The sequence below is a fragment of the Bidens hawaiensis genome, unplaced genomic scaffold, assembly GCF_021521415.1.
Source record: "Bidens hawaiensis isolate Kalapana, Puna unplaced genomic scaffold, B.hawaiensis_p1.1 tig00004743_1, whole genome shotgun sequence".
NCBI lineage: Eukaryota > Viridiplantae > Streptophyta > Magnoliopsida > Asterales > Asteraceae > Bidens > Bidens hawaiensis.
This window is the reverse complement of record NW_027491293.1, coordinates 709,065-781,153: the sequence shown is the minus strand read 5'-3', so window position 1 is coordinate 781,153 and position 72,089 is coordinate 709,065. Positions and strand designations below refer to the sequence as shown.

Here is a 72,089-nt window from a genome sequence, read left to right as displayed (position 1 = left end):
TTAGAGCATATATTTTAATCATGTCAAACTTTTTACAAATAAAACACGACAAAATAACTAGACTAGAATTGGAACATGAGCAAGAAATTTGAACAAAAACATTGAAGCAGGGTCATAAATCTTTAAGACGAACATGATCAAGATCAAGATAAAGAACGGGAACATGAATAGCAAGAACATCAAAATGACCAACGGAAACATGAAAATTCAAAAAGATCTGAATTAAAAAATGGTGCTAATCATTTTGTTCATCCTTAATTTCTAAATGAGCCAAGTTGACTTGTGGATCAGGATAGGCCAGCAGTTGTTGAGTCTATTATACTCCTCCTATCAAAGTTTGTAAGTTGGAGCGGCAATAGTTTAGTCAGGATGAGACGTTGGTTGAGATTCAAGAAAAAAATCTGATCAATTCCACTTTGTGTGTCCATCCTCTTTGCAATAATGAAAGTTGACTCAACTGCCTTGTCAATCAGAGTCAAAATGATGCTAATCATTAGGTTCATTCTTAATTTCTAAATGAGCCAAGTTGAGTTATGGATCAAGAGTGGTTAAATGATAGGTCAACAATTGTTGGAGTTTATTATACTCCTCCTATCTAAGCTTGGAAATTGGAGTAGCAACAGTCTAGTTGGGATGAGGAAGTGTATTAGATTCGAGGAAACAATTTAGGCAATTCCACGCTGTGCGTCCAACCTCTTACAATATTGAAAGGTGACTCAACTACCTTTACAAATTAATACCATTTCTCGGAGTTCCATGAATCTCGAGCTCTACCCTTACTTGTAGATGTATGCATAGCATATGTGTTGGTAATAGTTGTGTCTAATTCGTATGTCTCTCGTGAAAGAAGATATGTGGATGGCAGTATGGCACAAATGAAATAGCGGCAGAGTTGCTCAACAACAGGGTTTGAGTACTAGAATATCTTGATGATAGACTGTTAATGAACATCATAGCATTCGTACAATGTATCGCTTCTCCTAGACCTTCAAATCAGTAGTCGGTGGGTACATGCCATTGAGCTCATCTTGAAGTATTGAGAATCGAGTAAAGTAATCAGAGAACGTAGAATCACCTTGCTTAGATAAACTATAGGCCTAAACCACATAATATGCATAAGATAAGGATTCATTTGTCGAGAAATATAAAGAAACATGGTCCCACATTACTTTCAACGTGAGAAAGTTCTGAGCAATATTGAGTATCTATCTCCATAGCATTCCACGAAGCCATTTGAATCATCCTTTCATCAATACACCATTTCTTGAAAATCAGGTTAGGAGGTTGTTTAGTAAATGGTTTTCTTTGTCCATGCTCGCAAGACCTTACTGAACAAATAGACTCCATAAACTCCGATTATGGTATCGAGTTTCAAAGGGATGCGTAAAATCAATACAAAGTTGAAAACAATATGATTTTATATAGCAGTATGAGTATTCTTCTCTTCCATTAAAATAGAGGAATCACATCAACGGTGGCTACACAAAAAAAGATTCCCAAACTGATGACGTGATCAATTACTAGTTGCGGTGAACAATGTTGGGTCTGTTGATATCAAAACTGTTAATAACACTCAAATATATTTCTCACTTAGATCAATACTCAAGGCTTTTTTATTATGCAAAAGTGAATGAATGAAACAAGAAAGGAGGCCGCGTTTTATAAGAAGCATTACAACGGAAAGAAATTGAAATGCCTACAATTGTGGATCATACAGACTTATTCAACTAAATAATAACATAAACAAAAGAACTGGTAAACTAAGCCTTGAACTTCGGATGACCAAACCAATCACCACGTGCATATCAAATGGGGGTTTGAATCATATTTCAACACCCCCCCTTGATTCAAACTTCTGCACTCCCAACTGATGACGAAAGAACACAAACTTTTCTTTTGATAGAGCCTTGGTTAAACAATCAGCTACTTGATCTTTTATACTGCATAATTGAAGAATCACCTTGTCTTGCCTGACCATGTCTCTAATGAAATGATACTTTAACTCTATATGTTGTGCTTTGCCATGTTCCACTGGGTTTTTTGATAAGTTGATTGTTGATTGACTATCACACCAAATTACTGTAGCATTGCTTTGAGGGTTCTAAAACTCTTCTGATCCAAATACCTTGACAAGTTGCATTAGTAGCTGAAATATACTCAGCTTCAGTACTAGAGAGTGTGACTGTATTTTGCTTCTTTGAGCTCCAGGATACAGCTCCATTACCAATAGTAAACACATAGGCCCCAACACTTTTCCTGTCATTTACACATGCTGCCCAATCACTGTTTGAATAACCAACCAGCCTGATTTGATTATTCTTTTTGTACCAAATACCATACTCGGATGTAGAAGCAACATATCTTAGAATCTTCCTAGCTGCACTTGCATGAATTTTTGATGGTGACTGCATGAACCTGGATAAAACACCAACTGCATACGCCAAGTCTGGCCGTGTGTGAGTTAGATAGATTAAGCCACCAACTAGGCTTCGATATTTAGTTTCATCGACCTTGTCTTCACCATCATCAATCAAATACTTGTCATACGGACTCATAGGAACATCCTCAATCTTACAGTCTTGAATACCAAACTTGCTCAACAAACTTTGAGCATATTTTTCTTGCGAAATAAAAGCACCATCTTGAGTCTGCTTCACTTCCAATCCAAGAAAGTATTGAAGCAGCCCCAAATCAGTCATTTCAAACATCTGCTTCATTCCAGCTTTAAAGTCAGTAATTAGAACCTCACTAGAACTTGTGCAAATGATGTCATCCACATATAAACACACATAGATGACATCAGTTGAACAATATTTAGTATAAAGAGTAGGTTCATTGAGGCTCTTAATATAACCATTGTCACTGAAGTACCCATCTATTTTTGCATACCATGATCTGGGTGCTTGTTTTAAACCATAGAGAGCTTTGTGCAGCCTATAAACTTTGTCTTCTTGCCCTTTCATCATGAACCCTTCTGGCTGCTCAACATAAATCTCCTCATCAAGATCACTATTTAAAAAGGCTGACTTTACATCCAATTGATGCAATAGCCATCCTTTAAGTGCTGCAACCGCTATCACCATTCTGATGGTCTCAAATCTAGCGACCGGAGCAAACGTTTCTTCATAATCTACACCATACTTCTGAGAGTACCCCTTAGCTACCAATCTGGCTTTGTGTCTGATTATCTTCCTATCTGGACCCACTTTGGTCTTATAAAGCCATTTCAAGCCCACAACATTTTTGCCGCTTGGAAGATTAACCAGACTCCAAGTCTGATTTTTAGTGATGGCATTTATTTCAAATTTCATGGCCTCCTGCCATTCTCTCTTCTTAGCTGCATCAGAAAAATTCGTAGGATTTGTAACATTAAGGGCAAACTGGCAGTTCAAATAATCAGAAGGAACCTCAGTAACTTCTTGAGTATTAGCATAAAGATTATCCATGGATCTAACTCTCAGAGGAGTCGATGAACTAGAACTTGAACTATCAGCAATGTTGGGCTGCTGAGTACTGCCTTGAGGGGTTGTAGCACTTGGTGATGCTGCTCCTTCCAAATCAGAAGGTTCAGCTTCATTAGCGGTTTCAACTAATGCACTCTCTGCATACTCTTCAGGAAAATGATATAAATACATCATTTCATACAATTGTTTGTCTGCCTTGTGCAACTCTTGCCAATCCCATGAATTGTCTTCTAAGATCATTGTGTCACTAAAACTCTTGGTTTCCATCTTCTTAGTAACAGGATTATAGAGTCTATACCCTGTACCATTAGAAGAATACCCAATGAAGATCATTTTGTTTGTTCTATCATCAAGCTTCCTCCTCCCCTGAACAAACTTACAACCATATGCAATACATCCAAAAATCTTCATGTTAGTGACATTCGGCTTAACATTAAACCATACCTGATAAGGAGTCTTATTTAGAACAGCTGAGGTTGAAGCTCTATTAATGGCATACACTGCTGTGGCAACTACTTCAGCCCAGAAATGATTTGCAAGCTTCTCTCCTTTAACATACTTTTGGCCATTCCCATAATCGTCCTATTTTTTCTTTCCACAACACCATTGTGTTGTGGTGTATGAGGTTCACTCAATTCCCTTCTAATACCATTCACTTCACAAAAGGAGTTGAACTCATTGCTGCAAAACTCTCCACCTCTATCGGTTCTTAACAGTTTCAGGCTACACCCACTTTGCTTTTCAACCAATGCTTTGAATACTTTAAATCTTTCAAATGCATCAGATTTCTTTGCTAAAAAATATACCCAACACATCCTAGACACATCATCTATTAATAGAAAGTAACAAAGACTGTGTCCAAGACTAGGTACCTGCATTGGACCACATAGGTCAGCATGCACCAGTTCCAATCATTTTGTAGCTCTCCAGGAAGTGGATTTGAAGGGTACCCTGATCTGCTTGCCTAGAATGCACCCTTCACATATGCTTGTGCCTTTAATTTGAGGCAAACCAACAACCATAGCTTTGTCATGCAACAGTTTTAAACTATCACAGTTTAAGTGACCATATCTCTTGTGTCACACTTGTAGAAGTGATGACTTGTTGGGAGTGTTGGATTCTGTCTTTGAGGTATCCACAACAAACATGTTGTTAGTGGCAACCGGAATTTTCATCAATTCAGCACGTTGATTCTTAATGGTGCAGCTACTTCCCTCAAATAACAATGAGTAACCTTTCCTCATGAGCTGACCCACACTCAACAAGTTATACTCCAAGGTTGGAACATAATATACATCATTAAGCAATTTGTATGAGTTTGGGCCGGTATAAATTCGGACAACACCCTTACCTTCAACGGCAAGAAACTGCTTATTGCCCAATTGAACACTCATCTTGACGGTTTCATCAAGTTCAACAAAACTTGCCTTGGAACCTGTCATATGGCTAGAACATCCTGAATCAAGAAACCACAGATTGTTGGCTTCTTGTTCAGGTACAAATGCCATAAACAAGTGTTGATCCTCACTGTTATTATTGCCTTCTACTTGTTCCACCTATTCAGCAGCAATATTGACTTGTGCCTCCTCATTATACCAACAATCTTTGGAAAAATGGCCATACTTTTTGCATGTATAGCATTGTTGTACCTTACTTCTATCAAATGATCTTCCTTTGCCTCGGCCCCTATAACCACCACGTCCTCTATGTAACACCCCGACCAAAGGCGGATTATACATCGGGGCGTCACATATTGCTTCATTACTCGCGACACTATTGGTGTCAATATTTATTAATACACATTTTATCGCGCACGCGCAGCGGGGAAAATAAAGAACATAAATCAAACATAAATCAATATATTATAAATTATAACATTCAAACAACATTAACTTGTCTTAATACATTTTAATTCTAGGTCCAAAAGTGAAAACGTCCTACGTGTCCACAAGCTCCAAAACAGCTACTGCAAACCTGATCATGTGTTAAAATAAACGTCAAACACTTGCGTGTTGGTGAGAAATCAAGTTTAATACAATACATAGATAATCATAAATCTGCGCGCAACATGTGTATGTCTGGTTTTCAACAAGGGTGTAATCTGATTGGGACCAACTCTAAGAGACAAGACTGCCAGTGCTCTCAATTGAGCTCACAAACAAGACTAACTGTGCAAGTGTAACAAAAGAGAAAATCATAAACGAATGTTCTCCCGTGTTCATCTAATGGTACCATGAAAACTGCGGAATAGACCGACAAGACGGTTAATGATCCACACATACAAATAAACAGCCAAGTCTACGTCCTCAACACATGGGATACTGCACGACTAAAGTTCATAAACAAGTTTAAGACTCTAAGTTTGTATGAACACATGAACATCCCAAAACATTAAAAGCAAAAAGGGATTAGGTACGAGATTACTCACTTGATAATCGGTGCGGTGTAAGATAAAGCAAGAACCAACTTTAAACAAGCACAAGTTAACCTATAATTAAAGATTATTGTTTTAATGATTGGTTTTAAGTCTTGATTACAAGTTAGCATAATTAATAAGTTATTAAATATAATATATTACCGGAAAACAGGGCAGAGGAGAGGAGAAAACGGAGGCAGAGAGGGAGGCGGCAGAGAGAGCAAGGAGGAGGTCAGGAGAGAGTAAGTGTTTTGTGTGTGTAGTGTTAGGAAAAATAATACTATTATTTATAGAGAAACCCTAGGAGACATAAATCCAGAAAAAAAGGGAAAAGATTCCAAGACAAACAGAACAAGACAAAACAAAAGATAACAAAAGATATCAAAAGATATGGCAGCTGCAGGGGGCAAGATAAAGCTGTCAGGGAACAGTAAAAAAAGCATGGGCGGTTCAGATAAAGGTACTGGTCAAGCATGGCAAAAGCAGATCTCAAAAGATAATGTCAGTCACTTTTTCTACCGACCAATGGGGTTGGTACGCATGCTGCGCCGAAAGTAACTATTCAGACATTAGATAGGTTAGGTCAACAGCTCAGAAGAAAAGACATTACAAAAGCAAACGGCTAGAATAAACAGAAGACTAGACTAAAGGGTCAAGCGCGAGAAGGCTGAGTGCGCGAGCGCGAAGGCTGGCACAACAATCCTTAGCGTGCTGCGGGAAGAATCACAATTCCTTAGCGCGCTGCGTGAAGAACCTGGAATTCTAAGCGCATCGCGGGAAGAACATACATTCTTAGCGCATTGCGGGAAGAACATGCATTCTTAGCGCGCTGCGAGAAGAGTTCTCTTCACGCATCGCAGGAACAAGATGTCTTCACGCAGGCTTCCATGTAAGGAGTCTGGCGCGTGGAGCTGCAGACATCCTTAGGCGGGAAGAACCAAAGGATAAGCAAAGAGTTTGAAGAAAAAGAGGGAAACAAGGCGTAAGGGCGGGACGGCGACAAGAGGGAAAAGAAGGCGGAAAGAGAGAAGGAAGAGGGACGGGACGGCGGAAAGAAAGAGAGAGAAAGAGGCGGGAAGGAAAAGTATATTATTATTATTAAAAGTAAAATATAAGTATAAATAAATATTAAATCATAAAAGAAAGAGTTCGGGTAAGAGAAACGGGTACCTGGGTCGGGTCGGATCGGGCAGATGTCACAGTCTCCCCTACTTTAAGAAATTTCGTCCCGAAATTTATCTCGAAGTAGGTTGCGCAGAGAACAGGTGCGGGTACTTGATCTTCATTTGATCTTCCCTTTCCCATGTAAACTCGGCTCCGCGCTTGGACTTCCAACGAACTTTCACGATAGGGATACGACTGCGCTTGGTTTGCTTAACCTCGCGATCCATAATCTCAACAGGCTTCTCAACGAAATGCATAGATTCATCAACTTGAACTTCATCAAGTGGAATGTGAAGGTTCTCGTCAGCTAAACACTTCTTGAGATTGGATACATGGAACGTTGGATGCACATTACTGAGCGCGGGCGGCAGGTCAAGTCTGTAGGCAACTTTTCCCACACGCGCGAGAATCTTGAATGGACCAACATAACGAGGAGCAAGCTTACCTTTCTTCCCAAAGCGGACAACACCTTTCCAGGGCGACACTTTGAGGAGAACAAGATCACCAACTTGAAATTCGAGAGGCTTTCGCCTGCGATCTGCGTAACTCTTCTGTCGGCTTCTAGCAATCAGCAGATGATCACGGATCTTGGCGATTTTATCTGTTGTCTCTTGAACAAGTTCGGGTCCTGTGATTTGAGTTTCACCCACTTCGCTCCAACAAATCGGGGAGCGGCACTTACGACCGTAAAGTGCTTCAAATGGGGCCATACCAATACTGGAATGATAGCTGTTATTATAAGAGAACTCGATCAAAGGCAGGTGCGAATCCCAATTACCTCCAAAATCAAGAACACAAGATCGGAGCATATCCTCAAGAGTTTGAATAGTTCGCTCAGACTGACCGTCAGTCTGAGGATGATATGCCGTACTCATGTCCAAGCGAGTTCCTAGCGCAGATTGGAGAGATTTCCAAAAGCGAGATATAAAACGGCCATCGCGATCGGATATGATGCTCAAAGGAGTACCATGACGGCAAACAATTTCCTTGACATACAGCTGCGCGAGTTGCTCAACACGGTAGTTTTCACGAATGGGCAGGAAGTGAGCAGACTTAGTCAATCGATCCACTATTACCCAAATGCTATCATGTTTGCTTGCTGTCAAAGGTAACTTGGTAATAAAGTCCATTGCTACACATTCCCATTTCCACGTAGGAATTTCTGGTTGTTCGAGCAAACCAGATGGGCGTTGGTGTTCAGCTTTCACTTTAGAACAAGTCAGACATCTAGCTACGAACACAGCAATATCCTTTTTCATACCGGGCCACCAATAAGTTATGCGCAAATCCTTGTACATCTTATCAGCGCCAGGATGAACGGAATATCGAGATTTGTGCGCTTCACTCAGGATATCAGCGCGAAGATTCTCATCAAAGGGAATCCAGATGCGATTGAGATAGCAGAGAATTCCACTCAGATTAGGGACAAAAAGTGCTTCCGCGCCACACGCTAACTCTGCGCGAAGGTTACCATTACTGATGGATGCGCGCTGCGCGTCACGAATACGCGATTCAAGGTTGCTTTGGATCGGCGCAAAGTGAAGCTGCGTGCGCGGCAAAATACAGTTAAGCTGGCAGGGTTTTCGGCTGAGCGCATCGGCTACCACATTAGCCTTACCAGGATGATACCGGATCTCACAATCGTAATCGCTGATGAGTTCGTTCCATCGGCGTTGTCTCATGTTAAGTTCCTTCTGATCAAAGATATGCTGAAGGCTTTTATGGTCAGTGTAAAGGATACACTTAGTACCATAAAGGTAGTGTCTCCAGATCTTCAAGGCAAAAACAACTGCACCAAGTTCGAGGTCGTGAGTTGTATAATTCTTTTCATGAACCTTAAGTTGCCTTGATGCGTAAGCGATAACCTTGCCTCGTTGCATAAGAACACAACCGAGACCTTGGTTGGATGCATCGCAATACACGACAAAATCATCATTACCCTCAGGTAGCGCAAGAACAGGAGCTTCACACAACAAACGCTTGAGCGTTAGAAAGGCTTCTTCTTGCTTCGAGCCCCCAAATATACGGTTTACCTTTGTGCGTCAGAGCTGTTAAAGGCAAAGCGATCTTTGAGAAGTTCGAAATGAATCGCCGGTAGTAACCAGCTAAGCCCAGAAAGGAACGGATCTCAGAAGGAGAGGATGGCGTAATCCAGTTCTTGATTGCTTCAATTTTGGATGGGTCGACATGAATACCCATCTTGTTCACAACATGGCCAAGAAACTGTACTTCATCAGACCAGAATTCACACTTGGAGAGCTTGGCAAAGAGCTGCTCGGCTCTAAGCTTTTGCAACACCAACCGAAGATGTTGCTCGTGCTCGGCCTTGGTCTTAGAATACACCAGAACATCATCGATAAACACAATCACGAATTTATCCAAGAAAGGCCTACACACCCGATTCATTAGATCCATGAAAACGGCGGGTGCGTTGGTTAAACCGAAGGACATGACCAAGAATTCAAAATGGCCATAACGAGTTCGAAAAGCAGTCTTCGGAACATCTTCATCGCGGATGCGCAACTGGTGATAGCCAGAGCGGAGATCGATCTTCGAGAAACAAGAGGCACCTTGGAGTTGATCAAAGAGGTCGTCAATACGCGGTAAGGGATACCGGTTTTTAATGGTGAGTTTGTTCAACTCGCGGTAATCAATACACATGCGAAACGATCCATCTTTCTTTTTAACGAACAACACCGGAGCACCCCAGGGCGAAGAGCTAGGGCGAATGAATCCTTTAGCAGTCAACTCTTGAAGTTGGCTGGCCAATTCTTGCATCTCAGCGGGTGCAAGACGATAAGGAGATTTAGCTACGGGGGAAGCACCAGGGACAAGATCAATACGGAACTCGACTTCACGAGCGGGAGGGATACCAGGAAGATCATCAGGAAAAACTTCAGGGAAATCACGCACAACAGGGATATTGCGAAGCTTCTTCTCTTCAGCAGGTTTAACCACATGGGCTAGAAATGCAACACACCTTTTCCGCATGAGCCTACGGGCTTCGGCGCAAGACATAAGTTTAAGACCACTGGAGGGTTTTTCGCCGTAAATATGAAGATCACCATTTTCTCGAGGTATGCGAATCAATTTCTTGGCGCAAATAACTTCGGCGCGATTCTTCGAGAGCCAGTCCATACCAATAATAACATCAAAGCTTCCAAGAGGCATGGGGATGAGGTCAATCAGAAAATCGTTTTCGTTAAGGTTAAGCGTGCAATCTTTAATCACTGAGTTTATTAAAACAGTTTCACCATTAGCCAATTCAACTGAAAAATCTTCTTTTAAGTCATCGCGCGGTCGCGCAAGCTTCTGCTCGAAGGCGCGAGAGATAAAACTTCGATCGGCGCCAGTATCAAAAAGTACAGAAGCATAAAATCCGTTAAGTAAAAATGTACCATTAACTACGTCATTATTCGCTTGCGCTTGGTGCGCGGTTATGTTAAAAGCTCGTCCACGCGTCACTTGGTTCGAAATCTGGTTCACCTGTGACACCCGGTAAATTCCCACCCCCTTAAACTAAGTAATCAACCTAATAATTAGGTGATTGTAAATATTATGCGCGCCATGTTAGTCAGCGCGTGCATTTGATATGTGCGCCCTGCGCGAGCGCGCTATGTTAGTATCAGCGCGGGCACATTATGTGCGCCCGGCGCGAGCATATGTTAGAATCAGCGCGGGCATTTATGTTTGCCCTGCGCGAGCGCGCCATGTTAGCCAGCGCGTGCATGTGTTATGTGCGCCCTGCGCGAGCGCACCATATTAAGAACCTGCGTGAGCATATATTATATGCGCCATGCGTGAATGATTTGGCTTTATGTTTTCATGTAACTTAAACGTTTTGTCTATGGGTTGACCATCCCGCATGATGCTAAGGCGGGTGCATCCTACATCGTTTATGCGCGTGCGGAAGGGAACTAACCTACCCGCATGGCGGGAACGTTGAGAGCTAGTTTGTCTGAAGCTCCAGGATGGAATTGACTTCAACATGACTGATCACTATGTTGAAATACCAAAACCACCTGGAGAATCTACAAATGAAACTCAAATGTCCTTAACTGCGAGAAGGTTACGCACCTACCCGCAGCAAAGAAATGTCCTACACGCAGAAAGCTATGCGCACCAAGTTATACGCGCAGAACAACACTTAGTCAAAATGTTCAGATTTAAGGAAATTGTCCCCGCCCAAAAGAGGGCGGTAGCGTGTTTCAGAAAACTTCTACTTTTTACTGTACACTGTCTAAAGCACTGAAAAAGCAAACTGTAAAAGTCAACTGCCAGCCACCCACTCTCACCAGCCACAGCCCTGCATGTCCTGTCCATATCAAATCAGAATCTTTAATCTACTTTTCTACTCTTTTTAATAAATAATAATAATTTTCATACTTTATCATCATTTCAAAAGATTTCAATTCCCTAAAGCAAGGGATTATGTTCCCTTGAGTTTGCCTATAAATTTGTAGCCTAAATTATCACCCAAAACACACTTCCAAGAACTACAAACTTGCACTAATCCTTTCCCAAGCATCCGTTGTTTCCAGCTCCGATCCCGTTACTAGGTAAGCCGAGATTATAACCTTGAGATCTACCTTCCAACCCTTATATCTTGATCTTAATATATATATTTGTTATTTAATCGTATTCTAGACCTTCGATTCCGAGGCCAACACCAAGAAAACCCGAATCTCGATTAATCCCTTAACAAGAGCCACAGGTGAGTCTCACAGCCCCATTTTCACTGTTTTCACTATTTTAAACTGTTTTCGGGGCGAGGGACACGTACTTAAATAATGTTTTATCATGGTATACTTACAAGCTAAGCAAACGATTACGTGTTTAAGTTATGTTTCATGATGAGCAATGCGAACAGTTATCTATGTTTTTTTTTCGATAATAGTGCACCAGATTCGAGTAAGTGATCACTTTACCATTGGAACTCTAAGGGTAGGGACTGCTGGTTTGATCCGCCCACTCGTAGGGGTCGCACCTCTTACACAGACGAGTGCCTAGCATGTCACGGGGCAGTACTATGGGATTAAGCCCGCTCGTAGAGGTCGCTCCTCTTACGCAGACGAGCGCCTTGTTTTCCGGCACAACGTCCGCGCGTAACCCGCGGGACGGTATTACAGCATATATTCGCTCGTAGTGGCAGCGCCACTTACACAGACGAGCACAGTTTTCCAGAAGTGTCCGCGCGTAACCCGCGGGACGGTATTACGTTATTTTAGCTCGTAGTGGCAGCGCCACTTACACAGACGAGCATAGTTCCCAGGAATGTTCGCGCGTAACCCGCGGAACGATTTTATCAGAATATGCTGATAGAGCTATGTTTTACCAAGCATGTGTTTTAATGATGCTAACAGAATTATGTTTCAGAATGATTATGATGCAATACGATTTGTCAAGTTACTAAAACTTGTGAACTCACTCAGTTTATACTGATTCAAATGTTTTTACGTGTCTTTCAGGAGATAACTAGGTAGCGCATGGAGTCACACTTAGAGCACCACACGCGGAACATCTAAAACAAGCTTTTTGGAAGATTTTGGTTTTATCCCCTCGATGCGCACGGTTACCCGCCGCGCAAGGGGATATGGCGAGAAAATCTTCAGTTTTTGTACTTGGATGTTTTTATGTAATCTTAAACAATGTAATGTATTAAACATTTCATGTGAAATGAAAATCTTTGAATGTTTTGCAATGGCCCGTGCTTAATTATCAATCCCCACTCGCGCGCGCCCGGCTGTTTCCGCCGCTCAGGGCCGGGTGTGACAGATTGGTATCAGAGCACTGGTTATAGCGAACTAGGAAAAGAAGTTTTTAACCTAGACTATAACCTTTGGGGAATCGCATGAAATATTTTCAAAAGAATATGTTCAAAAGAAAAATCACACACGCACTTAGGAACACGGGTCACAGTGTCTAGAGATAAGAACATTATGTGCTCTGAGTACATGCGCTAAGTTTGTTATATTTTCTTTTTATGAAAAGAATGCCTCCAACCAGAGCCAAGGGAATTACCATGACACCCGAGGAGCTCGCAGAAATAATCGCGCAGGCGATTGCAACACATGAGGCCAGCAAGGCCGAATCTAGTCAGGGTCGCCAAGAGAACGAGACCCCAGAACCCGAATCAGGAGCCTTGGACAAAGGATGCTCCTATAAAACATTCATGGCCTGTAGGCCTTGGCCGTTCAAAGGCACCGAGGGAGCCATTGGGCTCTACAATTGGATTGACAAGATGGAGACCGTTCTCTCCATCAGCGGATGTAGTGAAAACCAGAAGGTCCTTTACGCGACCTGCATGTTCCAAGAAGCAGCTTCGTCTTGGTGGAAGCTCCAAGTAAAGACTTTGGGGCGAGAAATTGCTCTTCACAAGACCTGGGAAGAATTGAAAGAAATGATGATGAGAAAGTTCTGCTCTCGCGCAGAAATTCAGAGCTTGCAACAAGAATTCTGGAACCACACCATGGTAGGAACGGATATCGATGCCTACACCAATCGTTTCAACGAGCTTTGCCAGCTGGTGCCAGACATGGCAAACACAGAAGAAAAGAAAATCGAGAGGTACATCTTTGGGTTACCTCCTGTCGTTAGAGTCCCGCTCAACGCCGCCGCACCTCCGACCTTTGACGAGGCGGTTGCGCGAGCCATCACCCTCACAAGGGATACGGTTCGTGCGGGTATGTTGACTGCTCGCTTGAACGAGCAGCGAACCTCTGACTCTAAGAGGAAATGGAACTCTCACCGAGGATCAGACTTCAAGCAGCCACCGCCCAAAAAGCAGGAAAGCACAAGGGTTTACGCGATTCAAGCCGCGGAACCATCAAGGAAAGGATACAGCGGGCCTTGCCCATGGTGCAACAAATGCAAGTACCACCACGAAGGCGAATGCGCGAACGTCACGTGCGCCAAATGTGGCAGACCAGGACACAAGACGGTGAATTGCCGTGCTAAAGAAGCTGGAGCCAATGACAACTGCTACGCATGCGGGAAGCCTGGACACTTCAGTCGGGATTGCCCACAGAAAGGAAACCAAGCTCGCGGGAGAGCTTTTGTGATCGGCGCGGGTGAAGCAAAGGAAGAGCCGAATGTGGTAACCGGTACGTTTTTGCTTAACGGTCATTATGCATCTGTCTTATTTGATACTGGCGCTGACCTAAGTTTTATATCCCATGAGTTTAAAAACTCCCTGGGCTTAGCGACCAGTAGGCTAGACAAACCTTATACTATAGAACTAGCCAATGGTAGGCAGTTATGCGCGAATGAAAGGACTGAGCAATGCGTATTAGTCATGGGAGGTCATGAGTTCAATATAAACTTGTTGCCAATAGATTTGGGAAGTTTCGATATTGTGGTAGGTATGGATTGGTTGGTCGAGAATCTCGCGGAGATTGTTTGTCATGAGAAGCAGGTTCGGATTCCACTGTTGAACGGAGAAACTTTGATGATCCAAGGGGAAAGAAAGGGAGTTGCGACGAAACTGATTTCGTGCCTAAAGGCGCGTAAGTGCCTAAGGAAAGGGTGCTACGCCTTCCTGGCGCATATAGTAGAGAAGAAAGATGAGCGAAGAATTGAAGACTTACCGGTAGTGCGCGAATTCATAGATAATCATAAATCTGCGCGCAACATGTGTATGTCTGGTTTTCAACAAGGGTGTAATCTGATTGGGACCAACTCTAAGAGACAAGACTGCCAGTGCTCTCAATTGAGCTCACAAACAAGACTAACTGTGCAAGTGTAACAAAAGAGAAAATCATAAACGAATGTTCTCCCGTGTTCATCTAATGGTACCATGAAAACTGCGGAATAGACCGACAAGACGGTTAATGATCCACACATACAAATAAACAGCCAAGTCTACGTCCTCAACACATGGGATACTGCGCGACTAAAGTTCATAAACAAGTTTAAGACTCTAAGTTTGTATGAACACATGAACATCCCAAAACATTAAAAGCAAAAAGGGATTAGGTACGAGATTACTCACTTGATAATCGGTGCGGTGTAAGATAAAGCAAGAACCAACTTTAAACAAGCACAAGTTAACCTATAATTAAAGATTATTGTTTTAATGATTGGTTTTAAGTCTTGATTACAAGTTAGCATAATTAATAAGTTATTAAATATAATATATTACCGGAAAACAGGGCAGAGGAGAGGAGAAAACGGAGGCAGAGAGGGAGGCGGCAGAGAGAGCAAGGAGGAGGTCAGGAGAGAGTAAGTGTTTTGTGTGTGTAGTGTTAGGAAAAATAATACTATTATTTATAGAGAAACCCTAGGAGACATAAATCCAGAAAAAAAGGGAAAAGATTCCAAGACAAACAGAACAAGACAAAACAAAAGATAACAAAAGATATCAAAAGATATGGCAGCTGCAGGGGGCAAGATAAAGCTGTCAGGGAACAGTAAAAAAAGCATGGGCGGTTCAGATAAAGGTACTGGTCAAGCATGGCAAAAGCAGATCTCAAAAGATAATGTCAGTCACTTTTTCTACCGACCAATGGGGTTGGTACGCATGCTGCGCCGAAAGTAACTATTCAGACATTAGATAGGTTAGGTCAACAGCTCAGAAGAAAAGACATTACAAAAGCAAACGGCTAGAATAAACAGAAGACTAGACTAAAGGGTCAAGCGCGAGAAGGCTGAGTGCGCGAGCGCGAAGGCTGGCACAACAATCCTTAGCGTGCTGCGGGAAGAATCACAATTCCTTAGCGCGCTGCGTGAAGAACCTGGAATTCTAAGCGCATCGCGGGAAGAACATACATTCTTAGCGCATTGCGGGAAGAACATGCATTCTTAGCGCGCTGCGAGAAGAGTTCTCTTCACGCATCGCAGGAACAAGATGTCTTCACGCAGGCTTCCATGTAAGGAGTCTGGCGCGTGGAGCTGCAGACATCCTTAGGCGGGAAGAACCAAAGGATAAGCAAAGAGTTTGAAGAAAAAGAGGGAAACAAGGCGTAAGGGCGGGACGGCGACAAGAGGGAAAAGAAGGCGGAAAGAGAGAAGGAAGAGGGACGGGACGGCGGAAAGAAAGAGAGAGAAAGAGGCGGGAAGGAAAAGTATATTATTATTATTAAAAGTAAAATATAAGTATAAATAAATATTAAATCATAAAAGAAAGAGTTCGGGTAAGAGAAACGGGTACCTGGGTCGGGTCGGATCGGGCAGATGTCACAGTCTCCCCTACTTTAAGAAATTTCGTCCCGAAATTTATCTCGAAGTAGGTTGCGCAGAGAACAGGTGCGGGTACTTGATCTTCATTTGATCTTCCCTTTCCCATGTAAACTCGGCTCCGCGCTTGGACTTCCAACGAACTTTCACGATAGGGATACGACTGCGCTTGGTTTGCTTAACCTCGCGATCCATAATCTCAACAGGCTTCTCAACGAAATGCATAGATTCATCAACTTGAACTTCATCAAGTGGAATGTGAAGGTTCTCGTCAGCTAAACACTTCTTGAGATTGGATACATGGAACGTTGGATGCACATTACTGAGCGCGGGCGGCAGGTCAAGTCTGTAGGCAACTTTTCCCACACGCGCGAGAATCTTGAATGGACCAACATAACGAGGAGCAAGCTTACCTTTCTTCCCAAAGCGGACAACACCTTTCCAGGGCGACACTTTGAGGAGAACAAGATCACCAACTTGAAATTCGAGAGGCTTTCGCCTGCGATCTGCGTAACTCTTCTGTCGGCTTCTAGCAATCAGCAGATGATCACGGATCTTGGCGATTTTATCTGTTGTCTCTTGAACAAGTTCGGGTCCTGTGATTTGAGTTTCACCCACTTCGCTCCAACAAATCGGGGAGCGGCACTTACGACCGTAAAGTGCTTCAAATGGGGCCATACCAATACTGGAATGATAGCTGTTATTATAAGAGAACTCGATCAAAGGCAGGTGCGAATCCCAATTACCTCCAAAATCAAGAACACAAGATCGGAGCATATCCTCAAGAGTTTGAATAGTTCGCTCAGACTGACCGTCAGTCTGAGGATGATATGCCGTACTCATGTCCAAGCGAGTTCCTAGCGCAGATTGGAGAGATTTCCAAAAGCGAGATATAAAACGGCCATCGCGATCGGATATGATGCTCAAAGGAGTACCATGACGGCAAACAATTTCCTTGACATACAGCTGCGCGAGTTGCTCAACACGGTAGTTTTCACGAATGGGCAGGAAGTGAGCAGACTTAGTCAATCGATCCACTATTACCCAAATGCTATCATGTTTGCTTGCTGTCAAAGGTAACTTGGTAATAAAGTCCATTGCTACACATTCCCATTTCCACGTAGGAATTTCTGGTTGTTCGAGCAAACCAGATGGGCGTTGGTGTTCAGCTTTCACTTTAGAACAAGTCAGACATCTAGCTACGAACACAGCAATATCCTTTTTCATACCGGGCCACCAATAAGTTATGCGCAAATCCTTGTACATCTTATCAGCGCCAGGATGAACGGAATATCGAGATTTGTGCGCTTCACTCAGGATATCAGCGCGAAGATTCTCATCAAAGGGAATCCAGATGCGATTGAGATAGCAGAGAATTCCACTCAGATTAGGGACAAAAAGTGCTTCCGCGCCACACGCTAACTCTGCGCGAAGGTTACCATTACTGATGGATGCGCGCTGCGCGTCACGAATACGCGATTCAAGGTTGCTTTGGATCGGCGCAAAGTGAAGCTGCGTGCGCGGCAAAATACAGTTAAGCTGGCAGGGTTTTCGGCTGAGCGCATCGGCTACCACATTAGCCTTACCAGGATGATACCGGATCTCACAATCGTAATCGCTGATGAGTTCGTTCCATCGGCGTTGTCTCATGTTAAGTTCCTTCTGATCAAAGATATGCTGAAGGCTTTTATGGTCAGTGTAAAGGATACACTTAGTACCATAAAGGTAGTGTCTCCAGATCTTCAAGGCAAAAACAACTGCACCAAGTTCGAGGTCGTGAGTTGTATAATTCTTTTCATGAACCTTAAGTTGCCTTGATGCGTAAGCGATAACCTTGCCTCGTTGCATAAGAACACAACCGAGACCTTGGTTGGATGCATCGCAATACACGACAAAATCATCATTACCCTCAGGTAGCGCAAGAACAGGAGCTTCACACAACAAACGCTTGAGCGTTAGAAAGGCTTCTTCTTGCTTCGAGCCCCCAAATATACGGTTTACCTTTGTGCGTCAGAGCTGTTAAAGGCAAAGCGATCTTTGAGAAGTTCGAAATGAATCGCCGGTAGTAACCAGCTAAGCCCAGAAAGGAACGGATCTCAGAAGGAGAGGATGGCGTAATCCAGTTCTTGATTGCTTCAATTTTGGATGGGTCGACATGAATACCCATCTTGTTCACAACATGGCCAAGAAACTGTACTTCATCAGACCAGAATTCACACTTGGAGAGCTTGGCAAAGAGCTGCTCGGCTCTAAGCTTTTGCAACACCAACCGAAGATGTTGCTCGTGCTCGGCCTTGGTCTTAGAATACACCAGAACATCATCGATAAACACAATCACGAATTTATCCAAGAAAGGCCTACACACCCGATTCATTAGATCCATGAAAACGGCGGGTGCGTTGGTTAAACCGAAGGACATGACCAAGAATTCAAAATGGCCATAACGAGTTCGAAAAGCAGTCTTCGGAACATCTTCATCGCGGATGCGCAACTGGTGATAGCCAGAGCGGAGATCGATCTTCGAGAAACAAGAGGCACCTTGGAGTTGATCAAAGAGGTCGTCAATACGCGGTAAGGGATACCGGTTTTTAATGGTGAGTTTGTTCAACTCGCGGTAATCAATACACATGCGAAACGATCCATCTTTCTTTTTAACGAACAACACCGGAGCACCCCAGGGCGAAGAGCTAGGGCGAATGAATCCTTTAGCAGTCAACTCTTGAAGTTGGCTGGCCAATTCTTGCATCTCAGCGGGTGCAAGACGATAAGGAGATTTAGCTACGGGGGAAGCACCAGGGACAAGATCAATACGGAACTCGACTTCACGAGCGGGAGGGATACCAGGAAGATCATCAGGAAAAACTTCAGGGAAATCACGCACAACAGGGATATCGCGAAGCTTCTTCTCTTCAGCAGGTTTAACCACATGGGCTAGAAATGCAACACACCTTTTCCGCATGAGCCTACGGGCTTCGGCGCAAGACATAAGTTTAAGACCACTGGAGGGTTTTTCGCCGTAAATATGAAGATCACCATTTTCTCGAGGTATGCGAATCAATTTCTTGGCGCAAATAACTTCGGCGCGATTCTTCGAGAGCCAGTCCATACCAATAATAACATCAAAGCTTCCAAGAGGCATGGGGATGAGGTCAATCAGAAAATCGTTTTCGTTAAGGTTAAGCGTGCAATCTTTAATCACTGAGTTTATTAAAACAGTTTCACCATTAGCCAATTCAACTGAAAAATCTTCTTTTAAGTCATCGCGCGGTCGCGCAAGCTTCTGCTCGAAGGCGCGAGAGATAAAACTTCGATCGGCGCCAGTATCAAAAAGTACAGAAGCATAAAATCCGTTAAGTAAAAATGTACCATTAACTACGTCATTATTCGCTTGCGCTTGGTGCGCGGTTATGTTAAAAGCTCGTCCACGCGTCACTTGGTTCGAAATCTGGTTCACCGGATTCGCTTGTGTGATTTGCACTTGTAGTCTCGGGCACGCGTTCCGGAAATGACTGGGATCACCGCAGTTAAAGCACGATCTGGGTCGTGGGTTTTGGTAGATTGATTGTGGGTTCTGCGGGTAGACTGGTGGTGTTGGCGCAATTGGATTGGCGGGAAGGACTCTACAGTTCTCAGCAGTGTGACCAGTACGGCCACATCGGGTACAAAGTCGACACGGGGTTTGGGTTGGGTGGTGAAATCTACAGGTTGGGCAAAAGGGATGGTTTCCTGTGTAAGGTTTCTTAGGAGGCGGGGCAGGGAGTGCGGGATTGGTTAGGGCATAGTTGTGAACTACAGGGGGAGTTGGGTAAGCTGACAGAGGGTTAGGCGCGTAAACTGGGGGTTGGTATGCGGGTTGCTGGACAATGGGCGGGTTGGTAAGCGCATAGGCCTTGCGCCTGCGCTTGAGGTTGTTACGGTTTGAGGGTTCTGGTTTGGTTTCTGTTGGTTCAGGGGCAGTCTTGGTGAGTTTGGTCTTCTCAGTTCCCCGCAGGAACAGGGTTCCTGCTCTGACATGGTTGTCGCTGAGCACAGCGGCCAACTCGATGGCGTCAGAGAGGGTAACTGGGTTTCTGGCCCATACAGAATCTTGAATTTCCATGGGGAGACCCCCAAGGAATTTCTCTATGGCTCGGCGTGAAGGGGGTAACAAGGTGAGGGACCAGTAAGCTTAGCTCGTGGAAGCGCGTCGCGTACTCGCGCGCTTCGCCACTGTATTGCTTCAAGTTCCAGAATTCTTCCTCCAGGCGCTTAACTTCGTTGGGAGGGCAGAATTCTCGCGTAAGAATTTCCTTGAATTCCTCCCATGTCATGCTAGAAGCAGCCTCTGCGCCACGCGCATGAGCTACTCCATTCCACCATGTAAGCGCTCTGGATTCCAGGACGCTGGAAGCATATAGGGTTCGTCTGTCTGAGGGGCATTGGGTATGGAGGAAAGTGTTTTCAATCTTTTCGAGCCATTGGAGCATCACGGTGGCTCCTTCAAGACCTGTGAACTTTGGAGGGTTACCCGCGTTAAAGGACTTAATGTTATAACTCGAGGTATTGGTATTGTTTTGGCTCAAAGCTTGGGCTATTGCGGCGGCCATTTCCTGGGAACGTTGCTGTCTACGCATGCGCGAGGCTTCTCTTCTCTGAAATCGGCGAGATAGCGGAGGCATTCTATAAAAATTTTAATTTTAGTTAATATCTTGGTTTTTATCGCAAAGTTTTAATCTTATAAAGCTTGGTTTCACGGAGTTAGATGCTATCAAAAGTTAAAGTAGATTAAATGACCCTAAATGCAGACTTAATAAAGGTAACAATTTCGAATCAAGAATCGACAATTCATGTATCACCATGACTTTCCGAATTCCCAATTTAAAATATACGAGCAAACGAGTATTGGAGATTGACGATTCATGTATCACCATGACTTTTCAATCCTCAATATAAAACATACAAGAAAATGAGTATTGGAGGTTGACAATTCATGTATCACCATGACTTTTCAAGTCTCCAACCTCAGAACATAATCGTAAATGGAAATTGAAAATCAACTATTCATGTATCACCATGACTTTTCGGATTTTCAATCCCAACAAACGAATATGTAAGTAAAATCAATAAAAATCGAAATTCACAAAAATCGAAATATCGCGGAATAAAACATAAAATCATATACTGCGCAAGCGCGAGCATATTCATAAATAACGAGTAATTAACAATAAGCGCGCAAACATGAGATTTCTCTCATGCGCGAGAAGGGACTCTTAGGTATTCTAGGCCGTTACGTCTAACCACCTATCCTAAAGTCAACGAGCTCTGATACCAATCTGTAACACCCCGACCAAAGGCGGATTATACATCGGGGCGCCACGTATTGCTTCATTACTCGCGACACTATTGGTGTCAATATTTATTAATACACATTTTATCGCGCACGCGCAGCGGGGAAAATAAAGAACATAAATCAAACATAAATCAATATATTATAAATTATAACATTCAAACAACATTAACTTGTCTTAATACATTTTAATTCTAGGTCCAAAAGTGAAAACGTCCTACGTGTCCACAAGCTCCAAAACAGCTACTGCAAACCTGATCATGTGTTAAAATAAACGTCAAACACTTGCGTGTTGGTGAGAAATCAAGTTTAATACAATACATAGATAATCATAAATCTGCGCGCAACATGTGTATGTCTGGTTTTCAACAAGGGTGTAATCTGATTGGGACCAACTCTAAGAGACAAGACTGCCAGTGCTCTCAATTGAGCTCACAAACAAGACTAACTGTGCAAGTGTAACAAAAGAGAAAATCATAAACGAATGTTCTCCCGTGTTCATCTAATGGTACCATGAAAACTGCGGAATAGACCGACAAGACGGTTAATGATCCACACATACAAATAAACAGCCAAGTCTACGTCCTCAACACATGGGATACTGCGCGACTAAAGTTCATAAACAAGTTTAAGACTCTAAGTTTGTATGAACACATGAACATCCCAAAACATTAAAAGCAAAAAGGGATTAGGTACGAGATTACTCACTTGATAATCGGTGCGGTGTAAGATAAAGCAAGAACCAACTTTAAACAAGCACAAGTTAACCTATAATTAAAGATTATTGTTTTAATGATTGGTTTTAAGTCTTGATTACAAGTTAGCATAATTAATAAGTTATTAAATATAATATATTACCGGAAAACAGGGCAGAGGAGAGGAGAAAACGGAGGCAGAGAGGGAGGCGGCAGAGAGAGCAAGGAGGAGGTCAGGAGAGAGTAAGTGTTTTGTGTGTGTAGTGTTAGGAAAAATAATACTATTATTTATAGAGAAACCCTAGGAGACATAAATCCAGAAAAAAAGGGAAAAGATTCCAAGACAAACAGAACAAGACAAAACAAAAGATAACAAAAGATATCAAAAGATATGGCAGCTGCAGGGGGCAAGATAAAGCTGTCAGGGAACAGTAAAAAAAGCATGGGCGGTTCAGATAAAGGTACTGGTCAAGCATGGCAAAAGCAGATCTCAAAAGATAATGTCAGTCACTTTTTCTACCGACCAATGGGGTTGGTACGCATGCTGCGCCGAAAGTAACTATTCAGACATTAGATAGGTTAGGTCAACAGCTCAGAAGAAAAGACATTACAAAAGCAAACGGCTAGAATAAACAGAAGACTAGACTAAAGGGTCAAGCGCGAGAAGGCTGAGTGCGCGAGCGCGAAGGCTGGCACAACAATCCTTAGCGTGCTGCGGGAAGAATCACAATTCCTTAGCGCGCTGCGTGAAGAACCTGGAATTCTAAGCGCATCGCGGGAAGAACATACATTCTTAGCGCATTGCGGGAAGAACATGCATTCTTAGCGCGCTGCGAGAAGAGTTCTCTTCACGCATCGCAGGAACAAGATGTCTTCACGCAGGCTTCCATGTAAGGAGTCTGGCGCGTGGAGCTGCAGACATCCTTAGGCGGGAAGAACCAAAGGATAAGCAAAGAGTTTGAAGAAAAAGAGGGAAACAAGGCGTAAGGGCGGGACGGCGACAAGAGGGAAAAGAAGGCGGAAAGAGAGAAGGAAGAGGGACGGGACGGCGGAAAGAAAGAGAGAGAAAGAGGCGGGAAGGAAAAGTATATTATTATTATTAAAAGTAAAATATAAGTATAAATAAATATTAAATCATAAAAGAAAGAGTTCGGGTAAGAGAAACGGGTACCTGGGTCGGGTCGGATCGGGCAGATGTCACACTCTACTACGTGCATTTGCTGATCGATTCCCTTCTTGCATGACTTGTAGGGCATGTTCTTCAAATCTTTCTATTTTCTCACGGGATCTGCTATTTATTCTTTCTTCTTATGATTGCAAGGAACTCATCAGCCTCACAGGAGTGAGTTTGGACAAATCAAAGGATACTTCAATAGATGGAACAATATGATCAAACTTCGGAGATAAACTTCGAAGTATCTTCTCAACTATGGTTTGATTAGAAATGATCTCCCCATATGCTCTTTTCTGGCTCACATTCCCTATGACTCTAGAGAAGTATTCTCCAACAGTTTCGTTGTCTTTCATAGAGAGATTCTCAAACTCTCTTCTTAACCCTTGTAATTTTATAGCTTTCACTTGGGTATCTCCTTGATACTCCATCTTCAGTATATCCCAACTTTCTTTGGATGATTCAGCAGCTGCAATTCGAGAAAATAGATGATCATGAACGGCCTGTTGGATAATGGCCATGGCATGGGCATCTCTTTTCTTAACGTTCTTGAGTTTGATTTCATCAGGTTCAGCATTGTTGACTCCTTGTTCCACCAGATCCCAAAGATCTCTAGACTTTAGAATGGTTTTCATACGTATGCTCCAATGTTCATACCCTTCTCCCTTACAGACAGGAATCGGAGTAGGAGCAGTGGGCATAGTACTTGTTTGATCGGCCATTGATTGAGAAGTAGAGGAAGGAATGGAAAATGGACCACACTCAAGCTCTGATACCACTGTTGATATCAAAACTGTTAATAACACTCAAATATATTTCTCACTTAGATCAATACTCAAGGCTTTTTTATTATGCAAAAGTGAATGAATGAAACAAGAAAGGAGGCTGCGTTTTATAAGCAGCATTACAACGGAAAGAAACCTGAAATGCCTACAATTGTGGATCACACAGACTTATTCAACTAAATAATAACGTAAATAAAAGAACTGGTAAACTAAGCCTTGAACTTCGGATGACCAAACCAATCACCACGTGCATATCAAATGGGGGTTTGAATCATATTTCAATAGGGTCATGATGAACACTAACGCCAGTGAAGACCAATAATGGCCTGCATAAGTGATGACATGTTGCGATGAATTGGGATGTGTCACGATGAACAGTGAAGGGTCGTGATAGATATTAACAACGAACAGATGTGGGAATAGGATGCTAATCGAGGGTTTCAAAAACAGAGACAAGATCCATAAGCAACAGTGACTAGGGTTTATACTGAGAGCCTTATCTTTGATACCGTGTCATTGGATTGAATAATGAATGCAATTACAAGGAGAAGAACCTCAATATATTAGAAAGAGGCCTTAACGAGACCTAGAAACCTTTTACAAACCATAAACTAATAAATTACAATAATAACAACTAACAATCTGCTTAATTAGGTCTCTCTTTAACTGTTATCGGCTGATGACGATATATTTCAAGATATAAATTAATAGAAGTCTTATTTTTCATCTAGATACCTGTGACTTGTGAGTTCGTCTCCAACGAATACAAACTATGCACACCAAGAAAAAAAGATAGATAGTTTTCATCATAAAATAGTTGGTTTGTTCTAAAGTGCTATAGACTAGATTAGATTTTTTGTACTCATAGTCATCATTCTCCCTCTAGCTTCACACACACACGACAGGGTTAAAGTTGTAAGAATTTATATCAATACATGTATTCAAAGTCTAATAGGGCAAGATAAGAGCTCTAATAGGGTAAGAGAAGATTGATGGTGCAACGGGCGAGTGGGTGTTTGTGTATCGGTCAACCTAGGCACAAAGTGGCCCGCATAAGTTGCTAAGAGTCATTAAAACAAAGTCCCAAATGCGGGTGCTTGTCAACTCTCACAAAATACAGATAAGATTTTCCTCACTTGGGGTCAACTTTCTCTTTTCTATAAAATATAAATGTTAAATTAACAAACACAGGTTTTCCAGTCATTGTTTTCTAAACCTATAATTATTGGACTAAAGATTCAGTTAGATATCATTCGGTGGAGTGGAGGTGGCAGATAGGGTTGGTAAAGCATATTAATAACCACATTTGGTGTTCAAATGTGCATCAACTCATAGTTAGTATTTTTGAATTGGTTCGGCACAAAATAAAATACGTCCAAACAAATTCAAAAGATGCTAATTCAATAATTTTTTTTACTAACCTAGTGTATTTTTTCATAACAAAAAATCATTAAAAGATGATTAATTCATTCAAGGAAATAGGGTCCGAGTCCTGGCTTGCCAATTTTTACTAACCTCACTATCACTAATTTATATGGAAGATATGAGGGATGATCCTGGCTTGTCAGGGTTCGAGTCCTGATCTCATCCGGTTTTACCGGCTCCTCGCTGTCGTGCCGTTTGGTGGGCGTGGGGGTCGGGTTTTATCCGAGGAATCCCTCAATAGGTGGACCGCTAGGGGCTCCGTTTATCCGGACTCGTGGCCTGCTCGGGCTACCTTTAGCCATTGGAGGCCGCGTACGGAATACCCGACGTTACCTAGTTGGCCGTTCAAAAAAAAAGGAAATAGGGTTAATCAATATTCCAACTACCATCAATTATAATTTATTTCAATCACGCAACAAACTTTTAGTGTCATTATTTAAAGTAATTTGGAGTATATAAACAGTAGTATGTGACTATGTGTTACATATAAAATAATAGACTTAGGGTCGCTTGACCACCATGTATACCCTATAGGGTAGGCTCGGCCCTCTTCGTATATATGGTTAAGAAATAATATTTTTAATTTTCTCTAATTTATCCCTTTAGTAATACCCATATTCCTAATTATGCATATATTATATCTGGTTTAATGATTAAACCATCTTTTGAGTATATGGTTCATAATGGTTGAATATATTTAATTGGAGTTGGCGGCAAAGGCTTTCCATATCTACCAACAAACATAATGTAAACAAACCATGTGAAGCCAGCCAGCCGCTACCAACTTGTTATTTCAGCCGACGTAACACTAGCTTTAAATCAGGTTAAGGAATTTAATAATTGGTGTATGGCCATTTAGGTATTTTTAAATAATATTATATAATTATTAAGGATGGTGTAATTTTTATAAACAGATTAATTTAAGTTGATTTTACCTCTAGTTGTCAAGTTGACAAATTAGAATTATATATACCACATTCAACATCAAAGTTGCACTAAGAAACTAAATTATTTATATAATCATATTTAACGCATCCTTTAGAAAATGTCTGTGAAAAGAAAGATATTTGTGTTACTTCATCTGATCCATCGATTTTGTTATGTGTAGTTCATTCACAAAATAAATAAGTGTGTTGTGTTGTTACTTACCGTAGACGAAGTACATTGTGATCGGTTGATTACCGATTTGTATATGCGTTCTTAATCGTCTAAGTCTTGGTTCACGATAGGTATAATGGACAATTAAGCATCAAAAAGGTGTTTTAGAATTATTATTATATTTAGGACAAGATGGGCATATTTATTTCTTTTTAGAATATGACTAACATAGAATTAGGTGGGAAAGGAAGGTCTACCGCACGAGACACACCCATGGGAAGACGGGGTCTACATGAGAACATATAATTAAATCCCTTAATGAATAAATTTTTTTCTTATAAGAATTCAAATTAAAGCATTTGTACATTAAAATGTAGTATCATCAAGAGTCAAGTACGACAAAGCAGTTTAACTGTCAACTTAGGGTACGTATGTAGCTCAGGTTGTGTGTTATACTCGTGTTGTAACAGACGGGATGCTGTACTACTGAAATGGGAACACCATTCCGCCCAATGCTGTAAACAACTTTTCCTGTAGTTACATAAAATAGTTTAGAAGATTTTTACGTGATTTTTTTGCATCATGTGAAATGCGACAGGTAAAGATTACCCGGCTTGTGTTTGAAAATTGAAATTACGTTGTTGTGCATGCTTAGTAGATATTTTATTATCAACTGGTCACATTAAAACTAAAATATATACTAAAGTAAATCTATGTTTTATAGACAATTAAAGACATTTATAGCGTTTCGTGTACATATGTTTAGAGTACACTACTCTTAGTTCTAAATATGTTATTTGCTTAAGTCAAATGTTACTCTTACTATTTTACACAAATTATCCTAAATTACACACCTTACTCAAGTTTGAACATGAGACCTCCCGTCTAAGAGAGATATGCGACTACCAAGTTGGCTATTTAATTCTAAATATGCACCATATGCTAATTTTGTTGATATTTCTTGCACACTAGTTTTCCTTTCTTAGTAAAACTTATCCAAACACCGTAATACTTTTTTCTTGGTTTTGTTTTAGGCAAAGTTTTTTTTTTATCTATACTAGCTATCTACCCATTCTACCCGACCTTTTAGTACGTATCCCATGACGGTATAATAATTTAATTTTCTATTTAGTGAAATACTCATGCTCAAGCCCATCACTTAAAGCCCAAATATATGCCCGGTTTTAAAGTATGATATGACCTGTGACGGCCCGGTCTTAGAAAGCCTGCTTATATTCTTTTTATAGCCCACTTTCTAAACTTAGACTTAAAAGAGGCATTATCCCAAGCGGTAAATGATGGCTTGGGCGGTTTGGACTTTGAACGTTTTTCGACGTTTGGTATGAGAGGAATGAACGAACTCTGCAAATTTACTTTAGGAAAATACCACAACATCACACCTGAATATCAAGATAGTGATAGGTAGAGCTCCGTAGGGACCACGAGTGGGGTAGGACATGTGTAGATGCGATAAGCCTAATATAAACATAAGATTGTGAATGTAACCATGGGATACATGAATACAATCGTACGTTTACACCTTTTAGTGTGTTTTCCTCTCTCTCAAATATCTTTCATCTATCATCATACAACCAACCATTTTCTAAAGCTAATCATGATCTATATCCATTTGGGTTAGGGTTTGCTTTAACTAAACATTGTCTCTCTCCTTTGTAAGAATTGCACCAAATTTTTATGTGATTAGATACATTTATTGTCACGCCCGACCAAAAGGCAGCGGAACACGTAGACGAGACGTTTGATTGGACATGAACATAATGACAATATTAAATGGTAATAATTAATTTATTCGTTTCATTCAATAACTCAAGTTCAACTTGTTTAAAGATCAACATACAAACATTTATAACAATATTTAATTCATTAAAATATCCTAAAGGTATAATCTAAGCGACGAGTCTTCAATTTTCATAAGCAACCTAAAGTAAACCTTTAGCATGCATAAAAATAGATTTGATCAACACGAATGTTGGTGAGCAATACACTAGTTTTGGTTATATGTATATAACGAGCAAAATCATAATTCATATGTGTAAATAGAACATCGCAACAACCATTGTAAATGTAAAGTAAATAACTGAGGTTCCTTTTTAATTGGCAACAACCAAAATACTAGGATAAATAAATGATACCCTATTCTATTAACACAAAGCTAAGATATTTATGGGAGCGTATGATCATACTTAATGAGGATGAGGATGAGGATGAGATAAACCATATACAATAATTAAACGCTTAAGCACACAATCATCAGGTCAATCCTTCCCTTATATCATATCCCTTATTCCCTTTTACACAGTCTTTGTTTAAATAGTGCGAGACTTTCAACTAATGAAATCTAAACCAGCTAGTTCAGTCAGATACCGGTTAAGCAACCTCTAAAGCAACTATTGGAGTAGTAGCAGCTTGAAATTCGCATACCAAAGACGTAAGGAATTCCCCACTTTCAAATGCAATATGGCAAAGCTTAGGGAGTCAGCTAGTCCAACATCAGTCATTCTAATGGAATATCTGGAATATCAAACTAGGAAATGAAAGACTTTCTTTCTTTATATACGAGTCAATTACATACCGAAAATATCGAACAGTAAATGCTATACCGGAAATAAACAAATGATCGAACAAATATTCATATAAACACATAACGTTGAATTCTGGATTTAGTATTGAGATCTTAAAACATGTAAGTTTGAATATGGTACGCATGCTACCCCCAAAAGTATAAAAGTGCAAAAAGGGGAGTGCGATTACTCACTTGGAAATTAAGCGAGTGATGAAATAGGCGAGCCAGTCTTTAAGCGGGCGAACAGGAAGGTTCAGTTTTTAACAAGTGAGTCCGAGAAATAAGTGAGTTTAGCACTGGGAAAGTGTCGGGAAGGTATATGATAAATAAAAGTAAATAAACTAAACTTGAATTCAAATTTGGGGTTTTTTTGTTTGATTTGTAAAATGGGAAGATATAAGTATGTATAAAATCATAAAAACGAAGAACCGGGAAATGCGTTGCTAACTATGTAGTTTATTTTTCATTAGATATGTATAACTCTAATTGAGTATTGGGCTCGGTTCGTTGCATGGTGCAAGAATCCGAAAGAGAAACCACTAACTTTGTAAGTTAAGCGAGTGCTCGGTTTAATCAGTCCGACACTCAATAATGAATAATAGATTTGAGTTTAGTTCTGATTTATCCAAAGTGTTAAAATAGAAAAATAAACTCATATAAATCAACTTCTAAGTGAAACCCATATCTTAACCGAATACAACTTAGTGTAGACATCAAAACGGGTTTAAACGAGTGCTCGATCCCGTTACCCGGACCATGATATTCAACCAAATCGGTTTCCAGTCCACTCATTGTGTGATGTTTATATATGTTTACCATCTTATTACACAAATCCTCATGGTCCAAGAATCAACAAAAAAATCAAATGAAAATCAAAAACTTTAAACGAGTAAAATCCCAAAATGGACCAAAATATCCTTAATATGCAAAGGCTTGTCTTAGCCCTTGGGATGGCATAAACACCTTAATCAACCAAAGTTGAAGAAGGGAAACAAGGGAACAAAGTAATATAACATAAATACATAAGTTTTGGTCACCAAGATCGGATTAACGACAAGTTGTTTGGCTTTAAAAGTCAAGCTACTAAGAACAATGGGAAGAAGCCTTGAACATCCAAAATTAGGGAGGGTAGAAGGGAGGATCAACTAAAAAATGGTGGAGAAGAGTGTGTTTATATAGCCAATTGACAAGGGTTTAGAGACAAGAAAGCAATAACCTCCATCAATGAAATTACATGCAAAATGGTTTATTGGTTAGTTTAAATTAAAGTAAAACCTTTAATTTAATTATCATAAATAAAAGAAATCTGGAGAAAAATATGTTTTAGAGTTGGTAAAATGTTTATGGAATAAATCTTGGTTCATTTGGATGAAAAAGACTCGAGTTTGGGGCTTAAACGATCGAAAACGAACTAAAACGTTAAAAAAAATTGATGCTCTGAGCCGTGGCTCGTGCCACGCGGCCGGCATAGGCCCGCCCCTTGCGCCGCGCGGGGTGGTGTGATTCGACCAGAATTTAGTTTTTGGCAACTTTGGTTCCTATACTCCGTTTTAGGCCAATTTGAGCATAAAATACGCGATTTAAACACCATTAAAGACATTGGAATGAAACGACAAGTATGTGACATGATTATAACATGAAAAACATTAATCCGAAAACAGACCGGTCGGTTATATAATACAATTACGAAGAAAATATAAAATGACAACTTTTCCTTAATAACGAAAGGTTCAATTTCAAAACATATTTTTAAAAGCGGGTCGGGTTTTCGGGTTTGAAAAATGACAAATGTCAAATTTATATAATCATTTGACTGTGCACGATTCTAATTGAAAATTATTTAAACTTATTTTGGTTTAAATATAAATGTGTTTTGAAAACCCGACCTGACCCGCTTTTAAACTTATTTTGGTTTATTTAGAAACTTAATGACAATCAATGATTACTGGTCATATTCTTCGGTATCTTTTAAGGCATCTCTCTCGTAGTTTGTCTATTTTTAGCTGCACCACTACTACCCTTCATAGTTAGGCCTTATGCGGACTAGGCATCAGTTCTGGTGATCATCGGTTCGAAACAAGTTATTGTGTTTTTATTGGCTCTAATCTCATCATTTAGAGTTCCAAAAATATATTGTTGCTGAAGTTCATTGTCTCATGTCTCTCGTGTACAAGTTACATTTATCTTTATCTAGCTCTCCCATACCTTGCTTTGATAATATCGGAATGACTTAGTCGTCAATCTTGTATTTTATCAATGCACAAAAGGTCTCGATATCAATCTATAATTCATTAGAGATATGTCCCCAGCCTAGATTTTCAGTGCTTCACGTGTTTCCACTACTAACCGGCCTGTATATATATCATGAAAAAGGGTTGAGTTCCACCTAGGTTGTGCATCTCCGATACAAACTTCATATTCATGCCGTTTGGTTTGTGGGTAAATTTTTAGAATAGCCAAAGCCAAACTAGTCCAACCGTCAAGTAACGGTTAGTAAACAAGCTGGTACAGTTATTTCGATAATCTGCAAGTCATGCATTTCATTTAGTATAAGCATGAAAAACAGAACACAAAGATACATATTGTTTTACTCTTGTCACCGTCTTCGACTTAATCCTTGGGTCCGGTCCCAGGACACTTCTTTTCTCTTAGGGAGGACGGAATGGAACGCATTATCCCGAGCTCATCTCATCTCATCACGTTGGTACCGAAATGACCGGAATTCTTGCACAGCCACAATCGACCCAAACATAATATTCATCTCTATATGCCCCACCACAATTGTTGACCAATCTCTTGACCAAGGTTATGTCATCAACCTTATCATTGTAGGTCGGTTTTTTCTATCAGGGTCGGTTTTTTCAAAACTCTTTTAATTCGACTTTCGAGTTTTCAATTTGGGTCGGGTTGAGTCACACAAATGATGGTAACTTATCGTTGCAGTCAGTAAACTAAAAGCTACAATGATGTTTTTAGGTTATCTTGACCACCGAAAGGTAATGTAAAATGCAATAACCGCTTAGAAAGAATAACTGTAGTTATGCTTAATTAAGTTCGAAATTCAGTTTTTTGCTTTTCACTTTTCTGTTCAAATGCAACATGTTTGAAAATGTTCCCTTTTATATCTAGATTTGTAGACTATATGAGAAGATAAAAATGTTCTTTTTAGATTGGTAATATGCCAACTTAAAAGTATGGTTGTTTGTATGCATATGCGCATTATTCATGTTAAAACTAAGCATGTATCATTTTCCAGTCTCCATATATGTATGCATGTATACATTCTCTATCCTACCTACATAGAAACTGCTCGTTTACATAAAACTGAAAATCAAAATAGAATCACCTTACTCTGCACAAACAGGAATTTCCGAAAAACTCTATTAACTAGAAGACCCGTTTTACGGCAAAGGGGGTAAGGTAGGAATTTCCCGTTTCATGATCGTTAGCAACTTTTCAGTAAGCAGTCAAAGATAGAGGAAAATGAGCTTTACATTTCAATTATGGTTGTTGACGGTAGTCGTTGACTCGTTGCAGCTGTAATAGGTGTGCCCTCAAGCTGCAGTCCTGCACCTGCTTTCATTCAACTTCATGTCACTTCATTCTTTCTTAAATACATAATAAAAATAATAATAAATATTGTTGATGGTTACCTCCATGTGTGTCAGTATTGACAAAAGATCTGTGCACCCATCGATCATAGAACGCTCATTGCTTGTTGCGTTTGCAAGTTCAGACGCCAATGTGTTCACATGCTCCACCTGTTTACAAGGTTTTGTTTTATAATACATCCATACATGCATAGTTTACATGATATAGACACACACACTGGCTAATTAACAAAATGTTGAAGATTTTTTTACTTTTTGTTATGAAATGGATATACCACTGAACTCATAAATTTGAAAAAGCGGGCAACAAAATTGAGGTGTATTACAATGAAACATAAAAAATAATATATGTGCAATAAGTTAATAAATATTATTAACAGAAATACAATCTACTAAAGTTAAATAGAAAATCATATAAAGTGAATTAAGACCTACAACTAGAAAGAGAAAAATACATATATGATTAAACCCCACAGCCTACATATGAGTAAGAATCACGGCCTTCAACACAAGTTTAATCATCAGACTGAACCAAATAAGATAAGTGTTTAAGTGAATTGAATAACTGAATAAGAATTGGGTCCGGTTTCGCTAAAAACCGAATAAAACCGATTTCAACTATAAATAAATTGCTTGAGTTGATTCATAGTTTAAACTGGTTTTATTTGGTTGAAGTTGGTTCGTTCGGTTTTTAACAATAACCGAACTGCATTCTTATTCAGTTATTCAGATTGGTTAAACACTTATCTTATTCGGTTTGGTTTTCAGTTATGACCGAATAACCCGAATTAAATGAAAACCGACCCGATGAACACTCATGGGCCTTATTTTTAAAACTGTTCGAACAAAACTAAGCAATCAAAAAACTAAAAAAGAGTATATTTTGCATGAGATTTTTAGATACCATATCTTCGGTAACAAAACCAAAACTTCATAAAATTTACCATTTTCAGATATCAGTTTCTTCAGGAACTTAACTAAATCCTATCATACAAAATTACTTTCCAATATTTGAACTAAGGGTGCAAATTTCTGACACTACACAAACCTTATATGTAAATCGCAGGTTTGGGTTTATCTAAACACTTTTGGGTCAGTTAACACGTTTGGGTCAGTTTCGGGTCAAAAAATGTCAACAAACCTTTGTTACTAAAGGGTGTATTAGTGATGTCAACGCATGCATCACATCAGCCGCCAAACGGATAGCGTCATTTAAACTTTGGACATTCACCTGTAAATGTAACAAAAGTTATCAATACTTTTTTATAACATTCAAAACCACAACATGTAACCTCAGAAATAATTATTTTCTACACACATAAAACACAAAATACCTTTGCACCATCAACAAGTGGAAGGCGAAGAGTACTAGACTCCAAAGCCACAATAATCTCAGACAAAGAAACAATGTGATCCCTCTCAACTTGATCACACACCTTCAAATATGGCATCTGATTTTACAAATAGATACAATCACAAGACTGAAACTAGGACAAATGGTTGTCCAGCATAATCATGATATAAATGAAGTGATAGTTTGAACATTCACATTCTTGCCTGATTCTTGAGGACAGTGTATAGCTTCAAGTTCTGGCTCAACTTTTGTATCTCAATTTGTTTGGATATGACCGATTGTCGTATTTTTGATATAGTCACCCGTGTATCATATAGACTTTTCTGTAACAGATTGTAACATTAGACAAAAAAATTAATTATATCAAAAAGGGCATGCACTAGTAGTTACCTCAGCAGTTGCTCTCTGAACTAACATAGCAGCATCTGCTCTTGCATTTGCATACCGCCATTGCAAATGCTTATTGTGCAGCAGCCTCAAGGTATGCGCATCAACAATGGCGTTATCTCCTACTTTTCTCCTCCTAGTTTCAGCAGCAAATCGGAGAACCGAAGGCGTGTTGCCCATATTATTATTATTATTAGACCCTACTCCACCCCGTGCTCTTGTCGGACTTGGCATACCTCTCGATAGAGACAATTGAGGTGAAACAGGCTCTGACTGTACCCTCCGCAGTCGATTAACAGTTTCTTGCGTAAATCTAGCTGGCACCATAAGGCAACCAGGTGTCGCACCTCTGATGGTGCTACCAGAGGCGACACTCTCACGATTCGATTTATCAGAATCACTAAAAAGCTTATCAACACTTCTATCGTTATTATTATTATTATTATCCGGTTCGTTAGGTTTCAATTTAGTCTCACTGATCATAGACTTCTGTAAACTCCTAACAGCATTCACAGTTCCAGATCCACTCAATTTCATACCCTCATTTGTAAAATCTACACTCCTAGTCTTAACAATCGATCTCGCAGGCCACCGTTGCTGATCAACCGCCTTCGTAGTCATTAACTTCCTAACCGGAGTCACATTCCTCCTCTCCGGCGTACAATGTCTTAAACCACTAGTATAACCAGTAGACTGCGAATTCGATACCTCACTTACTGTCACCGATTGCGCTTGAAACGAAACCGATAAGCTCCTCGCCGGCGTCGCCGTCAACATCTTCGCCGCTACCGACTTCTCACCAGTCCGCGGCGTCACAGGACGACGTCGTTCTGTCGACACAGCTCGTTTACTATTATTCATCGTCGTCTTCGATAACGGCGTCATCAGATTTGACGACGTAACTAACGGCGACGGAAACCGTCTCCTCGGCGTAGAAACGGAATTCGACGACGAAGATGACGTCATTGTGACGGAAGCATTAGAATCAGTAACAGACAAGTAACGTGAACTTACATCTCTGGATTTCATCCGACGTGGCAGAGGAGGAGGAGCATTGTTATTGTTATCAGCGTCAGAAGGTAGTAACGGCGGACGCTTCGGTTTCGCCGGAGACGGAGGTCGTGATAATACTACCTTAGGGTTAGGAGTAGCCACCATTACATTAAATGATTAATCCAGCATTCTCTAAGCAAAATTCAGCGTTTCGAACCCTAGGTTTGAGCAAATAATAAATTCAAAAGGTCTGACGAGAGTAAATGAAAAGTGGGAGAGTTGTAGTGTGAAATAAATGTGGAATTTAGAGAGAACCGGCGGTAGGGGACGGGAATGTGACCGTTGCAGTTGGCCGGCGAGAAGAATGCGTGGAGGAGAGTGGCAGCGGGTTTAGGGGAGAATGAGCAGAGTATAACTGTCCTTGCTGACTCGGAGCACGTGTGTATGTAGGTGCGTCATATTAATCACTACATAATTTGTTATTTTCTTCTTATTATATGAAACATGCTAACAATAACAGTTTTTTTTTAAGGCTTTATTTATCCATACATTATTGACCTATCCACACATTCTTTAACGTGGGGTTTCATACGATCGTATAGGCCCTATACGATCGTATGTAGGATGTGTGGATAACTAAAGTGTGTACGAATATCATATCCCTTTTTTAATTGCCAATCATGTGTTTGCGTGATGTAGCAAGTGTTTGAATACAGACCGTCAAACCTTGATGATAACGCAATATTAATAGGTGTTCATGATTTAGACCTTGAAAATTAAAACCGGTTAAACTGATCAGTGGTTATGTTTCACAGTTTGTTTGTTTTTTCTTTAATTTTCGGTTTCAATTTTCAATGGCTCGGTTTAACTCACAAACTGATCATTGGTTATGTTCACATAAAATTATTACTTACGGTTTAACTCACAAATTTAACTTAAAAACCGTTAAAAACCAAGTCATAATTCGTAAACATCCTAAGTAACATGTTAAAGTAGCATGTTATATAGTTATATTAAAGCTTATTTTAGGGTTGGTATATTAAAGCTTGTCATTATCAAATATACATGAAACACCTAAGTTAATGTTTAGGAATGTGGTATATTAAAATTCGGTTTTGAGTATTTTAATGGAAATAAGAAATACCCTATTATTAAAAACTGAAATTAGTAGGTACGCATATTTATAGTATCCATCAAAATAGTCACGAGCAATGTAACGTATTTTTATAACAACATTTAGTTTCAACTTTCAGACACTCAAAAGATAAATGATGGGCAACCACCAACCATCATAAAAAATTCAATCAGATATTATATTTTGGTTATGAATTGTAAATATATGTATGTGCATTTTCTAACTGATTTATTTACACCGGTTCTTTTAATTCGTGTCGTGCGTCGAGAATTCGTGCGGTATTGGTTAAACTCACGTGTTACGGTGAAGACGAGTAAGAATTCGGTTGGTATTGAGTAGGTTTGTTATGGCAATTCTTCTAAAAATTTATTAGTATTAATCTATTTAAATTAAACGATTAAATTTATGTTGTGGAAAATTACTCGACACATCCATGTTTTGGAAAATTACTCAGACACGTCCGTGTGACAGATGCGACACTCCCGTGTTGACTAGCATCACAGATATGCTTGTGTGCCTAGATTGTTGTCACCCACATGGTCATGTAGCAGACGAACACACCTGTGTCCAGCCAAAGTTCACCTGCAACTTGTGTCTTGTTGCTGCTTGTGTGCCTAGACTGTTGCGACCCACAAGGTCGTGTACCAGACCAACACGAATTTATTCTGAAACTTGTGTCTACCTTAGATGCAGTTGGTTGACACAATTATGTGTCTTAGTACAAAATGGTCAGGTTTCTAAGTATTTGCAGGTTGTTACAAGAACGCTTTATATTATATATAACAATTGAGAAGTCTGACGACGCAACAACATGATTGATCCTCGTGGCCTCACGTGGTTGGTCGACCTTTCATTCTTATTCATTTTTGTTTCTAATTTGTAAAATTGGGCTTTTTATACCAAATTCGTGTTAGCTTGCGATTGCAAGCTGTGATTTTTTTTCGCCTTGAATTTTTTGTTCGTCGATTCCATACGAATCTTCTGGTTTTGTAACCCAGAACTGATCGAATTCACCCTGATTTGCAGTCACACCGCACGGCTTAATAAATTGTAACGGCTTAATAAATTGTAAGAGTATGACTCTCAATAACATTAACCCAACGTAACACACCAAGAATCTATCTAGTTTATTTATAAAAGAAAAAAATGCCCTTCATAATGTTTTATGCATTGAAAACAATTCCTTTTATAATTATTACCAACAAAACATATGTTAGTTGGCTTCATAAAACCTGTAACGAGCAAATGCTATGTGGAGAGAGAGAGAGATAGGAGGGGGGGGGGGGGGGCTTACAGATCCAAAATAAGAAAGGAGGTGCTTTTGTCTATCAGATCCACCATAATTAGGGGCATGCTACAATGGTTAGGATAAGATCACTAAAAGGAACAAAATGCTAACCACATCCAAAGGCCTTTTCTTGATAATATTGTTGTGTATTCCTAAAGTTTCTTTTTGTTAGGTTTTCATAAACTTCGCATTTATGTTGTACTAGTGTTTCTGTTACACGATTTAATTGTTGGTTCAGTGTTGAGTTAACTTTTTATTTAAAGCCAAGTCAAATTGAGTGGGCTCAAGTTCAAACCAAGCTGAGCTTGAGCTAAACTTTTAGCTCGATGACCTTGACTCGAAGCGCTTCGGCTCGTGATCAACCCTAACTAATACTAGATAACTAATACCAAGAAGCTGCACCATTCTTTTTAGTGGTGATTTAACAATTTTCACCCCTTTCACAGTGCACAACTTCAGGTTAATCTATGTAGATTAACATCTTCGTGTGACAGTCTTAACTAAGCATTATTACAAACAGTGGAACCAGGTTTCCTTTTCACCAACACGTAAAACACAATGATAACAAGCATCATGAGTTAATGATATTATAAACATACAGTTTCAAGCACAATTTGACAATAACCACACTTGAAGACCTTCAAACTCCGGTTATCATTTCTTCAGATGAGGGAAACACGCTAACAAGTCAGCTTTCGGATGTTTTGCATCAGCATGTTCCCTGCACTTCACTTCTGAAGTAGTGCAGATGAAAGTTTGCATGCACACCTTGCACTGAAATTGAACAACTCACTTAATCAGATTCCTAAACCCCAAGAAATAACTCAAGTACAATAACATAAGTTGCATCATTTACATAACTAAACCCTCAACTAACAACAACAAAAAACACCCCTAAATTTGCAAACCATAATAAAAAGTTACTTAATTTGCAACATTTAAACCCTCAACTAGCAACATAAAAAAAAAGAAGCCTAAATTTGCAGCATTTACATCTAAGGACACAACCCGAAGTGGTAAAGTACCTGAATTCCGGTAACCAATGAGGGCCAACGACCTCATTTTAACCAAATCCATGGAAAAGCACCCAAATTGGCTAGGGCACACATGGAAACATAGGGGTTGTAACGGTTGTTGTCGATTAATTTTGGCAACCGCTTCTTGAGCTAAAAGTTTTTTTTTTTTTGCTTGAACAAACCTATGATTTTTTTTGCTTGAAAAATCTCATAGAAATATAGTAGAAGAGAGTGTATGTTTGGTGTAGAAAAACTGAAAAAAGATTGGTTAATTTATAGTAGTAAAACAAATTGAACTAATATTTTATTTTTATTTTTTGGGAAACAGGACAAAGAAGAAAGCAAGGTTTTTCCATTGGTAGAATTCATGCTGTTTCACCTGCAGCTGGCGAAGGCTACTATCTACGAATTCTTTTAAATAAAAGTCAAAGGTCCCACATCATTTGAGGACATTCGCATAGTTAATGGTAACCTCCTTCCGACCTTTAGAGACGCATGTTATGCTCTGGATCTTCTAGACGATGACAATGAGTATATCGAATGCATTGTGGAAGCAAGCAATACCAGAAGTGGGTTTTACTTAAGAACTTTATTTTGCACGATGCTAACGTGTACAAGTCTTTCTAGACCTGAAGTTGTTTGGGACAAAACATGGAAGTATTTGGCAGAAGATATTATTTACAAACAAGAACAACTTTTAAAAAGTCCAGGTATTATTTTTAAACAATATTATTAATATAACGATATGTAGATGTTTAATTTTGAAAATATATTTACTACTATTAAAATGCAGGACTATCAATTAACGAAGAACAAATCAAGAATTTAACTTTGCTTGAAATTGAGAAAATTCTGCTTCGTAACAATTCCTCATTAAGAAGATTTAATACAATGCCCTTTCCTGATCTTGAATCTGTAGCTTCAGCTACTAATTAACTTATCATGGAAGAGATGTCTTATGATTGTGAAAGTCTACATCATGAGTTTGATGTTCTTTTTGCTACACTTACAGATGAACAACGTGGTGTTTATAATGAAATAATTAAAGCCGTTGAAAAGGGAAAAGGAGGTGTGTTTTTTGTTTATGGGTATGGAGGAACCGGCAAAACATTTCTGTGGAAGACTTTAGCATCATCTATCAGATCTAAAGGCCTTATTGTTTTAACTGTTGCTTTCAGTGGCATTGCTTCTTTATTACTGGCCGGTGGTCGAACTGCTCATTCTCTATTTAAAATTCCAATCAATCTAACTGAAGATTCTTTTTGTTCTTTTGATCCACAGAGCGAAGTTGGAAGTTTAATTAAACAAACCAGTTTGATTATTTGGGACGAAGCGCCAATGATTCATAAGCATGCGTTTGAAGCTATGGATAGAACTTTCAGGGACATTTTAAAAAGGGATATGCTATTTGGTGGAAAGATTGTCGCATTTGGAGGAGACTTTAGACAAATACTACCGGTTGTTACTAATGGAAGTAGACACCAAATAGTGAACGCGTCTCTAAGTTCGTCCTACATTTGGAAAAGTTGCAAAGTCCTTAAACTTACCAAAAACATGAGGTTAACAGTTGGAAGTACAGATCCGAATATTGAGGAAACTAGATTGTTTGCTAAATGGCTTTTAAAAATTGGGGAAGGAAAACTTGGTGGTCCAAATCATGGTGAAGTGCAAATAGATATTCCTCACGATATTCTTATTAAAGATTCTATTAATCCGACTTCTGATTTAATTGAATTTGTTTACCCATCAATACTTCAAAATTATAAAAAAAAGGGTTTCTTTCAAGAGAGAGCCATACTAGCACCAAAAAACGAAGTTGTTCAAGAGATCAATGATATATTACTAGAAAGGTTTCCCGGAGAACAAAAGGAATACCTGAGCTCTGATAGTATATGTAACTTAGATTACATAAACGAAGACTTTGACCAGATGTCCTTAATGGTTTAAAATTTCCTGGGTGTCCTAACCACCAGTTGATACTTAACGTTGGTGTCCCGGTTATGTTACTATGAAATATTGATCACAAGAATGGATTATGTAACGGAACAAGATTACAAGTAAAATCTCTTGGTAATCGTGTTATAGATGTAGAGGTTATATCAGGCAGTGACATTGGCAAACGTCATGCTATTCATAGACTTACTTTGACTCCGTCTGATAAAAAGTTCCCATTCAAATTCCAAAGAAGACAATTTCCGCTTTCTGTATGCTTTGATATGACGATAAACAAGAGCCAAGGCCAGTCTCTTTCTAGGGTTGGTTTATTCTTACGATGTCTGGTTTTTTCCCATGGACAACTATATGTTGCGTTATCCAGAGTAACCAGTAGGCATGGTCTAAAACTTCTTATATTCGATGAAGATGGGAATACTTGTGATAAAACAACAAATGTTGTTTATAAAGAGATTTTCTCAAATTTGTAAATTTCATATTTTACAATACTTATTGCTTTCAACATATATATCATTTATCTTTTACCTATAATTTTGTTCTTCTACTAACTCATTTTCTTTATTTTACATTTAACAAATACCGTGTATTACATGGGTTTTAAAACTAGTTACATATATTAGGGTATATTAGTTTTGGAGGGAAAAATTTGTGAGAATTAACCAAAACATGACAAGTGTCTCCATTTATTTTACTTTATTAGAATAGGTAGATTACAACTATAAACTTACATTATCAGCATCACAACTATAAGCTTACGTCTAAAAATAAGTAAAACTGTAAATCCGTATCAAAATTGTAAATATTTAATTAAATTTTGCTACAAGAGATCTTGTTCTTAAAAGAGTCTGGCTTATAAATCAATAAGCAGATGGTTAGCTGTTTGGTTCGCTTCTCAAAGCATTACTTTAACGATTAACTTCAACTTCAAGATCTAGTTGCAAAAGTAAATGTTTGAAACAATTTAGCCCTGTTAGAGCATTCTCAACCCATCCCTTAAATTTTTGTGAGGGAATTTTACAAATGATAGGATAAGGTTTTGAGTGGTTGTGATTTTTTATAAATTTGAGGAAACTTTGTTTGGCTCAATATATTTTCAATATTTGTTGATTTGGTTGTGAGTGAATGAAAGATAAATTGTAATGATAAAGATATAAAAATGTATTAATTAGCTGAACAGTAGAGAGAAATATAGTAATTTTTAATATAATTATAAAGATCGGGATGAAAGACGAGCTGAAAATGCTCTTAGTTGTTAAGTTTTAGGTTTGGGCTATCTGAGCCCAATAAGCAGCAAGATAAATCTGCTCAAATACATACGTTAATGATATAAATTCATCATCCATGCATCTATGAAATGCAATATGAAAAAAAGAAAAAAAAAACAATAACAATGTATCACTTAATTTCTAAATTCTGGCTCAGCTTTCACAATGAAGAAAGCCATGCTTATTCTAAGTCATTATTTTATTTTAATTCGTATATGTAGTGTTATGAGGACTTCCTCCTCCATTCTCATTTCCTCCACCATCACCGCCACTAAAACCGCCACTAGAACCACCAAAGTTTCCATAACCCGAGCCCGGGCCCGGGCCCGTCCTAGACCCGAATGCACCTCCACCACCGCCAAAACTTCCCCTTGAGCCATAATTTCCACCCACAACTCCTCCGTTAGATGGATTCACATTGCCATATCCACCCCAGCTGCCGGGTCCTGACCCAAAACCACCACCTCCGCCTACATTGCCACCACCCCCACCATATCCGGAACCAAATCCACCTCGTCCTCCACCCATATTACCACCATTAGAATCACCCCCTCCACCCATGTTACCACCATTATTAGAACCACCACCTCCGCCCATGTCACCGCCATTAGAACCACCACCTCCGCCCATATTACCACCAGGAGAACCAAATCCAACTCTTCCTCTACCTCTTCCTCCATGACCATGACCATGACCGTGACCGTGACCGTGACCGTGACCATGACCATACCCACCCCTGTTTGTTAACCGGTATCCCCTTGGCCTGCGTCCACCCTTACCATGCCCAACCCTACCACCATTTCCAAGCCCGCCATAAGCCGCCACGGTGATGTTTTTATCTTCATTTCCCATGTCCAATCCGTTACCACCCCATAAGCTCCCAAACCTAGCTGATTTAACGGTAATAAAGAAATATAAACACCAGAAAACAACACATGTTATTCCCATGACTTTTACAATGGACTTATGGACCAAACCTTAATTAAGATTAAAGGAATCTAATTAGTTTGTGTGGTTTCCTTGTCATGATCTTCTATATATATGTGTACAATGTTGCTTCTTTGTAGGAAAGAAGACTAGATGCATTATTGGTGCAGTGCAACTAGCATGATTTGGGCCAACGTCAGTTTGGTAGTGAGAACAATTTGCATGATGCTGAGTTGGAGAGATACATTCATGCTAATTGCTTGCAATGGTGATTAGAATGCTCAAAGACCCTGATCTAGTGAAATCAGTGCAACGGTTGACACACATGTCACAAATTAAGCTTAATTCACTTTTAAGCTACAATATTTTGTTTTGAGTGATTATGGAATCTTAAGTAAATTCTAGGGCTGGCAATTTATACACGAGACATGAATACATGACACGTACCTACACGACTTTAACAGGTAACGGTAAGGCCTTAACAGGTTTCGTGTACTAAACAGGTAGACACGAATTTACCTGTTAATTTTCGTGTCTAAACAGGTAAAATACCTGTTTACCTGTAAGTACCTAGTTAGATTTTTATAATTATATATATATAATATTATAATTATAAACTATTATTATCCATTTATCCCCAAACCCTAACTCCCGTTTCCATTTTCAGGTTTCCAAACCTAACTCACTTCTCCATCGCCGCCACCACTTCTCCGGCCAAACCTCTCTTCGCCCACTGCCCTACTCCAGTGATTCCTCTGCCACCACTTCTCAGCCGGCACCACTTCCTCACCGGACTTTCTCAGTTTCTCCTCTCCGTTGTCAGAGCCGCCGTCGCCCGCCGGTGGTTCCTTCTACTTAGTAATGTTGCTTGATAAAACTATATGAATATGCCCAATTGTCCATATATGATTAATATGACTAATTGACTATAGTTATTTTGTGTGTAGGTTTGATTGTTTGCTTGCTTGGAATAGAAGATTTGAGAAGAAAGACCAATTGGAGCTTGGAAGTTTGGAACTTGATGTTGTTTGATTAGAATTCAGATGCTTTATTTTAAGACTTTTATGAACTTTCAACGACTTTTGTTTGCTTGTTATTGTTTGCTTATATGGTTTTTTGTCTTAAAATTGTTAAGGATCATGGATTTATGTTTTATTTTAAGGCTTTTATGAACTTTTGACGACTTTTATTTCCCTAAACAGGTTGTCAAATTTGTGTTACTAAACAGCTCTTATCGTGTAGTATCGTGTATTACAGGTATTAACAGGTTTGTGTTTAGGATACAGGTACACGAAAAGTTTTCGTGTCGTGTACAGGTATACCAATTTCGTGTTCGTGTTAATGTCTTATCGTGTACGGGTATACACGATATGCCAGCCCTAGTAAATTCCAAGTTTTTAGATTGTATTTGAAGGCTGTATTTTTTAAAAATGTTTCAAGATAAGACATAGAAAGGTGACTTAGTTGCTCCACTAGGTCCATTTTATTGGGCTCTAAATTGAACAGAAGTGGTAACCGTATAGGCAAGAAGCGTTTCCAACCCACACATATCTATATCCAATACCCTCTCTAATAGAATTTTTCTTCTTAAACTTATAAATTATTAATTAAATGCGGTAGCGTCTTAAATAGAGAGAAATAAAAATTTGGAGGACTCCCCAAAAGCGATTTGATTAGCGTTAACCGTCACCCTTGAAGAGAGTTTTTGACTTCCAAGAAGATAGCCTTGATTATATTACATCGATAACCAGTCTTCAACTTTTTGCTATATTCGTTGCTGGGTAAATTTTTGCTAGATTCACGAGATAAAAAAGTGAATTAGTCTTCTGTTGAATATTTACCAAGTGAATTAGCAAATCCGAAATAATCTATCTTGCTATTGGATTAATTCTCAAGCTTTTGAATGTATATACACTATATAGATATTTTTAGTGTTTCAAATAAAAATACCACTGCAAAAAAATACTTTCACACAGGTACAATGTCACAAAACCATAATTTCAATTCTTGGAGTTTTACAAATCCAAATAAAACGAAACAAGAATCAATCTAATCGAAGAAATACAAAATACCAACCCAAAGAACATCTAACCATTCAAACAAAGACTAACATCATACTTATCTAATGACGACCAAGAACTTAATACAAAATCCGTTCAGAAAGAAGAAGGAAGTTGTAACCGTCAATCACTAAGAATAAGAAACGAAAAATGGAGAAGATGATGCTGCCTATTATCACGTTAATTATCCTCTCTTCTCTTATAAGGCATGACAAACCCATAAGCCCAGCTTAAGACCAATCAGCAGAAGCCCTTTTAGCCCACAATCAGCCCGCAGTTGAATAGGTGGCCCATATCCATTATTCTCAATGTATAACATGAAATATAAACAAAAAAACAAGTTAATCAACAAATTCGTGCATATGTTTGATAATGAATTGGAAGTATACCTGTATTTTCAACACGCCCCCTCAATTCAATAAGCAAACACACTTTTATGTTAAAATTTCAAACAAATAGTCTCAAAAGAAACAAAACTATGAACCCGTCAAAAGGACAAACTCACCAGAAATTAAAAAAACTTAGATAAAAACAGTAGAGTTCTCTACTAAGACTCTTACTTTAACAACAATTAAAATCATTTAATTTTCTTGAACAAAAAACTGTTTGAAATTGTTTCCAAAACAATATAGCATCTTTATAACAAACCAACACAAAATTGAAAACAACTAAAGCGAAGACAAAACGACTTAGTATTACATAGAACAAAGAATTAAACATTTCTAAATCAAAGAAATTAAAGACAAAGTCACTATGGTAAAAGAATTGTCTTGTTTACAAACACTCTTTGTGACACAAAAGTTTCCAGATTCATTTAACGATTTAATCAATCAAACCAAAAGAAAAATCAGACAAAAACACCTTTGGAAAAAACTTTCAAAAACACAAATCTAAGTACAATATTAATAGAGAACCTGATCTAAATTTTGAGATTGATTTGCCAAAGACATAAAACTAAAAACCTAATTTGTTCAACTCTCTAGTAAAGCAAATGTGGACAACAATGCTTGTTTAAAAAACTGATTAACATATGAAGGCAAGTCTCAATAAACAACTTAGTGTTAAAATGAACTTACATATGGATCTTCACACATGAACAATCAAGTAACGCCTAAGCCCATACGTGAACTCATGCAATCCAGCTCAAATCCACAAGTTATTCCAAGTTAGCTTCAAGCCCAACGACCCATGAACCAAAATACCTCACACACAAAACAAGATATATTACCACGTACTTTAAAAAAAAAAATTATAATGGTAACCCCTTTTCTTTCTAACGAGACAAAAAACACTAAATGAATCAATAGACCAGTTCCTAAAACATGTTGCTTATCATCATCATACACAGACTAAACTAGTGCTAATCTTTCTTAAAAAAAACAACTATAGAATTTAACAAAACTTGAACTTCTTGTAAACACAACCAGAAATTAATACCACTTAGAGACAAAAAGCCTCATTGTTAATTTTCAACACAACTTTAACTAGAGAAAATATGAACAATAATGTTGAAAAAAAACGTAACCAATATAAAGAGATCAAATGATAATTGCAGCATGGCATTAGTAAAGAAAACTCACATAGCTTGGAATTCTCACAAATCATTAGCTAAAACAAGATAAACTATAGCCCATTAAACTCTTCTAATCTCAACAACTTTTTCTCAACATAGTTATTCCAAAAAAAAAAACATTCTTAATCAATAGCGGACTTTGAATCCACCAGTGACAAGTGAATAAACTTGAGAATGCCACACGACATATCATAAAAAAGTAGTAAACACCACAAAAGAGAACAATCATACAATATATTTCAAATTATCGGGAAATTATATGATTGTTAAACAGATATCAGACAAAAATCCGACCAAACAAAAAGTCACAAGACTTTTAAACCAAAGGCATGTCACAAGACATACACAAACCTTCTGTAACACTACATACAGAGAGAACAGAGAACAAAAAAGAATCATAAGATTCCATAAGACTATCAGAAACATATCCGATAAGAAAATAAAAGCCACACAACTTTAAAGAACTCAGAACACGTCTGAAGATATGAAATGTGAAGAACTTAAAGACTAATTTGACTTGATCAAAAACTTTCACAACTTCACAAGAAATATATCATAAGAGAATTTGTAAATAACATAAAGACTAATTTGAATCAAGCAAAAACTTTTACGACTTCACGAACAACGAATCATAAGATTCAAAAAATAATCAGAAACATATCTGATTTGAAAGATCAAAAACCACACGGCTTTTAAGAAGTCATATAACATATCTGAACACAAAACAAGTGAAGAACATAAAGACTAATTTTGATTTAATCAAAAAACTTTTACAACTTCACATATAAACTGAATCACAAGATTCCAGAGACAAGTCTGATAACAATAAAAATAGCATAAACTATATCAGACAAGAAATATGCAACCAAACAAGGTCTGATTGAACACAAGCCACACGACTTACAACAAAAAAAAACATACTCGCACATGCGAAAACATACACGGTTGTTAGAAATTTTAAACATAACCTTGACAATACTACTAATTAAAAATATGTGAACCACACGGTTCAACAACTAGACAACAAGATTATAGACAGTAAACCAACGAGGTTTCATAACAATAAGAATCACATGATTCTGCATGAGACAAGAACTTATAGCCAATGGAATTTATTGATTGTTTATAAAAACAACGCAATAAGAGCACACGACTCTTATAAAAAAAATATTTAAAAACTTGAAACCACTCTTGGCTAAAAACACATGAACCATACAGTTAACCATACAGAAGCAATAACAATATTTAAAGACTATTTTTAAGCCACCTAATAAAAAAACTTAGCAAAAAAAACCATTTTTGAGCCAAACAAAAGACATGTGAATATAAAAACCATCATACCTTTTTATTTATTAAATCATGTCTTCCTTTGTTTTTAAATAAAAAATGTTTTAGCTATCAAAACTTCTTTTCTTTCCTATATTTAAGTTTTAAAACATGTGTGCAAAACCAGAAAATCTTCTTATATTTATAAACAAACAAAATAATGATCAAAACTAACAAAGAGACCTTATCAAGATTGATAAGAACATGATAGGATGCCCCCCTCAATCTTGATAAAGGCAACCAACTTTCATTATTGGCATACAACCAAATTTTTGTATCATATGAGAAACTATCCATTACAAATACCAGTTAAACAACTCTACAAAACAATAGAACAATACCCATTATAAAAAAATGGCATTGTCCTAATAATTCTGAAGATACCTAAGACATTTAATTCACAACAGGGGCTAAGACCATCCTAACAAAAGCACAACATAAACATGAACAACTTTCAATGTTTACTAACTCAACACTTCCTGAACAACATAGCGTATAAGCATGTAACACAAGGCCTTCCTTAACAGCTGACCAAGCAGTCAAAAGTACTCTATGAACAAAAACATGTTTTGACAACAGACTTTAGATTAACTAAAAACAAGAATTTGGCTTAAAAAAAAAAGCGAACCAAGCAACAAAAGACAATAGATTAATGAGCAAAAACAAGATAACAAAGAGTCATGATCAAGACACTTACTAACTGTCCCAAAGAAATGGTAGAAAAGTACCAAGACTCACAAAGAACCCAAACAACAATGATCTATAACCAAGAAGTTTTAGCCAGAAACAAAATACAAAAACAAAAAAAACTTAATCAATTTTTAAGAAATCCATTTTAGAAAAAATCATTTGCCAAACAAAATTGAACCACAATAATCTTGGCAAACCAACATTGCAACTTAATTCCTAACACAGATATACCACATAAGTTAGACAAACACCAAAATAAAAGCAACAATCATAAGCCAATATTGCCCTAAATTCACAAATGTCTAGTCCTATGTGATCATACAGTTGTGATATACCAAAGAAAAATTGGATGATATAAAGGAACTTACAGAGCAGCTGAGAAAAGAAACAAGAACAACAAAGAACCAGTACTTGGAGTTGCAAACAATTCAACAACTTCAATCCTTGAATACCATAGTACTTATGAAAGAACAGCAACAATAATCTTCATAATACCCAGAAAATATCGAACACCTTGCTCAAATTCTTCTTTTTTTTGGAAACAACGACGCTTCGTTTTAGTGGCCCTCATGACAACCCGTAGTTACAGCAAAACAAAAAACGAAAAGAGTCACTTTTTCTTGGATTTGCAGATAAGTATAGATCAAGAGGGAAACACAAACTTCTCCCAATATGGTTTAAGAAATCGGCTAAGAACTGAAAAAGAGAGGCAACGTAATCTATTCACAGAATCTGCTCAAACAAAACCAGAGGATTGCGTTCACGAACAAGAATCAGGGTTCTAGACGATACATTGCAGCGGGAAGCTCAGAGAAATCATTTACACGATTGGAATCGATCATATCAAACGAAACCAACCAAAACGCCCCAAATCCTAGAAACCCTAATCGTAAGAATTGAGATGATGTGAACGCGTATCAAGAACATATCTCTGATAACATGGAAATAGATAACAGATTGTGCAGCACGTGGAGAATATATGTACTAGATTTGTGAAGAATATTGAGGATATGACGGGATAATGTAAGGAGATTTTAGAGAGAAGGAGATAATGCAGGCATGGTTAACAAAGTATTAACTTAAAAGTATATGCAATGTCCTCATGGACCTTATACTCTCTTTTATTTTAGTTCTATCTTCTATTTGTTTACATAAGTTGTATAATTAATATGAACCTGGCCATTATGTAACCATTCGTTGAGATAATGAATATAAGAAATGTGACACAGTTAATATAGTTATAGCAATGCATATTTGGTAACTATTAGGTATTTAGAATGGTAAGCTTAACCTTACGAAAAAATGAAAAAAGGTCGGGTTTTGTACCAGACAAGATCAAGACTACAATCACAGGAAGACAATTTTGAATAGATTACCAAAATTTTGGGAAGTACATACAAGTACAACCTAAAGTCATTAGCTACTACTCGTGGAAGGACTTTCTAACATTATTTAATTTGACTCGTTCCAAATCTATTTAACAAGTTGCACATCCAGTTGTAATCTGATGAATGGAAAATGACATAATCAGCTTTCTTTATAAATGCATATGCCCATCCACACACAAATATCCAACAGCCAAATTTATTGTGATCTTGAAAACATAATGGCTTCAATCATTCACCTTTCCATACTCCATATTCTTATCTTCATGGTTTTCTGTTCATGTTTCCTGCACAATACATATGGTGCTTCTGTCACTTTGAATCTTGACACCGATAAACAAACCTTGATCTACCTGAAATCTCAAACGATCACCCAACCGCCAGACGCTTTAGCTTCATGGGATCCAAACTCGTCCCCGTGCAACTGGACAAGGGTTTCATGTGACGTTCGTGGCCAAAGGGTTGTAGGTGTTGATCTCTCTAGCCTTCGGATATCTGGCCCCGTTAGCCCAAATATCGGGAACCTATCTTTTCTGACAACACTTCAACTCCAAGACAACCAGTTCCAAGGTATAATTCCTGAAACAATCACCAATCTTTTACGTCTACGAGTCCTTAACATCAGTTTCAATAGAATCCAAGGAGTCATTCCAGCAAACATAAGCCGTTGCATCGAGCTAAGGGTCATTGATTTCATGCAAAACCAACTTACAGGTTCTATTCCTAAAGATCTCACTCCCCTTGTTAATCTTCAAACTCTGAACTTGGCAGGAAACAATCTTTCTGGTTTAATTCCACCATCCATTGGTAACCTTTCATCATTGTTAACTTTGAGATTGGGAACCAATACTCTTAGTGGACCGATTCCTACTGACCTGTCTCGTCTCCTGAACCTGAAAATTCTTGATCTCACTATTAATAATCTTAATGGAACTGTTCCTTCAGCCATTTACAACATGTCTTCACTTGAGTGGCTAGCTGTGGCTTCTAACGATTTGTCGGGTGATATACCTTACAACGTTGGGGATACACTCCCAAATCTAATAAATTTCAACTTTTGCATCAATAAATTCACCGGCACTATTCCTGGTTCATTGCACAATGTGACAAACATAAGATTCATTCGATTTGCACATAATAGATTGCATGGGACAGTACCACCAGGACTAGGTAACCTCCCCGAGCTAGAAATGTATAACATAGGCTACAATTACCTCGTTAGCTCGCGAGGTGAGGGACTTGGTTTCTTAAATTCGTTAACAAATAGCACAAAACTTGATTTTCTAGCCATTGATGGTAATGGTTTTGATGGTGTCATTCCAGAGTTCATAGGCAATCTTTCCAAAAAACTTAGAATGTTATACATGGGTTCAAACCAGATATCTGGCAGCATCCCACCTTCAATTAGTCAGTTAAAAGGCTTAGCTTTACTAAATATAAGCTTCAATTCCATTTCCGGTGAAATTCCTTCAGAAATAGGCCAGTTGGAAGGCTTACAAGAGCTTGTTCTAGGCAAAAACAAATTGACTTCGAATATCCCAAATTCATTGGGTAATCTTCGGAAGTTAGCACAAATTGATTTGTCAAACAATGAATTGCAGGGCAGCATACCAGTTAGTTTTAGGGGTTTCGAAAGGCTAACCTCCATGGATTTGTCCATGAATAAGCTCAATGGGAGTATCCCGAGGGAAGTTCTTAATCTCCCAAGTTTGAGTACCATTCTAAATTTTTCAAGCAACTCATTAACAGGCTCTTTGCCTCAAGAAATTGCAAATTTAGACGGAGTGGTAACAATTGATCTCTCTAACAACCGTTTGTCGGGAAACATTCCAAACTCAATTCAGAATTGCAAGAGCTTGGAGCAGCTGATCATCTCCAAAAATATGTTCTCAGGCAATATTCCAAATGGTTTGGGTGAATTAAACGGTTTGACAGCTCTCGATCTTTCCTCCAATGAACTCTCTGGTTCAATCCCACTTAATCTTCAGAACTTGAACGCCCTTCAGTTCCTGAACCTTTCTTTCAACAACTTGGATGGGAATGTTCCAAGTAACGGGATTTTCTCAAATCTCACCAGAGTTCATGTCGAAGGCAACCCAAATCTATGCTATGATTCAAAATGCAAAAGAAGTGATACCAACAAAGTCATCGTGATTTCAGTCACGTCAACCAGTTTGGCATTAGCAGTACTTATAATAATTATTTTTCTCATTTACTTCCGAGGAAACAGTCATGCTAAGGTCACAGACACTTCTGGTTCCTTCAAGGGCCGACATTACATGGTGACATACGATCAACTCCGTTTGGCAACTAGAAACTTCCATGAGGAGAACCTAATAGGGCGTGGCAGTTTCGGATCCGTCTACAAAGGGTGCCTCGACCTTGAAGGAGGAACACAAGAAATAGCTGTGAAAGCTCTTGACATGGAAACTACCGGCTCTTTACCTAGTTTTTTGGCTGAATGTGCTGCCCTTCGTCATCTAAAGCATAGGAATCTTGTCAAGTTGATAACCTCCTGCTCCAGTTTGGATCACAAGAACAAGGAATTTCTTTCACTTGTGTATGAATATATGAAGAACGGGAGTTTAGAGAAGTGGATCGGGAATAGAATGAGCTTGGTGGATAGATTGAAAGTGGTAATTGATATAGCGTGCGGGTTGAGCTACCTTCATCATGAATGTGTGGTGGCTCCAGTGGTGCATTGTGACTTAAAGCCAAGTAATGTTTTGTTGGATGAAGATATGACTGCAAAAATAGGAGATTTTGGGCTTGCTAGCATGTTGGTGGACAAAGATCAGTCTTTTAGCTCTACTCACGTTCTTAAAGGTTCCATGGGTTACATACCCCCAGGTTAGTTCACTAATCTCAACTTCTTTTAAATGATTGAATAGTTTGATCTTACAATGACGTGCATGCTGATTGTAGAGTATGGTATGGGAACAAAACCGTCCACCAAAGGAGATGTATACAGTTATGGCATTATGCTAATGGAAATTTTCACGGGGAAGAGCCCAACAGACGAGATGTTCGTGGGTGGTTTAAACCTCAAGAAATGGGTGCAGTGTTCTTTCCCAGATAACTTAGATCAAGTGTTGGATCCTGATATGCATCAGAAACCAAGTATCTTGGATGGCCGATCCATGAACTTTAAGGTTCAACTTGATTGTCTCACAACTCTCATTGGAGTTGCACTTTCATGCACCAATGATTCTCCTGATGGAAGGATCACCATAACTGAGGCTCTCCGCAGACTCAAGTGTGTTCAAGATGTGATTCAGAAATCACAAGCACCATCCATCAATCAAAGTCAAGTGCTGAAGAAAAAGGATGGTTAGATACAAGAAGATGATATCTAGTTAATTATTGTCATAAAGTTTTGTATGTAATTACCATAATTTGTTTAATATAAATAATAATATTTCTAAAAAATATAGCTAGCATATGATCATTCATAACAATTGAACTCCAAAGCTCTAGATATCGAAATAAATAATAATACACAAATTGGAAATAAATAATCTCAACTTTTGTGAATTGGTCGATAATAATCCCAACTTTAAAAATTACTACCAGCGGTCCCCTAGTATTAATCTTAGAACCATAATCCTATCATTATGCCTTATCACCTCTGTCACACTAGTGTGAAGTTCCTTAGCCACTAGAACCTCCACCCCATTCTTAGCCCCGTCAGAATCCGAGTACCACAACTTATACCCATTACACTCGGTTTCTCTATTCCCTTTCCATCTAGTCTCTTGAAGGCATGCTATATGAAACCTATGCCTTTTAAGCACATCTACCAACTCTAGCAACGTACCTTTTAGGGATCCTACATTCCAAGAAGCCAAACGTAATGTATGCCCTTTATCTTTTCCTTTACCTACACCCCTCGTTTCCGGACATGGTCTTAATTGATCGTCATGGCTCCTACAGTCAATGGTTGCAACTAATCACACAAGTACAAGTGATAAAACACAATAAATCACCGAAGCAATATGTGCACAAGTACTCACAAGTCACTACACACAAATTTATGTTTGAATAAGATAGTATTTATAATTTGTATTATTTGAGTAGTAAATTTATAGATTCTTTAGTAAGATAATATTTTAAAACCAAAATGTTTAGCCAACAAAGTGGCCTTATGGCGTCAAAAAATTGTTTTGTTTATATGTTATTAGCCTATTGTTTAAGTATAATAATAGAATATTTATTAATTCCGGACCAAGTTTTAGGATGTGAGTATTGAGTAACCTTTTTTTCACAAAACTAAAATTAAAACAAGAGTAATATGAACACCAGTTCAGGGATATCACTTTTGATTAATATAATGATAACCTTTTAGCTTTTACTTATATCTATTTGATTTTATGTTAAAAGATACTGACAAAAACTTTTGTTGAACTATACTTAATTGGATTAAATAAAAACATAAGTTTGGAAATAATTCTTTGCCACATACTTGGGAAAGTAAACCGGTGAACAAACCTTCTTGGATAGGATAGGGTTTATGCTGATAAGCATTAGGAATCTTCAAATCTTTGAAGACAATTCATAAGAACTTCTCAAGTTTATTCTAGAAGTCCTGCAACAAACATTAGGATAATAATTTCTGAGGATTCTTAAGTAGATATGCAATCCTTAGGATCCTAGGGAAAATCCCAAAACATCTTTGATTGATCATAAAGATCATATGAAAAATCCCGAAAACAATTTGATCATAAAGATCCTGGGAAAATCCCAAAAACAGCTTTGATTGATCATAAAGATCCTGGAAAAAATCATGAAAACAATTTTGATCATAAAGATCCTAGGGATAATCCCAAAAATAAGTTTGATCTTGAGTTAACACCTAAGTGTTAAATACTTGGGACAAGCCAATCGTGAGTGACATGAAAATGCCAAAACCTTGTGTAAATACTTGGGACAAGCCACAGTTGTATAACATGTTCATGTTATTCCATTGATAATATACTTAAGGATCCATCATGTAACCAATAACAACAAAATTGTCAGCCACCATTAAGATGAACTGGTCCCGCCGTCTTGAATTACATCTGGACAACGTGTGCTCCCGGCGAGGTGTTCAAACCCAATTTGCAGAAAGGTGAAAACCTTTAAACCTTTGAAGGGATTTATACCTTAAACTTATAGAGGTGGCAAAACCCCTAGGAATGCGTTCACTTCTTAGTCAGGATCCCGATTCTGCAAAACACTTGAACCTTCATGAGGGTGGGGTTAGCTCGGCTAACACCCATCCGATGCTTAAGTAATGAGTTTCAGGAATAATAAAAATAATTTAAATAACTGAAATAGTAAGGTTAGGATACATACCATACTAAGTTTGAAATAAAGGTCTAACCTACACGAAATAGAGGTTAAGGTGAACAGTCCAGGATCTTGGTAGGATCCTGCCATCCATAGCAGACAGTTGATATGCTCCTCTCGTTGCTTCAACCTTGATCCTATATGGTCCTTCCCATTTGGGTGCTAATTTTCCATCCTTATGAGCCATTGTTTTTTGAAATGTCTTTCTTAGTACCAAATCTCCCACTTGAAATCTTCTGACCCTGACGTTCTTGTTGTACGACTTAATGATTCTTTGTTGATATGCTGCCAGACAATTCCTCACGAAATCCCTAAGTTCATCTACCGTGTCAAGCTCATCGGCAAGATCCTGATTGTTGGTTTCTGGATTCTGGGGGTAGGATCTTGCAGTAGGGATCACCATTTCAGTCGGAATCATTGCCTCGGTCCTAAATACTAAAAAGAAATGAGTTTGCCCCATTGTATTCTTTGATGTGGTTCGATCTGGCCATAACACAAATAGTAGTTAATTGGCCCATTTTCCTTTCTTTGTCCCTAACTTTTTCTTTAAATTGTTAAAAGCGATCTTGCTTGAAGATTCTGCTTGTTCATTGGCTTGAGGGTGTATTGGAGTGGAAGTGATCATCTTGATACCCCATGCAACACAAAAGTCTTCTTTTGACAATGAATTGAGACCCATTATCATAGGTTATCTTGGTTGGGATTCCGAAGCATGTCAGGATATTCTGTTTGATGAAGGATATCGCTTATTGCTCTCTTACTTGGGCAAAGGCATCTACTTCAACCCATTTGAAAAAATTAGTCTGTCATTGCTAACATGAAAATTTTTCCTCCTGAGGCTGTTGGTAATTTACCCACGATATTCATCCCCCATTTCATGAAAGGCCATGGAGATATGATCGGATGGATAGTCTCAGGTGGTTGATGACAAATGTTGCTATGTCTTTGACAGGCATCACACGTTTGAGCATAGATCATTGCATCATTCCTCATGGTTGGCCAAATTTTCTTTTTTGCTTTAACACATTAGTGTTTGTGTTCGTGTACGCATTCATATCCTTAATGAACAAACAAGAACATAAAATCTCGTTTAGTAAGTGTTCGTAAACCGTTCATGAACACATTATTTTCTTTACAAACGAACATGAACAAATCTTTGTACATGTTCGTTCGAATCATTTGCAGCTATATCCACAACACTAACCTTCAACTTAACATGTCACATCATATTTAAAACCTTACAAAAAACAAAAAAAAAAGAAGAAAAACAAAAACAACCTTTGTTTTTCTCACAACACCAGACCTCCACCACACCATCAAATACTTTTACATTTATAATAAACCAAATAGGTTTTAATATACTTTTTTAATATTTTATATATTGTTTTTTTATATTTCGTATATTGAATTAACAACATACATAAAATAAACAAAAAAACATTTGATAATAATAAATATCTTCATTAAATTTTAAAACTTAAAAACATAAAAGAAATTTACGTAAATATAAAAGAACATACAACAAATAATAAAACACATACTTAAATATGGTCATTGGATTTCCCATGTATTCCTCTCCAGGGTCGTTGAGATATTCGTCCTCGGAGTTGGCGATGTGGTCGTTGTCGTCCTTGGGCGCTTTTGGACCTTTAAGTGGGCCAAAGACTAAATTGAGTTTTCATCCATTCTTCATCGGTCCATGTTTGTGATTAATCAATTGGTGATGATGGGGTTGAAGGGTGCACGGGTTTAAGACCAGAAGGTGGCTGGTTTGAAGGGCGTACGGATCCAACAACGAGATGGTGGGATTGAAAGAAGTGAATGTTCAACACCAGGAGGTGGGTGTTAGCATTTAGCAGGCACACATGTGTAACTGGACGTCTCTGCTTTCCAAGGCATATAGGATCAAAGACGTAAAACGGATACCCTCCACCTATGTTTGAAATTGTGTGTTTGTTGGTTGAGTTTGAGATGAAATGGTATGAATGAGAGTAGGTGTAGATAATAGATTAAAATTTTGTAATTATTAAAAAAAATCCAACCCTTGGAGGGTTTGCTTGTTTTGTTTTTTTTTTTTTTTTAATTGAATTTATTTTCATAAAACTGAAATAGCTGTTGCAAGGCTGCATACGCCCCAATCCATCTTTCTCCTCCCACATCATTGTTATGTCATTATGCCCTCATTCATCTTTTAACCACCTAAAACCCATAGTTCACCCTGATCAATCTTTCACCCATTTTATTTATATAATTGAAATAATAGAAATATACAAACTAAACAATACCATTTATCACTTAAAAGTTCATTAATAAAGATAAATTACGTATAGTTGGTTGAATTTCATAACCTTGAATTGCAAATCCTTCTAGTTTAAATAAATTTGATGTTTCCACGACCAGCTACACAAATATTTTGTTTGAATGACACTAGAACCGCTGCCCAAAACTGGTTCTCTTACAGTGCTATGTAGTTACCCGACACGCACATCCAAGCCATTGCCAAACCGATCTTGTTATCATTAGTCCACGAAACCGGTCGTGACCCGGGGCCATCTGTTGGAATGATACTTTTTATGCTAAGAATGAATGAATTGGTGGCTGAATTTGTATAATATTTTTTAATTACCGTAATAAAATGGTCGAATGACTGATGAAATTGAAACTAACAAGCAGGATTGGCATGGATGCCAAGAGCGGGATGCTTTTATTTAGCCCCGAGGGACCCGAGGCGGTGTTTTCATTTGGGTACAAGGGTAACAAAGAAGGTGTGACAACTAAGTCATCCACGTATCATGAATAACTTAAATGTAACATTTTTTATTTATCCACCTTTGATAGTGATGCTTAAAGGTGGATGAACAAAAGCAAAATTAGAAGAAAACCATTGTTGAGACTTGAGTGTAGAGGAGGATAAAGCAATGGAATTTGTTCTTAATTTAGAGTTTAGACATCAAGACAAATCTTAAATTTTTTTCTTTGACCTACATATTTCATTTAAATCGACAGAGCTAGCAAGCTGCTAGATGTCAACGACATGCGCATTTACATCAAATTAAAATAAAAAATCACATCAGTCCTTCTATTTGATGTGGAGGCTCGGCCTTGAAGGTGTGAGAGCCACACTTTCAGCCAACACACTTTTTTTGGGCCAAAAATTATATATATATATATATATAGGGGATTGATCATGCAAGAAATGATATTATGGCGAGAAGTACGAGAAATAGATCTGGACCATTCAATATGTTAATCAATGGTTTATAATAACAGTGGCAAATTTGTAATAAATATGAAAGAAAAAGTCCAAGGTTATTAATAAGAAAGGGTAATTTGGCCATCCAAGTGTAAACATTTAATATGAAATGTATATCATTAATGGCCATCTCTTATTTTACTCCAAATTTTCTTTTGGTATTTCTTTAGCTAGAAACTGTCAACCACAATTTTTTTTACTTCCAGAATCTTAATCATTTGAAAACAATTTTTTTTCTAGTTCATCTAATCAGGTAGAATAATTTTGATAGTACGTTGATTAATAAAATAATTGATTTACTAATATACTTGTTTAATGCATATACATGATACATAAAAAATACACCAACTTGTCTCAAGTGACTACACGACATTAGTTTTACCTAGACTACATTAGATATTTTTACATTGCATTAGTTATGACAACAAAACATTTAAAAGTGTCCCTACACTACATAGATATGTCTAAAATACATTAGTTATGACTACATAACATTTGAAAGTGTACCTACACTACACTATATTAGTTTTACCTACACAACATTAGCTATCTCTACACTACATTAGTTATGACTATACAGCATCTGAAAGTGTGCCTACACTACATTAGTTTTGCCTAGACAACATTTGAAAGTGAACCTACACTACATCAGTTTTGCCTACACTACATATGATATGCCAACACCACATTAGTTATGACTATAAAACACTTGAAAGTGTGCATTCACTACATTAGTTTTTCCTACAGTACATTTGATATATCTACACTACATTAGTTATGACTACACAATATTTGAAAGTAAGCCTACATTAGATTTCCAAGACTATATATGATATGTCTACACTACATTAGTTATGACTACACAAAATTTGAAAGTGTGCATACACTAGATTACTGAAGAAACACTAACCGGACCCCGGGCAGATTACGGGTAACCTGGGGGTTGGAGAGCTGTTTCCCACGAGGGGTTAGACCCTTGGAAGATGGTTCTTCTGATAACCTGCAAAACAGACACCGTGAGCTCGTCACTGAGAAGGGGGGGGGGGGTTCCTCCTTGTGACCACCCTCCGGCGTGAGAATCAGACTAGATTGCTCTTTAAATATAAAAGTATATTAAGAGATTGCTAGAGCAGATATCAGGTATATATGATAAGATAAGATGTTTTAAGATGATCATACCATTGGGGTATTTATAGCCGAAGGTAGGTTTCCAAGGGGTTTAGCCGGCCCAACACGCTACCAACTGTAACCTATGCACGTGCCTTGCCTGTGAGTGGTGGATAGGTAGCGGCTGACACAGAGCAGGCGTGTCGTGCACTCTTCCTCTTCTGCCAACTACAGGCTAGGCACGTGGTTTGGCAGGAGTTGGTGGGTAGGCGGCGGCTATTGGTCACAGTGCTGTGGCGTGCTGTCTGCCATGCTGCTGTCAGTGAGCTGTCGCATTCTTGGTCAGATCTTTTGTCTGTACCTCGTCAGGTATCACACAAAAGATCCTCCATCATACGGACTGGCTCATTTAGGCGGGAGTTTTCCCCCTCCCGCCTTTGCTCATTCCTTCAGGTGACACTGGGGAGAGTTAAGTGCCTTGTGCGTGTAGCCATGCTGTGCGGGTGGCCTTCCCTAATGGCTTGTATCCGAGGCTGCGGGGACAGGCGGAGTCCTTCACCATTGGGAGGCATTTCCTGCGGGACCAGCTTGCGTACTGCGCGTAAGGACGTTACGTCTCTGAGCATGGTTGGTCCTGCGGATCCAGTTGGTCTCTGCGCAGACGTCCCTGTTTAAGGTGAGTCTTGCGGGTCCGACTGGGCTCTGCTGGGACCTACCTCTTCAAGTCCCCCCAGTCCAATGTTCTTCTCATGAGTGTTTAATAAAATGAGGTGAACTTTTGGACTTGAGCAAAGGGTTTTGAAAAGGGTTTTGTAAGGTTTTCCATGGGGATTCTTTCCGCGGAAGTCCTTGTCACTTGCAGAAATGCCCGAGTTTCCTGCTTGGTCTTTGGGTATGATGCGGGTAGGTCTGTAACCTCCTCGCAAGTCAAGAGCATTGAGTCCCAGTTGTATGTATTTTCCATGAGGTTTTGGTAGTTTTGAACATAGTGATCAATTATGTTAAGACCACCAATTCCATCTTGGAGCTTCAAACAACGTAGTTCTCGACGTTCCCGCTATGCGGGGATGTTATTTCCGTTTCCGCAAGCATTGCCCAGAAGATCCTTCTTGGTTTCAATTCCCGGCGGAGCGCTAGGTATGTGAAGGGTTTTGCCTTAACACTGTACCTGTGCTCGTCTTACGGTTACTTTACTTCCAAGGTATTCCTGGCGTCAATTCCCTGCGGGTGCTAGGTATGTGAAGGGTTTTGCCTTTACACTGTACCCGCACCCGTCTTATAGTTACTTGGTTGCCGAGGTACTTGGCTTCAATTCCCTGCGGGTGCTAGGTATGTGAAGGGTTTTGCCTTAACACTGTACCCGCATCCGTCTTACGGTTACTTGTTCACCAAGGTTTTCTTGGCTTCAATTCCCTGCGGGTGTTAGGTATGTGAAGGGTTTTGCCTTAACACTGTACCCACAGCCGTCTTACGGTTATTTGTTTGCCAAGGTTTGTTTGGCTTCAATTCCCTGCGGGTGCTAGGTATGTGAAGGGTTTTGCCTTTACACTGTACCCGCATCCGTCTTACGGTTACTTGCTTGCCAAGGGGTAAGGGGTATTTTCCCGCTTACTTTTTAATATTTTCGAATTTTGAATTTTGAAATTCGAAGAGTTGGTGAAAAGATAAGTCCAAACCTCTGAAACGTCGTGCGACGGTTTCTTCTGACTGTGTCAGGACGTGCAGGGAGTTATGGTGACGTGACAGAACATGGTCATTCCAGTTGCTTTTTCAGGCGCGTGGGCACGGGATTTCGGGCGCGTAGCCGCGAAATCTCTGGCATACGTCCTTGTGGCAGATGTTGCCAGCTTGCTTTTGCCACGCGTCCTAGTTTCATTGCACCTTTGATTTCTCTCTCTTCCGTATTAAATTCATCGCATTAATTGCGATTACTATATAAAGGGGGAGAGGGTTATTTGCAATTCACACTTTTCACTTTCATCTCTTCTTCTCAAGTAATTTCCGGCGAATTTTCTTGTTCAGTAAAGCATTACCCTGAAATCTCTTTTCATCTTTCTTCCACCATGTCTTCTCATGATGCTGATGACCAGAAGACTGCTGGCGAATGCCAGTGCTCTCTTTCTGTCGATCTGTACCAGTATATCGTCAGGAAGTTCATGCTCGAGTCTCTCGAGCCTGAGTTTCCTGAACCCCACCATACTGTGTACGATGCCCCTAGTGGCAAGATCGGGGTTTATGCTGCATTCTTTGTCTACGGAAACCTTAGGTTTCCGTTGACAAAGTTTGTGTACCGTGTCCTGGAGAGGCACGGTGTGCACCTGACAGAGGTGCACCCCATGGCCATTGCCAAGGTCCGGCACTTTGAGTGGGTGTGCCGGATACTGGGCCTTGAGCCCCTCGTTGACCGTCTGATGACCTTCTACACTTGGAGGTGCATCCAGGGGTGGTACACTCTTACAACCCGTATCAAGGGTTTAAAGATTTGTACCACCGAGCGGAGTCTTCGCTCATGGAGAAGAGAGTTCTTCTTCATATCCGCTCGCGCCATCCCCATCGCCATGAAGTTCAAGAATGGCCAGGCGCTTCCGAACCTTCCCGCCCTCAACTACGAGGAGGCGGAATGGTTCTCGAAGATATCTCGGGTCCAGTCCCCGGTTTTCCGTTTTCCGGAGTCGGCGATGGTGATGCTGGGGATGAGCCGGGTGTGGAAGGCGGCGAATGCGGATAAGGTTCCGATCGTCCTTGAATATGGTTCGAACTCTATCCCTTATGGTACGTCTTGTTTCATTTTGCTGACTTCGATTTTTTCTAACTTTCTTGTTGATTTCAGAGGGGAACGATCTTCAGTCGCTCCTGAACCCGCGGGAGGAAGATGGTCCCGCGCGGATGGGTACTCGTGCTCTGGACGAGAACGAGTTGCCCATCTTAGAGCAGACCGCGGGTCGGTTCGTGGAGGTTTACCCGCCAGGCCAAGAGATCCTGAGCCACCGACGGCCAGGTAAGCCTATCTTCTACCCTGAACCTCTCAATGCTGTGCCTGCTGCTGGAGTTGACATTTCTTCTTCTGAGGAATCCGCAGAAGGTCCTCCACTGGTGCGGAAGAAAAAGGCTGCCGTCGGGAAATGCAAAGAGAAGGTGGCCTCTACGGCCGACCCGGTAGTCCTATCTGACTCGGAGTCAGATAGTGCAGAGGTGGCGGGGAAGCCTGGTGGTGAGGAGACCACCGCTCCGGAGGCTGTAGCTGTTACCTCCGGGGAGGCAGCGACGACGACGGTTACCGGTGTCAAGAGGCCGGCTCCATCGGGTTCGCCCCCGCTCGTCCGTACGTTCAAGCTCAAGAAACCCCGTAAGTACCCCCATAATTCTTGTCTAGATTTGTTGTTTCAAATAAATTTTTCTAACACTTTTGCTTGTGCAGGTGTGGATGTTGACGCATTCCATGGTGGAGTTGGAGCAAGTATTCCCCCGCCGATGAGGGAAGGCTCGGTCAGCCTTCCCGAGGCGTCGACCCAGGCGTCTGCGCCTGCTTCCGTTGGTTCCAGCCTTCCTGAGGCTGTTCCAGCTGAGAAGGTGTCTCCGCCGGCCGTGAGTGCAATTTTTACAGCATCTTTCACGGAGCCGGCGGTTACTGTTGCTGAGGAGGCAACGCCAACAATGGCTACCACAGCGGCTGCCACCATACCTGCGCCACCGGCACCGACGGCCGGACCATCAGGTACGCGCCGGGCTTCCCGCCGATCTATGCCACCTTCCCGTCTGCCTGACCTGTTGGATGGATTTCCTTTAGGTTCAGGTGATGGGTTTGGCGGCTATCGGCCTGTTATTGACCCTACAGGTACGTAGGGTTCTTTTTCCTTTGTATATTTTTATCATCTTTTCCTAACTGCCTTTGTTTCTTTTGCAGTGTCGGATTCCAATGAAGTGTATGTTCCAAGATGGAACATACGCCGAGGAACAACCCTTCGCACCCCTGTGGAGTGCGTGGACTGGGCTCGCCACGCTGCTCCTCATGGTGCGTTGGGGGAAGCCATGGCTAGCTACCAAGAGGGTAGGCTAACCAATGAGCTTCGGGTTCTCCAGGCCCGGACGCAGCCCCGCGTCGAGCTGCTTTGTCGTGAAAACGACAAGTTAAAAGCAGCGCGCGCCAAAGATGTATCTGAAGCGCGGGCTCTTCGGGAGGAGAACCGGCAGTTGGCCGCTGCCGCAGCCGAGAAGGAGAAGGCATTCAAGGCCCTCGAGGTTGAAGTCCAGGCGCGACTCGAGGCCCGCTCAAAGGCTGCCCAAGCTGTGAATGAACAGCTTCGGCTGGCCAAGGAGACTGCGCGAAACTCAACTGAGAGGGCTGCCAAGGCTGAAGCTGTTGCTGAGCCACTTCGCGAAGAGAATGAGCAGCTTAAATGCAAATTAAAGGCTCTTCAGCATGCTCATGACGCCTTGGCAATGGAAGATGCCAAGAAGCTGCAAGAGATTCTTGACCAGAGGGGGGTGCTTGACCAAACCGAGCGGAAGCTTAAGGGCGTCGAAGAGGCTGCCGCAAAGGAAGTATTACTTGCCAATCTGAACCAAAGCGAAGCCGAACGCGCCCGTGACGAAGTGCAAGCTACCCTCCAATGGCTACTTCGAGAAGCGTTGCCTCAGGTATCCTCTTTTTTTTTTTTTTTTTTTTTTTCTACTTGTAATTAGAAAATGTTCTAACTTGTAATTTTCTTTTGTAGGTTGTGCGTCGGGTCCTTTCAGAGACCTCTTATGACGATGCGATGAGCGCAGCCCTCAACGCTTCTCATGAGGATGGGGAGAAGACTGGCTTCCTGCTTGGTCTTGGGTTTGCTGGGAGAGGCTTTCCGCCCTCCAACTTCCCTTTATTCAATGTTAATACTGAAGCTGCTTATGACCAAGCTGTGAACCAGTACGCTGCCTTCCCGCATCCAGTGGTGGAGAAGGTGAATGAAGCTGCTGCTGCTGATGATGGGCTAAACATCCTTAAGGCTTTCCTTGGGCAGCCGCTCTCTGACGGTGCTGGTCCAAGCGGAGGTGGCCCTGAAGCCTGATCCTGAAGATCCCTTCCCACTGCTAGGGTAGACTTAGCTTTGTATAGATTTCTTTTAGGCGGGTAGTTACCCGGCCACTGTTGTAATATATCATTGAAATATACGATTGTTATTCCTTTCATTGGATTCTTTGCTTTATAAACTTATGACTTGCATACTTAGTTTAAAATAGCAATTTTCCAAGTGTTTAGAATAAGAACCTTTGAACGTGGTTGATAGTGGGTTAAAGTTTCGCTTCCTCCTTCGTGATTGTGCGGGTAGAACCGTCACTTGCACTTGGTAGGATGGCTAAACTTTAACTTTTATCTAACCTGCGTGTAGGTTTTTCTTACTTTTGAGGATAAGTTAACCTTTGAACGTGGTTGATAATAGGTGTGAAGTTTTGCTTCCTCTTTCGTGATAGCGCGGGTAGAACCGTCACTTGCACTTGGTAGGATGGCAAAACTTTACCCATACCTGACCTGCGTGTAGGTTTTTCTTACCTTTTTAAGAATTTTGTTTTGAACCGTTCGACGCGCGGTTGTCGATAGGTTAGTGTTCATCTTCCTTTCATGATTCGTGCGGATAGACCGGCACTTTCATTTAATGGAATAATTGAACTCTTCTCCTTCAACTGACCTGCGTGAAGGTTTGCCACGTTATTGGGTTCGTGCGGGTAAGACCGCCTTCCCACGCAACGACTTCACGTAATGTGAATGCCGTTACCAGTGTTGGATTGTTTTAACCGTTCGACGCGCGGTTGTTGATAGGTTAGTGTTCATCTTCCTTTCATGATTCGTGCGGATAGACCGGCACTTTCATTTAATGGAATAATTGAACTCCTTCAACTGACCTGCGTGAAGGTTTGCCTGCTGAGGATAAGTTAACCTTTGAACGTGGCTGATAATAGGTGTGAAGTTTTGCTTCCTCTTTCGTGATTGTGCGGGTAGACCCGTCACTTGCACTTAGTAGGATGGCATAACTTTACCCATATCTGACCTGCGTATAGGTTTACCTTTTCCTCTTAAGAATTTTGAACTGTCCCACGCGCGGTTGTTGATAGGTTGGTGCAGTTCCCTCGAATGATTCATGCGGATAGACCAGCACTTTCATATGGTAACTTTTTTCCCCTTCAACTGACCTGCGTGAAGGTTTATCATGCTTTTTGGGTTCGTGCGGGTAGGACCGCCTTCCCATGCAATGACGTTTTTTGTAATTATGCGGTGAAAACCGGCATATTAGTGTGTACAAAAGTATAAATGTAAATCATCAGCTTCGACGTTTGAAAGAGAATCATTTCCATTAGAAGTGGCTCTTGGCCTTTTCTGTACAAATTGGAATTGATTACATGCAAACTGTGTAATTGAACTCCCTTCCATGTTGGGACAGGAGTGCCATCGAGCCGACACGCACCTGTTTCGGGATCTCGTTCTTTACGCAGCATGTAGTCTCCATATTGAAGCTGATTTTTTATTCATGTTTACCCCAGCCATGGTTCCACACGCACCTGCCTGCCTGCTTAGCTTTTATTTCGCCACGAGGTGTGCGAGCGTCCCATCTCTGACGAATGTTTCGACCATGTCTTTTACGTCTATGCATTCTTCAGTGTTGTGGCCTTTTGTTCTGTGATAGTCACAGTACTTGCTCCGATCAGCATCGTGACGATGTCGGATTACTGGAGGCTTTGGCCATGGGAGCTCTTCAGTAGCAAATATGTCAGTGACGCTTTTGGTAAGTGGCGTCCATCTGGAGTTCCGGTGCAGCTTTACATTATCCCTTTCACCCAATCGGTGCTGTAAGCCGGATGAGGTGTCAAAGTTTACCCTTGACTGCCAAATGCCTTGCTTCCGTTTTTTGTTCAATCGGGCGGTGAGGACGTTGTCCTCTCTCGTCCTCTGGGTGTAAAGGTTTGTGCTCTGCGGAAGGTCTCTACCCAGTTGCTTCTCCGTTTCCGCATAGCGTTTGGCTGCTGTCATGATGCCATCCCATGTGGATGGCATTCCATCTTTACCCGTTAGGGTGCGGATAAGCTCTGGGTCCTGCGCGCCCTGGATGAAGGCTGCGCGAACAAGATCCTCGCTGATATTGCCCAAACTTAACTTCTTTGAGTTGAAGCGAGTGATGAAGTTTGGCAGAGATTCATCTTCTTCCCGTATGCATTTGAGGATTGTCCATTGCTCCTCGGTATACTTTCGCTGCTGGCTGAAGTGTTGGCTAAACTTCTGCTGGAAGTCTGCCCAGTCGTAAATGTGGTTAACCGGTAAACGATCAAACCAAACCCTAGCAGCCCCCACCAGCGTCATTTGAAACATGTAACACCACGTGGGTTCCGTCCAGTTGCTGACGGTTGCCCCTGCTATGAACCTGTTCAAATGGTCGTCTGGGTCGGACATACCATCATAAGTGCCTATGTTGGGCATTTGTTTGGCACTTTTTGGGGCAATTGCTTCCGCAATGTCCCTTGCAAATTTGGACGTTCCCGCATTTGCAACGTTCGGTCTGTACGTTTTGGAGAAGTCTCGTGAACTTCCACCTGTGCTTTTTGGTTTGAAGGCTTGTCCAAAATGCCTTCTCGGTTGGGAGTCCGTTTCCTTACGCTTCCCTTTTGCCCTATGGCGAGGGTTCGCGTCGGAGTCGGATTCCTCCGAGTCATTGTCCAAGTATTCTTCGAATTCGTCGGCCTGTTGGACGGAACGCAAGCGTTCGTCCAACTCAGCTTGGAATTCCTTTTGTCGTGCCTCCGCCCATGCCTTAACTTCATCGAGAGTTTGGCGGGGGAGTCTTGTTCGTTTTTTAAACTGGGTATCGGTGAATCCCAGTGGGCGATTATTTACTGCACTTGCCCCAGCTTGGGTAACTGGGGTAGTGTTCGTAAAATTTACTTCACTTGCCCCGGCTTGGGTAACCGGGGTAGTGTTTGTAAAAACTGTGTTGCCGGTATTCCCTCCAGTAGCTGGGGTTGTGGTTACCGGAGTTTCTTTAACCATCTTTCTAGAAGTTTGAAAAAACTGGAGAAAAATGAAGTTCTAGCTTTATGCACGGATGGCGCCAATGAAGAAACACTAACCGGACCCCGGGCAGATTACGGGTAACCTGGGGGTTGGAGAGCTGTTTCCCACGAGGGGTTAGACCCTTGGAAGATGGTTCTTCTGATAACCTGCAAAACAGACACCGTGAGCTCGTCACTGAGAAGGGGGGGGGGTTCCTCCTTGTGACCACCCTCCGGCGTGAGAATCAGACTAGATTGCTCTTTAAATATAAAAGTATATTAAGAGATTGCTAGAGCAGATATCAGGTATATATGATAAGATAAGATGTTTTAAGATGATCATACCATTGGGGTATTTATAGCCGAAGGTAGGTTTCCAAGGGGTTTAGCCGGCCCAACACGCTACCAACTGTAACCTATGCACGTGCCTTGCCTGTGAGTGGTGGATAGGTAGCGGCTGACACAGAGCAGGCGTGTCGTGCACTCTTCCTCTTCTGCCAACTACAGGCTAGGCACGTGGTTTGGCAGGAGTTGGTGGGTAGGCGGCGGCTATTGGTCACAGTGCAGTGGCGTGCTGTCTGCCATGCTGCTGTCAGTGAGCTGTCGCATTCTTGGTCAGATCTTTTGTCTGTACCTCGTCAGGTATCACACAAAAGATCCTCCATCATACGGACTGGCTCATTTAGGCGGGAGTTTTCCCCCTCCCGCCTTTGCTCATTCCTTCAGGTGACACTGGGGAGAGTTAAGTGCCTTGTGCGTGTAGCCATGCTGTGCGGGTGGCCTTCCATAATGGCTTGTATCCGAGGCTGCGGGGACAGGCGGAGTCCTTCACCATTGGGAGGCATTTCCTGCGGGACCAGCTTGCGTACTGCGCGTAAGGACGTTACGTCTCTGAGCATGGTTGGTCCTGCGGATCCAGTTGGTCTCTGCGCAGACGTCCCTGTTTAAGGTGAGTCTTGCGGGTCCGACTGGGCTCTGCTGGGACCTACCTCTTCAATTACGTAACTTTATCTACATTACATAAGATAAGCCTACACTACATTAGTTGATTATAATCAAACAAAAAATAAATAAAAAAAAACACTTCACATTAGAGATCAAATAAAGAAATTAATTAGCCATGTGTTAGAATAAAATGATTTTAGATCAAATGGATTTTAATTGTTCAAATTTTAGATGAAATAAATAATAATAATAATAATAATAATAATAATAACAACAACTTATCATTTGTTAGTAACTTATCATTAATTAAACCATTAATGAGTATGAGTTACAAAATAAAACATTTTATATTTTACTAAAATGCCCTTTTATTTAAATAATCATAAATTAAAAAAGAAATCATGTGATTGGTTATAATCTCTTCTCGCACTAACAAGCACTTCTGAAATGAACTAAATCATATATATATATATATATATAGGCTAAATATAAAATGAAAGCCCACTTGAGTTGTGAAAATATAGAAACGCATTTTCAAACACATGTTTTTAATTAATATTTAAATCTTGTGGTCCACAATTAAAGTGAATAAAAAATGTAAACATAAATATAACTTTTTCTCTCTCCTGAAAACATATATAAAAAATAGTAAAAAAAATGTTAAAAAATAGCAAAACATTTTTTTTATGTTTCGATGTTTTGTATTAAATGTTACAACATATATTACATGTAACAAAAAAAAAACGATGTTACTTAGGGTTTTCGAGGGTTTTCACAACTCAGGTGGGCTTTCATTTTAACCTTACCCTATATATATATAGATATATATTATGTATTTAAAAAATAATTCTTATGTATTATAATTGGATTTTGATCCCTCTTAAATTATCGGGCATAAACAAATTTTTATTCTAAATTAATTGGCTAAAATTTAGGTTATTGGGCCCAAACCAAATAGCAAAATCAATAATGACAATAAAAATTAATAATCAGTTAAAATAAAGAAAAGAAAACACCGATTAAAATATGGCCTCTGGTGACGCTTCGTCGTTCGCGTTCCCACTTCCAAGTTCCAATCCTCCTTCTTTAGTTCCCTGCCACCAATCACCACCATCTCCAGCAGCCCACCACTGTCGGCGCTACCGAACAGAACATCAGCCACCTCCATGCTAACTCAGTAACTCACCAGGGTATGATTTTAAGTTTTAAATATTTGATTATTTTACTTTATGGTTGTTCCTCTATTCAGTCGAGCGATTGGATATGTGGGTAGTATAAACTGCAAAGAGGTGATTAAACAATTTGTTCTCAAGAGTGCTAGGAGAGTTTCATGAATCATGGTTAGCGGTTAGCTGTTATTGTATTTGATTTTATTACTATATGTTTGCTATTTTATTGGTATAACATTAATGTCGTTTAAAATTAGCTTATATATCTCATTACTCATGAGGGTCTGTGAGCCTTTTTATTTCAGCTCGGCTGAGGTATTAAAAATTCTCAAAGACGGCCCCGTGGATAAGCTAAACGAAGACCTATATTAGATCCAATGAAAACCATGGATTTTATGTCTCCCACCACCTTAGAGGCCACAACTTCTTTCTTGTAGAAGCTAGCATCGTTTCTCGTTTAACAGATACACTAGCACGCCATCTTGACGATTCCTTGTAAGACTTCCCTTTTTATTGTTGCAAAGTGGAGCAAACTTGTGTAGTGTAAGCAAATCTCATACCGAAAATGCCAATATATATACATGGCACAACTTACTTATAAACTGTCATACATAATTCGCGATTGAACAAGACGTGAACAGGTGATTGGCAATTTCAGGGCTTTCGTCACAAATGGCACAATCGATTGAATCAGTATTGATGTTGCGATGGGATAGGGCGTCTTGGATGGGCACTGGATCAATATTCATTTTCTTTGGAACCCTTCCAAAACATCACAAATGGATCATTATGGCCAGACACATCGAGCAATGCTTTGCATGCATGGAGGCAAGAAAAAAAGGCTCTGGATGGGCCTTTGGTCCAACACCACCCGTCTCTACTATTAATAATAAAGATAGAATCACAATTAATTCAAATATTTAATATTTTGAATTAATATTATGCTCAATTCATGCAGGAGATCAAGATTCTAAAATAAGCATTTGTTTATATTTATTATGTCATTTACTTTTACATATTCTTCTCCTTGATATTAGCTTGTAAATATTATAAATCTACACTCGTTGTTATGGTATCACAAGCCACGATCTAAACTACCCTCCTTCTTCCTCTCGCTGCATTACATACATATATTTTTTTTTCTCCTCTGCTTCTTCACATTCAAAACATCACAATCCCACTGTCTCCGCTTTCATGACTCATGGTGAAAGTAATAACCGTTCATGGGTTGGACGAAACACCACAACCCCAATTCTCTCAACCTCACAAGTTACTAATCCATTCCCTAATGGTAATTGGCCTTTCCTCGGCAAATGCCAATGGTGTCATACTAAAGGTCAAACCCTTACCATTTGTCCCGTTTTCGAGAAGTTAATGCCCCACATTACCATCCCACCTTTTATTTACAATCCCACCACTAAAATGATTCAACAACTAAATGGCTACACTACAAGCCAACATGATGACCATGCAAAATGATTCAACAACTAAATGGCTAATGGATAGTGGAGTGACTCATCATGTGACAAATGACTTAAACTTGTTCGTCAACCATGCACCATATGATGGAACCGAGGAGCTTATAATTGGTGATGGTTCGTCTATTAAAATTACTCATATTGGTTCACTTCTTATACATACACAAACTACCACTCTCATACTAAAAAATGTTCTTTGTGTTCCTTCCATCTCTAGAAATATTATTTCCATATCTCGATTATCTTATGATAATAACGTTCTAATTCAATTTTTTCATTCTACTTTCTTTATCAAGGAGAAGAATATGTAAAAGTAAATGACATAATAAATATAGACAAATGCTTATTTTAGAATCTTGATCTCCTGCATGAATTGAGCATAATATTAATAATAAAGATAGAATCACAATTAATTCAAATATTTAATATTTTGAATTAATATTATGCTCAATTCATGCAGGAGATCAAGATTCTAAAATAAGCATTTGTTTATATTTATTATGTCATTTACTTTTACATATTCTTTTC

General features: G+C 39.7%; 4 protein-coding genes across 4 annotated transcripts; 2 read left to right on the top strand and 2 right to left on the bottom strand.

Annotated features, from left to right (window-relative positions):
- Nucleotides 1-23,547: 23,547 nt before the first annotated feature.
- Nucleotides 23,548-24,132, bottom strand: LOC143627842 (uncharacterized). The gene has a single exon (XM_077097562.1). It carries the CDS (start codon nt 24,130-24,132, stop codon nt 23,548-23,550), a length of 585 nt encoding a protein of 194 aa, XP_076953677.1.
- Nucleotides 24,133-32,803: 8,671 nt separating this feature from the next.
- Nucleotides 32,804-35,812, bottom strand: LOC143627841 (QWRF motif-containing protein 2-like). The gene is made up of 6 exons (XM_077097561.1): nt 34,658-35,812; nt 34,471-34,590; nt 34,248-34,364; nt 34,055-34,144; nt 32,956-33,063; nt 32,804-32,875 (listed from the first exon to the last, which is right to left on the bottom strand). The coding sequence occupies exons 1-6, from the start codon at nt 35,810-35,812 to the stop codon at nt 32,804-32,806; spliced, it is 1,662 nt and encodes a 553-aa protein (XP_076953676.1).
- Nucleotides 35,813-40,028: 4,216 nt separating this feature from the next.
- On the top strand, nt 40,029-41,033 carry LOC143627840 (uncharacterized). Its single transcript, XM_077097560.1, has one exon. It carries the CDS (start codon nt 40,029-40,031, stop codon nt 41,031-41,033), a length of 1,005 nt encoding a protein of 334 aa, XP_076953675.1.
- Nucleotides 41,034-50,324: 9,291 nt separating this feature from the next.
- LOC143627858 (uncharacterized) lies at nt 50,325-53,601 on the top strand. Its single transcript, XM_077097579.1, has 2 exons — nt 50,325-53,115; nt 53,191-53,601. Exons 1-2 carry the CDS (start codon nt 50,424-50,426, stop codon nt 53,598-53,600), a joined length of 3,102 nt encoding a protein of 1,033 aa, XP_076953694.1. The 5' UTR covers nt 50,325-50,423; the 3' UTR covers nt 53,601.
- The last annotated feature ends 18,488 nt before the right edge of the window (nt 53,602-72,089 follow it).

Coding starts and splice junctions, on each gene's coding strand:
- LOC143627858 (XM_077097579.1), top strand. CDS start 50,424: ATGCATATGCCCATCCACACACAAATATCCAACAGCCAAATTTATTGT. Junction 53,116..53,190: donor CATGGGTTACATACCCCCAG/GTTAGTTCACTA, acceptor TGCTGATTGTAG/AGTATGGTATGGGAACAAAA.
- LOC143627842 (XM_077097562.1), bottom strand. CDS start 24,132: ATGGCCGATCAAACAAGTACTATGCCCACTGCTCCTACTCCGATTCCT.
- LOC143627840 (XM_077097560.1), top strand. CDS start 40,029: ATGGAAGAGATGTCTTATGATTGTGAAAGTCTACATCATGAGTTTGAT.
- LOC143627841 (XM_077097561.1), bottom strand. CDS start 35,812: ATGGTGGCTACTCCTAACCCTAAGGTAGTATTATCACGACCTCCGTCT. Junction 34,591..34,657: donor TTCAGAGAGCAACTGCTGAG/GTAACTACTAGT, acceptor AATCTGTTACAG/AAAAGTCTATATGATACACG. Junction 34,365..34,470: donor ACACTGTCCTCAAGAATCAG/GCAAGAATGTGA, acceptor TTGTAAAATCAG/ATGCCATATTTGAAGGTGTG.